The sequence below is a fragment of the Rhinichthys klamathensis genome, unplaced genomic scaffold, assembly GCF_029890125.1.
Source record: "Rhinichthys klamathensis goyatoka isolate OS25496 unplaced genomic scaffold, OSU_Roscu_1.1 h1tg000395l_1, whole genome shotgun sequence".
In the NCBI taxonomy this organism is placed as follows: domain Eukaryota; kingdom Metazoa; phylum Chordata; class Actinopteri; order Cypriniformes; family Leuciscidae; genus Rhinichthys; species Rhinichthys klamathensis.
Window position 1 is genome coordinate 2,458,594 of NW_026606897.1, and position 72,089 is coordinate 2,530,682.

Here is a 72,089-nt window from a genome sequence, read left to right on the forward strand (position 1 = left end):
ACTGTGTAAACCAATGGTAGAACAGCATTTGATCTCTTTGTATGTTGATATATGAATATAAATATATATTATATTTTTTCTGGCTCTTATTAACATGATGTTTTGGGCATGTATGCTCACTTTGATTTAGCAAATGAAACCACTCGATCCTTTGATGACCTGTCAGAAAACCTGTGTTTGTCTCTTTTCAAGCTTTGATTTTGGAATAATTGAAACTGGAAATCTGTTTAAAACAGCTTCCCGGCTGAGAGGGGGCCAGCAGGTAGATCTGTTAGCTTTCCTGTCCTTTTTTGTGTGGAAAAAGAGTGATTGGTGCAGTCGATGGCCACTGCTGTCCCTCTGCTCAGAACAAGAGATTCCTGTATATTTTATGGTTGTTTAAATAAATAAATGAGTTCAGTAATTTGAATAATCTTTTTTCTTGTCAAACATTTAAAGAGGACCTATTAAGGTTTTTTTTTTTTTTTACATATTCAACTATTGTGTATTGTTGCTGTTTGAGCATGAAAAAGGACTGCAAAGTTAAATGTCCACTCCAAAGTGTTATTCTTTGTTATTCTCTATATCATTCCGGCTAAGCACTGTTTCTTATCTCCCTGAAATGCCTTAATTGTAGTCTTGAGTTTTCTTCTGGGAATGTACGCATCACAATATTTCTTGTTTAAGCAAAAAAGGGGTGGAGGCCTGCTAAAACTTGCATTAATAGTGTGTTGTTGTAGCCATGTAAAACTTGCAGTTATGGGTTAGAAACACGCTCAAAGAGGTTGACCAATCACAACAGTGGTCCAGCCGACCAATCGGATCACATTGCGCTTTTCATGCGGGGCTTCATAGAGACAGAATCCAAAAATGGTTACAGACTGAGAAGATGTGCTGCAGCAATGAAAAATAATGTATTTTATGAACATTCATGCATGAAAACCTATTCTAGTAGACCCACCCCAAAAACAAAACTGTAATATGGCGTCTAAGAAAACCATTTACAGGTCATAGACAACCTAGAAATATTAGGGAATTGTGGAATTTTGACCAATTTTAAATAACTTAATAATTGAAATTACATTTCAATGTGTTATTCAATTACCATTTCAAAGGGTTCATGAAGGGTCAACACGTGCTGCCTTTGTGTTTCCTGTCTGGACAAGGTGCAGTAGAGTTCAGACAGTTTATCTCAATTAATATATATCAGCCACAACATTATAACCACTGACAGATGAAGCAAATAATATTGATTATATTGTTACAAAGGCACCTGTCAAGGGGTGGGATATTTTAGGCTCCCTGAAGAGAAGAAACTTGAGGCTTCTGCTGCTGCAGCAGCGCCCGTCTCAAAGGCTAAGGGATCTTTAGCTTTTGCCTCTTAAGCCGGGGACAACTTAATGACTGTAAGGCCGATTATGAATAATAATTTGAAACTCACAACGGATCATGCCCAATCGTGCCGACTCAGAGACAGTTGCATTCTGTCAGTGTTCTTTAGATCATCTTTCACCATCAATTCCAAAATCAATACGAGTATGTCAACAGTGCCCACCGGTTTTCCTGAGAATGAGATGAGCTCAGATGAGCTCACCATGGCCCTCGCTGCAGGACGGTGGTGGGCAATAATGGAGGTTTCACGCCCCATCTCTGAGGAGCCTGAGTATGGGGACCTCACCTCAGGGCTGTGGTGGGAAACAGTGGAGGCAGAGGAACTTCATGCCTGACATCCCTGGCTTCTCAGATGCAACACTGAAGACTATGGAGAAGTGGAGGCAGAAAAAAACACAGGGAGAACTAGTGGCTGCCTAGTCCCCACATGAAGCACCTGTGCCTATGTAACCCAGGTCACAAAGGGTTAAAATAGAACCTTGAGAAAAAGAAAAAGGGAAAAACAACTAACAAATAATATTATATGTAGAAAATGAATTATCTATATTATTCAATATAGTATAAAAAAAGAGAGAAATCAAAACAATAATTGTATTTTAAAATAATTCTAAGTTGAAACTAGTCAGAGTAACCTAAAGAGATCGCCAATTGGATGAAGCGAAAGTTGAGCCCCGCCCCTAAAAAAGATCGTCGAAATATGAGAGAAGCCATGCGAAAGCATTACCTGTATTCAAGTGGATAAGAGATAAAAACAAACTTTGATTATATTGAACAGAAGTTCTGTATGTTCTTGATCGGAAGGAAGATTTAGGCAGTGGCGATTTACAGAAGTAATAAGACCAAAGTGATGGGTGTTTAGGATAATCACCTAAATATTTTCTTTTCTTTCTGGATTATATTCTCCTTGATGTGAGTGAATGTTTCATCTGCTGCCGATCCTGAGCATCAGCAGTTGAGATTGACGTCGAGGAATTGTCCTTGCCTTTTGCTGTGTGCGCATTGCGAGGACTGGCGAGCCATTCCCATCTGAATCGTACCTGGTGATATAGTTTCAAGCGTGAGGAATACATTGGTAGGACGAACCATTCTTCTTTAATCACCTTTATTCTACTGGACTGAGCAAATTATTATTTTATTTTTCTTCTTCGGACTCGCTGGATTGAGAAACTGATTTTTCTTGGACTGAGTCATATTATTATTATTTTTTCCCTTCCCTGAATCTGAACTGAGATACTGTTTTTTTTTTTTTTTGAACTGAAACACTGATTTTCTGAATTGAGACATTATTTTTATTTTTTTTGTTTATTTCTCATTGGACATTTCAATTGAATGAGACATACTGTTATATTGTGTTTTGTTTTCCCTTCTAATATTTCACTTCAAGAGTTACTAAGAAAAGAAAAGCTAAAAGATACGAAAAATATAAATACTTTTCTTATACTTAATACTTACCATTGATGTGTTGAGTGGTTATTCCCATTTTTTTGTTGTTGTGTACCAATAGCATTTTTTCCTCCAGAGAGTCGCACTTAATCTTCTGTGACTGGTCTATACTTAGTTTAAGCTTGTGATTTAGGTTACACCTACCTCGCAAGTACGATGTCAGGCACTGTAATTTGCTCTGCCCCCCTTCCTGTTCACTGGAGTGATGAGATAGTTAGTCGATTGGCCTCACTCAATGGCTGACTGTCTAAGTGGTGTCCGCAAAATAATATAGAATTCATAGACAATTGGAAAAGTTTTTGGGGCAAACCTGACCTGTTGAAAACAGATTGTATTCATCCCTCCTGGGATGTAGGGGTGGGGGAAAAAATCGATTCTTAGATGCATCGCGATGCGGACGTGGACGATTCTGAATCGATTCACAAATGTAAAAAAATCGATTTTCCCCAAAAAAAAAAAAAAAAAATTTTTGATATATTTATAATAACGTAATATTGACGGAACGCGAAAGACGGAACTCTGAAGCGCGGAAGTGCAGTGGCCGGACCGTCTGTGGCGTGCACATAACAGAGACGCGATGGCTGAGCGCTAAACACCCTCCGCGTTAGGTTAGGTTAAAAGCTGACGTGTGGAGATATTTTGGCTTCTGAAGTTGAAGGGGGAAAGGAGCTGGACAAGAGCCACACTAGTTGTAAGCTTTGTATAATAAAACTAACGACCGAAACACGTCAAATATGAGAAACCATATGACACGTTTCCAGCCAGAGGAGGAAAAACACTCGGCTGTACCAGTCGTTATAATATTAATTTACTACAAGTATGCTCCTAGTTTAGGCACACATTTATTTTCCTGTTGGTTCTTTGCAATGTTAATAAAATATATTGTACGTTAATTCTTTATGGGTCATTACTTTGTACTTTTAAAGCAAAGTATTTATAGTCACACACACACAAAAGATTCAGATAATTGATTTGTAACATTATAAATGTCTTCACTGTAACTTTTGATCAATTTAATTTATCCTTGATGAATAAAAGTATTGATTTCTTTTTTCTTTCGCCCAAAAAAATTAAATAAAAAATCTTACCGACTCCAAAATTTTGAACGGTATTGTTTAATGTTACAAAAGCTTTCTATTTCAGATAAATGCTGTTCTTTTGAATTTCTGGGTGATTCTGTGAATTGGGTGCCCTTCAAATCCCCCAAACTTGCTTCAAAGATTTTCAATTGAAGGAAATCACAAAATGCATTTTAACGCTGTCAATTAATAGAACCAGGTGCCTTTGCATTATAATGCAACACAATTGCTTTTAAAAAATAATTTAATTTAAAGATAATGGGTTGCCTAAGTAGTAGACAACAAGCATGTTTGCATGTCCTCAGTAACCATCATTACATTTTCATTGAATATCAAACAAATAAAAAGTGCAAATTAATACCAAAATGTTGCTGCTAATATAATCATATGTTGGTCTAGTGTATTTTCGTTTACTGTTGTGAAATGGAAAATCAATAATCGCTAATCGAGAATCGTTAATAATCGAAAATCGACTGTAATCGAATCGGGACTTCAATAATCGTAATCGAATCGAATCGGGAAATCAGACAGATTAACCACCCCTACTGGGATGGTGTTGTTCTTCTCTCTAGTAATTTGGGCACCAGGTCAGGAAGCAGACAGACTGGCTTAACCGACCGTCTGCTAGCGGCCTCGCGTCACCAAGGTCAGATAAATCCCATCACATAGAGCCTCTTTCACCTAGATCATCATATAGAGACTGTGTCTGTTCCCCGAATTTGGAAATCCAAAAAACGTCCAAACCCATCTAAGGTTAAAAATGTAATTGATGTTCAACAAATAAAAAACAGATATAATACAGAGATGAGCAAACGATAAAGCTTGGGTTGCTGAATATTCGATCCCTTACTTCAAAAGCGCTCATAGTTAATGATATGATTTCAGATTATAACCTAGATGTGCTGTGTTTGACAGAAACTTGGCTAAAACCAAACGATTATATTACTTTAAATGAGTCAACCCCACAAGATTACAGTTATAAACATGAGCCTCGTCCGAAAGGCAAAGGGGAAGGTGTTGCGGTAATTTATAGTAATATTTCCAAAACCACTAAGAAATTAAATATACTTCTTTTGAAGTGTTGGTGCTTAATGTAAAAAATATATAGTGTAAACGATAAATCACGTTTGAGAATTCTGCTGGCTACTGTGTACAGGCCACCAGGGCACCATAAAGATTTTATTTAAAGAATTTGCTGACTTTCTATCAGAATTAGAATTATACTCTAGATCTAATACTATCATATGGAATCAATGTTGAAACCGTTGGAATACTGCAGCAGATCGATGACATCTCAGATCATTATCTAGTCTCATGCAAATTACATTTAGCCAAGGCTGCAAAGCCGACTCCGTGTTATAAATTTGTTAGACCTATCACTTCTGCCACTAAAGATTGCTTTATTTGAACAAGTGGCTAAACTAACGAAAAATAAAGCTTCTAGCCCAGAAGTTTCCAAGCAACACAGCAGTAATGACTTTATGAACTTCTTCACTTATAAGATTGATAATATCAGGGACAAAATTATAACTATGCAACCGTCTACTACAGTATCACATCAGGGAGTGCATTGTAGTATCCCTGAGGAAAAATTTGATTCATTTGTTACTATAGGAGAGGAAGAATTTTGCAAACTCGTTAAATCATCTAAATCGACAACTTGTATGTAGATTATTGTAATGGTCTACTGGGTGGTTGCCCTGCACGCTTAATAAACAAACTACAGCTAGTTCAAAACGCTGCAGCTCGAGTTCTTACCAGAACCAGGAAGTATGACCATATCAGCCCCAGTTCTATCAACACTGCATTGGCTGCCTATTAAACATCGTATAAATTTCTAAATATTGCTGATTACTTCCAAAGCACTTAATGGTTAGCTCCGTAGTACTTGAGCGAGCTCTTAACGCATTATAGTCCTTCACGTCTATTGCGATCTCAAAGTTCCGGCCAGTTGATAACACCTAGAATATCAAAATCGACTGCTGGCGGTAGATCCTTTTCCTATTTAGCACCAAAACTTTGGAACAGTCTTCCTACCATTGTCCGGGAAGCAGACACACTCTGTCAGTTCAAAGCTAGACTAAAAACACATCTCTTTGACCTAGCATTCACATAATACATTATCGCCTGCTATAATTCAATGTTAGGCTGCATAGATTAGGTCAGCCGGAACTGGGAACACTTCCCTTAAATCCAGATGTACTCGTTACATCATAAGAAGAATGGCATCTACGCTAATTGTAGTGTATTTGTTTATCCCAAGGTTTTCCTGCAGCCTGTCGGATCCAGGCCGTTTCCAGATCTGAAGAAGGACCTTCGCCTGGACCCGATGACAACGCAGTGCTGAAGTGCCAACTAGCCTCTCCCTATGGAGGATCCCTATTCCACTCTACAGATAAAGTGTTGTGGAAATTACGGTTCACGCACCAACCCCGAAGTGATAAAATAAAATAAAATTCTGTATCAAAATTTATAGGCAAGAAAAGTAGTTTGTTTAGGCACGGTTTGTAGGGAATTACAAACCTGCGCACATATATTCAAACGCACATAACTATAGAATCAATTCTTAATGCGCATGTGAACGCCATCAGCGTCACAGGTTCGCGTTTAAAGTCTGTTTAGAAAGAATGGTGTCGTCTTAGCGGCCCCTAATTTAATAACAAATGATCATTTCGACGGAAGTGAATCAATCAAAACTAACTTTAGCTGGAAAATAACATTATTCAAGAACCGCTATAAAACCAAACCAATCTCTGTTACCTTAAATGATATGTTTATCTCTGTAAAGCTGCTTTGAAACAATCTACATTGTTGAAAGCGCTATATAAATGATGACTTGACTTGACTTGACTTGACCAACTGTGCCCAAGTTACAGAAAGCACCTGGGCCTGCCCCAAAAGTGCCCGCATGTTCCCCACATGGAGCACCCATGCAGGTCCCAGACAGGCGAAAACTACATATCCCTGAGCCTCTGAGGCAGGAGCTGCTGCAGCAGCAGAAGCCTCAAGAGTCTTCTCTTCAGGGAACACTGCCTGACAACATATCAAAGAGGCAAAAGCTAAAGATCCCTGAGCCTCTGAGACGGGAGCTACTGTAGCAGAAGCCTCAAGCTTCTTCTCTTCAGGGAGCACCCGTGCCTGACAAGACCTCAAAGAGGGAAAACTAAAGATCCCTAAGCCATTGAGACAAGAGTTAATTCAGCTGAAGCCTCAAGCTTCTCTTCAGGAAACACTACCTGACAACATCTCTAAGAGGCAAAAGCTAAAGTTCCCTGAGCTTCTGAGACGGGAGCTGCTGCAGCAGAATCCTCAAGCATCTTTTCTTCAGGGAGCTCCTGTGCCTGAGAAGACCTCAAAGAGGGAAGAACTAAAGATCCCAGAGCCACAGAAGGCAGGAGATACTGCAGCAGAAGCCTGCCTGTTGTGCACAGGGAGTGCCTGTCCCTGACAAGATCCCAGAGAACAGAAATCTGAAGATCCCTGAGCTGCTGAGCTGCCTAGTTTTGACGTAAATGTTACACTTGTGCCTGCAGGTTCCCCAAAACAGGGAGAAAGCCTCAGGATCCCAAAACATCAGAGACAGAAGCAGAGGGAACAGCAGAGACAGCAGATTTATTTAGAAAAAACATTGACTTCAAATATGCTACTATGTTTTCTGGGTCTTCTATTTGAAATCCTTTTATACTATTTCAAACCGATAGAAAGACATGTCTTTTGATTTAGTCTAAGAAGCACTCATTAAACCAGCCCAACATGATTATGTTTGTTTCTTCAACAGGACAATGTAGTTTCCACATCCACATGTATGTCGTTTTAATTTGGTTTTCATTGTGTTGTGTTTCTAGTTAGCTTTACAGTTTGTTCTATTAGTTCAGCACCTGTTTGTCTTTGATTAGGTTCCTCAGTTCAGGTGTGCCTTGTTAATTAGCTCCTTAGTTTGTGTATATAAGCCCTCAGTTTTTGTTAGTTTTTTGTCCTGTATTGTCTTTATTTAGTAGAGTGTGTTTTGATTCTCCTGTTTTCTACTGCATTTTGATTAAAGCCTTTGTATCAGCACTTCCTTGTGTGTAGTGTGACTAGAACACACCATAACCATGATAGAATACAATACAAAACACCGTAAGTTGAATCCTGACATTTAGAAACGACTCCAGCCCATGAGCCCATTACGTGGCCGAGCCTGGCTTCCTCGACAAGGCCACGAGGGCCAATCCTTCTTGGCTCCCTGAACCGACAGCACCTTTCTGGTCTCCGGATTTGCCGGCGTCGCTCTGGAGACTTCCAGTTCAGCAAAGCCACCTCGTTGTCAGCCTCCAGGTTGCCTAACCTCCCACCCCTAAGGACTTATTTAGCGCGAGGATCCGACTTTGAATCAGCACTTCCTGGTGTGTAGTGTGACTAGAACACACCAGAACATGATAGTAGGTGTGTGTCAGCCACCTCCACAAAATAAAATATGTGAAAATTTACAAAAAGTTGCAGCTGAATCTTGAACCAAATAATAACTTCAGCTGAACTAGAAGAGAGCATTGGTTAGTTTCCTCCTTTCTTTCAAATTGAATTCAATTTAAAAATGTAAACACTTTAATAATTTAAACTGTGACTTTCATATTCTTTTCAGTTTATAGAAATTGTAAAAGCAATATTTCTGTAGATTTTCTCTAAGAATCACTTATTAATTTCTGGTCAGCGAAATATTATATGGCTGTTCCTTCAACAGGACAATGCAGGTGTGGACCAGTCACCTCCACAAAAAATGCAGCGCTTGGCAATCAAAGACAGGGACCAGCAGTTGGAATGGCAGCTGCTCCTTCGGATGAGACGTTAAACCGAGGCCCTGACTCTCTGTGGTCACAAAAAATCCCAGGATGTCTTTCGAAAGAGTAGGGGTGTAACCCCGGCATCCAGGCCAAATTTGCCCAGTGGCCTCTGTCCATCATGGCCTCCTAATCATCCCCATATATATATACCATTTGGCTTCATCACTATGTCTCCTCTCCACCAGTAAGCTGCTGTGGTGGGCATTCTGGCGCAATATGGCTGCCGTCACATCATCCAGGTGGATGCTGCATCATCCATTGGTGGTGGTTGAGGAGATTCCCCCTATTATTATTAAGTATATACTGTATATATTAAATATATATGCATATATATTAAATATGGGGCATATATGTGTTATGTTGTGTTTGTACATTTTTATTTGAATGCATGTATAATAAATATATAACACAAACTTATTTATTATCAATGACAACACACATTAATTAACACTGGTGTTATATAAATGAGCCACTTTTTATATGGAGAGTTTTTACTAGACTAAAACATGTTCAGAAAACTTAACACTTTTAAGTTTCAGCAAAGTGATTGAATTGGACATTTTACAATTATTTTACATAGATTCTTCCTCAGTCAGTTCTGTTGTCACAACATTTTTTTTTTAAATAAACCTTTAATGTTAATAAAAACTAGGTTGGTTGTGTGGAACCACTTAGGCACATGAACACTTAGCGTAATAACATAGTAATATCAGAGTTATTACATCTGGACTGAAATGACAAGGCTACTGGGGCCGGTTGCAGCTAACAACTCAGCCTATAGTTTTGACGTAAATGTTACAACTTAGTTACAACTTACACACTACTAAATGTTACAACTAAATAAGCCTCCGATCAGCAGTAACAGTTGGAATAAAATAGCAGACTGACTGAACTGCATTAATAATTTTCCTGACAAACTACAATTCTGTAGACATATGATAATGCCGACATTTACACTCGCTTACATTTTAAGAGAGAGAACATTATGTGAATAGATCAGTATTTTGTTAGCGGCTCATCAACACGAAACCGTCCTAAACAGCATGCAACTGCGTGGTCCGTTGACAATGTCAAATGAATTCATAATAAAGGTAATTTCTTGTGTGTTTTTATTTATCAGTATCTATTTATTCATGAATCCTTATTCATTTCAAATACACTTTATGAATATTATATGATGCATGTAAAAATACCAATTATGATCACGATTGAGTATAGTATCATATTTAATTTAGCTTAATTTCAACAATAGTTAAGGCAAAAGTTAGAATGAAGGATGATCTGAAATTCACAGCATTTCAACACAACTTCTGTTCACGTATTTGAAGGCTGCTATTTGAATATTGAGGGTAAACATCATATTATGAGACTATGCATTACTTTGCGGAGAGCTTATGACCTATTAGCTACGCTCTGCCTTAAGAATAAATGTGTAGTTGAATAAAGTACTAAAGAGTTACAAACTTGCGAGTAGTTAGTTTTTATTTGCAATGCTGTTGTGGGCACTAAATACGGTTAAATAGACAATGTAAGGATTATTTATTTTATTTTATTTTGATGAAAGATAAGAAAAAATTGAAATGAAACAACCCAACACCACAAGTGACCATAGACATTCTGAGTTAATGCTCCTACTGTTTCAAAGTAGGTTCTTAGGTTCTTGAAAAGGTCAATACAAAGGTCAATATCACTAACATGTCAGCTAACTCTTATTAGAGTATTAGCAGACTGTCAGATTAGGGTTCGGGTTAGTAGAATAAATTGAAATGCAGTTGCAAAGGTACTTATAGTAAGTAGAATGTCTAAAGTGGACCACCGAAATAAAGTGTTACCAAATATTTTAAATTGTACAGACCTTGACCAGATTGAAACTCCTCCAACAATAATGATGAAAATGAGCTCTAGAAATATTTAGACCAAACTTACACCACAAGTGACAACCTTGTAATTTCAATATCAGAAAGTGATCAATATTGTCCAGGAAAGATAAAGAGAAGCAGAACAGCACATATCGTTTATCCAGGAAACAGCAGCAGATTTTTTTTTTTTTTTTATAAATGACTCTCAACTAGAAGTTGCTCAGGCTGTTTTATAATCATAAAACTCTAAAATTGCTCCCGGAACTGAAGTCTTCCTTTGAGCCTTCAGACTGGTTGTTAGAGTAAAATACTAATTGGTTGTCAACATTCATCCTCAACCATATTCATTAAAATATTTCCCATAATTTCGATTTCACTCATATGTCCGGTCTTTTACAAACGTCATGCCCCTTTAAAGGTTAAACCCATAAATACCACCATCATTATAAGAGGCTATTCTGAGTTGTATGTCTCTAAGGGAGCCATGATGACGCTATAAGGTAAGTTAATTATATCAATTATGGCACTCAATGTCCATCCAGATATTCTTTGAGTAAAAAAGAAATGCCAATTTGCCAGAAGGTGCGAATTGTTCATGGCTGTGTATAAAAGCAAGGCCAGTAAGCTTTTGAGCAACAGAGGCAAGCTAACAGCAAACTGCACTCACAGGCACTGCAAACATGTGAGTTCTTTTGGTTAGATGTTCAAGATGTGGTTTACTGAGGAAGACTGTTTCATGCTGGGATTGTAATGTGATATGTAATGTGTGTGTGCGTGTGTTTTGCATCTATAGGTTGAAAGCGTTGGCTCTGATGACACTACTGATGATCTCTGTGGAGTCGGACAGAGGTGAAGAGTGGAAGTCTCTGAGCAACCCACAGACCAGGACCCTGGTGAGTCAAACTGCTCTGTTCTTCATCCTTCACGCAAACACTCTCGCTGATTTAAAAAATAAGCAAATGTGGGAGTTTTATATTATTTTTCTATGTGCATAAAAGGTCGTTGAAATCTTAGAAACGTTTTATGATAAAAATTCTAACTTGGCACAAAAGGTAAAAATGACGTTTTTCATTCATGCTACACTCAGGGTCAGTTTTACTCAAAACAATTTTGACTCAATTTTTTTTATTTGTATTTTTATTTAAGTTTTTATTGCAAAGGGAGACAATTCACATATGTTCACATTTGTCACTTTCACAGCTTTACAAAAATTGACTCAATTTTAAAGAACCCTTTATGCCATAAAGGTTATAAGGAGAAATGTCTTAAATGATTAAATAATACTTTCATGTTTAAAGGGATATAACCCTTTAAGGTTCTATACAACCTCTTTTTGTATTATTATTAAAGTCAGACTCTTTTTTTTTTAGCTTCGTTTATTCTTGTAAAAATATTTAAATGACATTTACTGCATTTTAAATTCATGTTCTCGTAATATGTTGCCAGTTTTTCCGGATCCTGCAGTCGTATCTTGAAGGCAGAGAGAGTGAAGCTCAAGCGATGGGCAGGAAAGCAGACGTGAAGGTCAACAAAAACAGCAATATGGAAAATACTGGTTACGACAAGTACAACCTCCATCTTCACAATGACATTTATGATGTTTAGCCTGAAGATTTCATTTTTAGTTTCTCAATGTCTATCATGTAAATCATTAGGTCTAAATGTTCAGGTCATTATGCCTGTGATGTTTTGCACAGTAAAATTTGAACTCTTGCTTAACCAATCTTGTTTCATGTCTCATATACTACATAATTGATCAATTTAATATTTTTTTATGTTATAAATGTTTTAAAAAGATACAAGATAGTTGATAAAAGCAAAGCATGTCATATGTGTTTGTAATAAAGACTTATGTAGCCTAAGTGGTAATGTGTTGTTCTCTTCAAATTATCATTCCTCTATAGTTTAAATCTTCCTAGTTTATTTGTTTACTAAATTAGTATGCGAATGGAAACAGTGGAATGAAAATAGCAACTGTGGAAAATGAGATTTTGTTCAGGAGTGCAGATTCTCAACATAATTATATCATATATTATATATAGGCCTATATTCATTTTTATTAAATATCGAGGATTACTGTGAATATTGAAAGATGGAAGTTTTAATTAAGTGTAATGAACACCATCTAGAAAGGTTTCTAATACTCTCAGGAATGATTTTCAGTTGAAATTTCATATTGAGTAAAATTTGAAAGAAAGCTAAATGAGTTACCATTAAAGAAAAACATTGGGAGCAATTTATTTAAACAACTTAAACATGCGTTGTTGCTTCTTAAAACACACACACACACACACACACACACACACACACACACACACACACACACACACACACACACACACACACACACACACACACACATACACACACACACACACACACACACACACACACACACACACACACACACACACACACACACACACACACACACACACACACACACACACACACACACACACACACCTTCATCTTCTTCTAGATCCATAAGAACGGGATAGGAGACCAGACTTTGCCACAAATGTGAGAGTGACACGTCCGGTTTATCCAGTAGGTGGAGACATGCGCTTTCATTTTATTGCAACTACACAGCACAAACCACAGAAGAAGAGCAGCCAGCAGGACAGAGGAGCAGTTTGATATCTGTAACGTCATATGAGTGAAATGAGTCTGTTGTGAAGTTGATTATGGATGAAGTTACTGGAGCTCAGCTGATCGCTGAGGCGCTCAAATCTCAGGTCTGTGTTGTGTTGCCGGGATGCTTTTCAAAAAGTGTTTTCTTTAAGTTTCTCCTGTATATTTAAATGAAATAATCTTGCAAAATAGGCTATCTAAACAAAACCTTTTTCCATAGCACCAAGTCATTAACGTGTATTTTATTTACAGTGTTGTTGTTTTTCCATTGTAATATGCGGGCAAAGAATCGCCTGCTGTACTATTGAACTTGGACAGTGTGTCAAAGGTTCCGCGCATGCGCAAAAGAGCTGTCAATAAATGTGTGATCTAAAACACTAAACCAGGCATGGAGTTAAATACGGAGATGACAAATTGTGTGTATTTCACCTTACGTTCAAAAAATGATTAGATAAACAAAAAAAATTAAAAAAAGAAATCTCTAACATCTTGACTAAATATGTAGCCTGAATCAGGGGCTTCAAACTTTTAGATGTCACAGGTCTACCCCAAATATGATTATCCTCGTGCGAGGGACCCCCATCCTAAAAATTTAAAGGCAGATATATATATTCATGTTTAGAACGCCCCATTAAAACTGTGAAAAAATAATTAAATATTAAAACAATTTATAAATATCATGAGGTGTGTTGTTGTTTTTTGTGTTGAGATGTATCATTTATTATTTTAAATCAGTTTTATTGATTTACTTATTTATTTAAATCAGTTCATTTTAATCAGATTTATTTAAAAAAATCTATTATTTTATTAATTATTTGTATATTATTTGAATCAAATTGCTTATTATGTATTTATTTAAAATAAATCAAATTTTATTTATTTTAATATTTGTATATTTTAATCAAGGTTAGTTAGTTAGTTGTTTGTTTGTTCATATAATCTTATTTTTATTATTTATTTTAATTTAAAATGTACACTGTTTTTCTCGAGACATTTTTCCACGGTCCCTCCCTCTCTTGTAGCTCCAGTTTGAAAACCCCTGGCCTAAATGTACTGCTTCTTTTATTGTGGCTTGGATTACCAGAAATACTTTAAATATTAAAACGAATATTTAACATATTGGTTTGCCTATTAGGTATGTCTTTTCTTATATTTATCTGCAGAATGTGGAGTACATGTTTGGCATTGTTGGCGTGCCTATCATCGAGGTGGCCATGGCTGCCCAAGCGGCGGGCATCAAGTACGTGGGCATGCGCAATGAACAAGCAGTAAGACAGTCTCTCTTTCCACTTTTATTTTTAAATGTGCTTTCATTACAATGAAGACTGTCTGGGTCTGTGTTTCCATGCATCTTCTCTCTCCTAACAGGCTTGCTATGCTGCGTCTGCTATTGGGTATTTGACAGGATGGTATGAATATGTCAGTTCATTTATTTCATTTATAACTTGTTTTTTCTCATGCTGTTTTGCTGAAGTAATATTTCCTTTCCTTAGGCCAGCTGTGTGCCTGGTGGTGTCTGGACCTGGGCTGATTCATGCTCTCGGAGGAATGGCCAATGCTAACACGAACTGCTGGTAGCGAACTCCCACACAGCTGAATTCACTTAAAATGAAAGGGAATTGACCTCAAATGGGCCATTTTTGTACTTTTCTTCTCTTCTTTGAAATCACAGGCCTGTCATTGTCATTGGCGGCTCATCTGATAGGAACCAAGAAACCACAGGAGCTTTTCAGGAGTTCCCTCAAGTAGGGTCGATTGGAAATGTTTGGCTTTGGTACAAAATAGCCTCTGGTATCTCAGTATTTTTACTGATTTGATACATTAACTAACAAATAAACAGCATTTGGTGACTGATAAATGAAACGCGTTCAATCAATAGATTCAAATATTCAATAATTAGTGATTCATCTCATATATTTATATGTGCTTAACATATCATTTGTATTTATTGTCTTGTGTCTCTTTAACCTGTGATATTCTTTTTCTCGTTTCTCATCAGGTTGAAGCTTGTCGTCTGTATAGCAAGTTTTCTGCTCGACCAAGCAGCCTTGAGATGATACCAGCTGTAGTCGAAAAAGTAAATTGTGTTTTAAAACCCCATGTTTTGTGGCTTGTAGTCCATGTCTGTCAGCTTTGAGGCCATCTATATGATATAAACAAAAGAGTTGATATACATTTTAGAGCCAAGCTCCTTAACATGTCAGTTATGTTCACCCAAACAAACAGAATCAATTAGTTTCAGTGTTTCTATTAACTAAAACTTTTAATTATAAATTTCGTTAATTGATAAAGCTGAAATAAGATGTAAATATAAGATGAAAAGCTTAAACGAAAATTAGAAAACTGAAATAGAATAAGTTTGAGACAAAACGCATAACTAAGTGACTAAATCTTAAACTAAAATGGAAAAATAAAAGCTAATTCAAAATATCAATACATACTAAAATAGCACTGCCCTAGGTTTGTCAAACATTTAATGGGTTCCTGAAATTAAATGCTCCTAATGTAGGCGAAATATACAATGTACAATGTTCTGTTTGTGTTTTTTAGGCTGTAAGGAGCAGCATTTATGGCCGCCCAGGAGCTTGTTACATAGACATAGCTGGAGACATGGTGAACGCCAAAATAGACCGGACCAGTGTCAGGTGAGCTTTATGTAGACTTGAAGATTAATCATAGCAAAGGGGACTAACTGTAGTTTATGATGTGATGATCACTTATTGGTGTTTTTTCTTTTGCATCTTGAAATATGCACAATTGCATTGCTTGTATACACGTTCTTCGTTGTTCTTTAGGTTTGTTTCCTGTTGTCCTGCTCCTCCTGTGAGTCAGGCTGACCGCAGGGAGATCACACAGGCTGTCAGGCTCCTCAAAGCGGCTCAGAGGCCTCTGATCATCGTGGGCAAAGGTGAACAGAATAGAACTGAATGAGCCAGATGTTTGAGCATCTTCAAGGCATGCAGTGTTGAGCTGTGATCTGGTGCAGGTGCGGCGTATGCCAGGGCGGAGAAGGAGATCAGGGAGCTGGTGGAGGTCGCTGGAATCCCCTTCCTTCCCACACCTATGGGGAAAGGAGTGCTGCCGGATGACCACTCCAACTGTGTTGCTGCAGCCAGATCCAGGTATGTGTGTGAATGTGTCTAAATGATCTTTACAAAATCTCTTTTTAATGGAACCGATGGATGTGACGTGATGCCCGTCTCTCTCTGTTCTAGAGCTCTATTGCAGGCTGATGTTATAGTGTTGCTGGGTGCCAGACTCAACTGGATCCTGCACTTTGGTTTTCCACCAAGATTCAGTCCTCATGTGAAGATCATTCAGGTTAGTTTCAACCTGGACACTCAGTAAGTTTCTGCAACATCAGCGAAAAGACTTTAAAGTCCATCTGCAGTGCAGTCAATAATTGTATCCCTTAAAACTCGTCTTTGATAATCAAAATTACATATTTAAATGTTTTTTTTTCCCCTGTGTAAATAATTTCGTCATGCCTTAAAGGGTTAGTTCACCCAAAAATGAAAATTATGTCATTAATCACTCACCCTCATGTCGTTCTAAACCCGTGAGACATTTGTTTATCTTGTCAATATATGCAACTACCACTTCCAAGCCCCAGAAAGGTGGTAAAGACATTATTAAAGCAATCCATGTGACTCCAGTGGTTTAACCTCAATTTTATGAAGCGATGCGAGTACGGTTTACTAAAAAAATACATAATTTACCACTTTATTTACAAAATATTAATCTCCAACGCCCATTCACGCATAAACGTCTGCTCTCATGTCAAAACAACATGCATACGTTGTGGTGCTCTCGTTCGTTGGAGATTAATATTTTGAGAATAAAATTGAGGCTAAACCACTGGAGTCACATGGATTACTTTAATTTACTTTAATGATGTCTTTACTACCTTTCTGGGTCTTGAAAGTGGAAGTTGCGCAAGTGGTAGTTGCGTAGGCTGTCCATGGAGGGACAGAAAGCTGTCAGATTTTATTAAAAAGATCTTCATTTGTGTTTCTGAAGATGAACGAATGTCTTACAGGTTTGGAACGACCTGATGGTGAGTAATTAATGACATAATTCTCATTTTTGGCTGAACAATCCCTTTAATAAACTAGCTTGAATGTAACTCTACACCCTTGCTTCATTTAGTGTACGTGGAACTCCCTGATCCATTCGGTCAACTGTAGTAAACGCTACAATTGCAAGTGGAAATATTGGTTTAATTCTGCCATGTTTGAACCAGAAATTGAACGAATTATACAGGGTCGTCTACAAGGCGATATTTCAGAATGGTAATGCATTTTATGTACCGCTCTCTACAACGTCGGACACATAGCGGTACTTTATTGGATTAGCCTTTGGCTTGAATACATTTTAAAACAACTGATGTGTTGCTAATGGTACACAAACCATGTTCCCGTTCGCTATTTCGAGTCAGGCAGTTGCCTTCTAGAAACTAGCATCTTTAGAAATGCTTCGAACATCTTAAAGCATATTAAAAACACCACAGAAATATATAAACAACATTAAAAACTTAATTTGCACAACAGGGAGTCTTTAAAATTACTAAATGATCTTCACTTTATTGTGAATTTGTTTAGGTGGATCTATGTGCTGAGGAGTTGAGTAATAATGTGAGAGCCGCATCTGCTCTGCTTGGAGACATACGGGCTGTGGTCAGCCAGGTAAATTACAGTATCACCTGAGTTATCTTACATAAATGCAATGTTTTTTGGTTAGCATCATGACAATCTGCACTCTCAGAAAAAAAGATACAAAAGCTGTCACTCGGGTAGTACGCTTTCAAAAGGTACACCTTTTTACCATATAAGTACCTCAAAGGTACATATTGGTACCTAAATGGTACATATTAGAACCTTTTTAAATGGTAATTTTTTTCTAAGAGTATATGTTCTATAGACTCCCAATATCCCTATGAAATACAGTATGTTTTGTAGCATTTATTTCCTTTTAGTTTGACTTATAATGTTACACAAATGTTTTTAGCAAAAATGCATCATTTAATTTATTTTCTCTATTAAAATGGCAGTTTTTCTATACCTTTAACTTAAGGCTTTTCTATATCAATGGCTTCTGTTTTTATTGGCTTACGTCTTTGCCTGTGAAACGAGGAACAGTTTATCCACTGTTACAGAATTCGGAATCAGTGTTGATAAGTATAAATGGACGGCTATATGTTAATGTGCTCATTTTGCAGTTTAAAAGGGTGGAAAACTTATGGAAAATCATGTTTTCCATGAAATGGCCCCTTAAATCTCTTTTTCTATTTGGTTTAAAGCTGTTGGAGACTGTAAGGTCAGAGTCCTGGAGATTTCCTTCTGATTCACAATGGTGGGTGACACTGAGGGACAAAATGACTGCCAATGCTCAGATATCAAAGGTGAGCTTGTGTGCTAGTAGTAACATGATATAATAAAATTGCTTTCAATTGATGATTCAGCTTTATGTAAACATATCAACTGTGAGTTTAGCATGTATAGTATTAGATGAACCATTATTGTGTCCCACAGACTCTTGCTCTCCAGTCCACTCTGCCCATGAACTACTACACAGCGTTCCACCACATTTCTGAGCTCCTGCCCAAAGACTGCATCATAGTGAGTGAGGGAGCGAACACGATGGACATTGGCCGTACCATGCTGCTCAATTACCTCCCGCGACACAGGTGAGAGACATGTTCCTGCCCCACTGTTCACAGCTGGAAAAGAGATGATGCTCTCCCTTGTTTTTATCCCTAGATCAGTATTCACTGTTTAGCTGTCCAGATCCAGACCTGGGATTGGTTCAACTTGAACAGTGAATCATTCTTTACAAATGAAAATGTTAACATACATAAACAGGGGACAGAAAAAATGATGTGCTCTGATTGTCATGACAATGGCCAATTTTAAGATACCTCTGATGTGACATTTCAAATAGGAAATGGTTTGTGTGTGATGAGAGAAATGGAGGACGACATACAGATTTTTTCTGCTGTGAGAAAGTTGAGATCACAAGAAAGCTACCTTTTATGTTGTGGTTAAAAGAAAACAACTTTTGTTGTTTTTTAATTTACTTATAACGTGAAAACTTATGTGTACATCATGAGCAAATAACTTTTGTTATGTTTAGATCACGAAAAAACAGCATTTGTTATGTTTACATTATGAGAAAACGTAATTTATAAAACGGATAGTTCTGGTCCTTGATTCCGATTGGTTTAGCCGCGTTCTAAGCCGCTGTAAATGACTCAACAAACATACACCTGTGACCGCATTACATTAGTATTACCAGAGAATGTCTAATTGAAGAGAATTGGCACTGTCTGGTTACTTCCGGTTTCTGGACTGGCTGCAGTAACACGTCTCTGTCCATGCGGAGGCGCTCGCGGGCGAGTGCAGAATGAATGGGAGTCTATGGGGTTTCACCCCCAGAAATCCACTTTTCTCAGGATGTAATTTTTTGTCAAGTAATCTGAAAGTTGCATTCAAAAGGGAGGGCTAAGATAATACACTCAGCTGAAAACTGCATTTTTAAGTTCACTTATCTGTTCTAAAAATCCGTTCAAAAATGTGATGACGTCACATAATAGCAGAATGCTAGCGTGTTCCGGCCAACAACGGGCCAACCTGTAAGAAATCGAAAGGACATAAGTACTCATTTATTCGACTTTTGGTCTATAATCTATATTGAACTTGCGGAATCAACAATAAAATCTATGTTTATTCAACGACAAGCAGGAGAAAGAGATACATTTAGCCGTTTAGCTCCATAGACTCCCATTCATTCTGCACTCGCCCGCGATCACCTCCAGTGGAATTCTAATGGAACTGCAACTGCGCAACTGCCATTTGTGATTGTTTGTTGCTGCATGTGTTGCTTGGCAACCTCTTTGGAACTTCATTGCTTGGCGGAGGAATAAATGTGTTATAACGTTATATTTTTTTTTTGCTGGTGTTTATTTTATGAATAAAATAACTATTAAAATGAATATTTTATGGAGTAACCGTTTTACAAAAGCAAGCCCCTTGAAGCCGTGTTTTACAGTGAATTTAGAACAGTCGTGCCTAACAACGCCCCTTAGCTGTTCTAAATTCACTGTAAAACACTAATAACTTTTGTTAGATTAGATCACAAAAACAACTAATGTTTAGATAACAACTAACATAAGAAAACAACTTTTGCTAAATTAGATCACAAGAACTACTAATGTTTAGATAACAGCATTTGTTATGTTTAGATCATGAGAACTGGATTTGTTTGGATCATAACAAACAACTTTTGTTGTTTAAATCATGAGAAAAACACTGCTTTGATCACACACATAAAACTTGCTATATTTAGATAATGAGAAAATTGTTTATAAAAACAAAACAAATGTTTAGATCACAAAAAAACATATTTTATTATGTTTTGATCATGAGACAACAACTTTTGGGATGTTTCGATCACAGGAATAACACAATTTTCATTTTAGCTGTATGACATATTGACGTATTGTTAGGATTCTTTGCCCTTTTTCAGAAAAGGAAATTTAAAGAATGTACCATAGAGGTAGCTCTATTAAATGTTGAGTTCTACTGTAATGTTGTCCAGAGCAGTAATCTGAATGTCTTTTACAGGTTAGATGCAGGCACGTTTGGCACTATGGGGGTGGGTCCAGGCTTTGCCATTGCCGCAGCAGTTTTGGAGCAGACGCAGAAGAGCGCTCAGAGAGTGGTGTGTGTAGAGGGAGACAGCGCTTTCGGTTTCTCTGGCATGGAGGTGGAGACCATGTGCAGGTGAAAAACACATCATGATGCATCATTCTAATCATTATTTATCTAAGACCAGTGTTGGGGGTAACTCATTACAAGTAACTTGAGTTACGTAATCAGATTACTTTTTTAAGTAACTAGTAAAGTAATGCATTACTTTTAAAATGTACAACAAAATATCTGAGTTACTTTTTCTAATAAGTAACGCAAGTTACTTTGTTTTCCCCTTTATTGACTGACTGCTTTTCTGTCCTAATGTTGAGACAAATCGAAGTGCAGAGGCGTTGTGTGTAAACATGATGGTTATTATAGTTCTAGATTAAATGCTAGCGTGGATTTACTCATCTCACTTGCACAAAAAAGATTCAATATTCCTCAAAATGAATAAAATCAGTGAAATGCAGAATCAGAACACTATGCAAACCTCCAATACCTAAATATGTTAAAACAAATTTGTATGCATTTAATCTTTATTGACCAAAGTACTTGCTTCTGACCTCCGATTTTTCAGTTAAGCCATAAGCAAAAACGACTATAGATTTTTTTATGTTTTTATTGGTAAAGTAAGTGTTAAATTTGTTTCTCCTGCATCCTCTTCTTCTATTACCCAGAACAGCAGCAGCTGAAAGGTTTGTTTGAGCGATGCCCTCTACTGAACACTACTGTACTCAACTGTACAGGAGTAAATCTGCATTTCCTTCAGTCTGAGGCTTATTATTTCACTTTTGGTGTGAAAGGGTCTTTACATTTGCCCAAAAATATATCTTTTTTGGCATAAAAAACAAGCCCAGCCCAGGTGGAAAAAAAGTAACGCAAAAGTAACGCAACACATTACTTTTCTAAAAAAGTAACTAAGTAACGCAATAAGTTACTTTTTAAGGGAGTAACGCAATATTGTAACGCATTACTTTTCAAAGTAACTTTCCCCAACACTGTCTAAGACATGGAGCTCCACCTTCAGGACGTTTGTGCGGTGTGCATACTTTTATAATGGTTCTATTTGGTCTGCGTTATTATAACTGCTTTTAATTCTGAATAGGTATAAACTGCCCATCATCATCATAGTAATCAACAACAATGGCATCTACAGTGGAGTGGATCCAGAAACATGGAAAGAGATGGAAAAGATGGGAGACATGACCACCATGTGAGTATTGAGCCTAAGGAAAGTTCTGGGTTCCTTCTAAAGCAGAGGCGCCTGAAACTGAAATCCGTGGACAGAAAGTAAATGTTATATTATATAATACAAATTTACAGTCTCTACATTTCAATGCAAAAAAAAAACTATTAGAAATGAAGATATGCTTCAATGGCTTGATTTGTTTCCTTTTGTTTCTCATTTTTGACAATAGATGGTGATGTAAGTTTTGCGACTTTATATCTTGCCAATTCAGACTTTATATATTTCACAATTCGGAGAAAAAAAGGCAGTGTGATACAAACTAAAAAAGTGTGAATTGTGAGATAAAATGTAGCAATTACCTTTTTATTCCATAGCAGAGACAAGCTTCCATAAAAATGTGTGCAGCACTCCAACTTATCAGGGACTTAGATGGAATGAAGATAATACAAATTTGTTGGGATAGATGGTTAAAATGTTGGGGCCTGTAAATTGTATATATACATTTAGAGTCAATAAGTTAATGTTAAAAATGAATTTAATTTAGTGTAACAGATAGCTATCAATAGGCTTCATTTCTATTGAAGTCAGCTGGTATCAAACGCTGGCTATAATACTGACCTGTGTGTGTCTTAGTGCTCCACCGGTGACCCTGCTACCAGAGGCACGGTACGAGCAGGTGATGACTGCGTTTAGGGGTCGTGGGTATCTGGTTCGAACGGTGGAAGAACTCCGCAGTGCACTACAGGAGAGTCTGAAAAACACAGAGATGCCCAGCCTCATCAACGTACTTATAGACCCGGCCTCAGACCGCAAACAACAGGTACCGCACACACACGCAGTCTTGCATTTTCGTTAAATCAGTTGGAATATCATTAATAGAGGAACCTCCGCTGCAGCCTGTATCAATGGCTGTGCCCATAGTATGGGATTGTTGTGATTTATTTATGTAAAATTCAGAACAGATACTTCTTCTAAAGACACCCACCTCAGTTTACAATCATTAATTGAGTATTGTGAAACAAAGAAAAAAGGTGTCAAATATTTCCTGATTTAAAGGGGAGCGCGCCGCGCAAGCCGTACTGAATGTGAATGTGCAATACTTCAGAGTCTGATCACCTTGTTTTATTACAGAACTGCAAGAATACAATACAAACAACATGTCACATTATAGAGCATTACAATTAGACAAAGCTTAAAATATGAATTACGACTGAAGTCTATATTGGGATGATTAAAGTTTTTGGGGAAAACTTGTATTAAACGATGTTTGCATTTTTTTTCATGCTTTTACTTAATGCAATTATCAATAATTAGATAAATTTGATGTTGTGTAAGAGAGAGCGAGATTAAGCATAAGTTACCCGAGTCTATGCGTGTCTCAACAGTGTTTGGCAGTAGCATCTCTACTATAAGAGAAACTGTAAGTTTATCTGCTCCAAAAACAGCGCCGTTATTACCTCGCTACTGAGAAATGTCATGTAGCTTTTAATTTGCTAAACTATTTTACTGATAAAATCATCAGTGCAGCGATGACAACACGTTTCTGTACGAGTGTGTGTCCGTACTGTATGCATTTGAATGGGAGAGTGAGTGGGAAAAGGAGAAAATGTGCTTTAATAAAATTTTATTTTATGGCAAAAACACGGAAATAACTTTTCATTTTTGTCCTATTGTTTACTATATTTATTTACTTTGTCAGTGTCGTAGCAGGTTTTGGTTGCTTTGTTGTTGTAGGCTGAAATAACAAATAATTTTTGGCGAAGTGATATGAAACTTTATTACATGGCTTGGTTGAATTTTAATGTAGAATGCGGTCTGTTATTTCTTGATAACAGACCGCTGCTAAGTATAACACACCGTTGTCATGAAAAATAGAGCGTTGCCATGGACACAGTTCTGTTCACTCTGGAGGATAAACTCATTTAAATCCTTTTTAAATCAATATTTTATGTCAAATTATTGATTTATTTGGTAGGTAGCCATGTAATAAGCGGGATAATGTAGAGCGAGGCGGTTGTTATAGCGAATACAACCGCTTCGCGTCGGGGTCCTGATCAGGCTGTCGGGGTTGTATTTCTTTTACTGTCTATGTTGTATTCGCTGTAACAACCGCCTCGCTCTACATTATCCCTTACGTAATGCGGTACAAGACCTGCCTGGGACTACTTTAGCCGTGCGTTTCCCTGAAAATAATTGCACAGCTTATAACTTTTGTCAACCAATCAGTTTCAAGCATTTAACAGCCCCATAGTATAGAGAGCCTAAGTCCCGCCCCTCCGCTTCCGGCTCATGGGACCTTATTTCGGAAAAAATATGTATGGTAGTCAATGGCGAGAGACAACTTATCTTTTTATTCCGTCTGAACTGTACCCTGAATTACACATATGATGTTTGTCAATTTAAAAGATAATTATGAAAGTCAAGAAAGTCGCAGTTTGTCATAAAACAGAAGAGTGACATTTAGTTTTATGTGAAAATCGCTCAATGAACTACATCTCCCGGGAAGCGAAACAACGAGCGAGATCCGCTGCTCGTGTGTGTGCAGTCTGGTTCAAAACACTCAGGCATGACGGCGTAACGTTTCGATTATAACGTAAGACTATAGACGAAATGACAGACGTTAGCTTCAGTAAAGTTAGCTTCATTCATTGAGAGAAAATGTGCGCCTTTTGGGTTTGTAGTCTTTTTAATTACGTATTTTCACAGTCTTATACCTCAACAGTTTTACATCAAACTGCGACTTTCTTGACTTTAAAATGTATCTTTTAAATTGACAAACATCATATGTGTAATTCAGGGCACAATTCAAACGAGATCAAAATATTTGTTGTCTCTCGCCATTGACTACCATGCAATATTTTTCCGAAATAAGGTCCCATGGTGGTCGACCGGAAGGGGAGGGACTTAGGCTCTCTATAGAGCTGGTAAGTCCCGCCCCTTCCGCTTACCCCGCTGGACCTCTAGGTTGAAAAATCGTCAATGCAAGTGAATGAGAGAAAATAATTATTTTCTAATCCCGTTTGAATTTTGCAATGAATGTGAACATATGTTGTCTGTGAATTTTTTATATAATATTTCGTGTAAAGAATGCTACAATTTAGCGGGTAGAATTTTCATACGGTTAGACTTTGTGTGAGAGCACTTTGTGGACTACAACTCTTCGCTGCTTTCGACACGTTTGATATACGTCACCACCACTAGCACACGGATCCCGCTAAACATGCCTTTGTTTGAATGGTGACATTTGGGTACAAAACACACAGGCATCTCGATCTAATTCCTTAGATTATCGCACCGTGATTTGTGGAGGGAAAATGTGTTATGCGGCGACGTCACATATGTGACGTGTAGTCTTTCTCGTTATGTCTATTCCACAACTGCTAGCCAAAGAATCATACATACACTGTCAAACTCGTTACATGAGAAATTATATAAAAAATTCACAGACAACATATGTTCACATTCATGGCACAATTCAAACGGGATCAGAAAATAATTATTTTTCTCTCATTCACTTGCATTGACGCTTTTTCAACCTAGAGGTCCACTTGGAGTTTTACGGATGGGCGGGACTTACCAGCTCTATAACAATTTTTATACTACAGGCACTGATCTATATAGAATGTCATTATATAGATCAGTGACTACAGGGCTGTTGAATGCTTGATTCTGATTGGTTGAGAACGTTCTAAGGTGTGCAATTATTTTAAGGGAAACGCACGGCTAAAGTAGTTCCAGGCAGGTTTGACCGCATTACAGTTCCATATCACTGCGCGTAGTTAACTGTAATAACGGTAAATAGGATACAATTCATAACAAGAAAAAAACATGCAGCCCCATGCACTTGATCTGCAATTTTCGATGTCTAACTTCACAATCAATGGACACATACATTACAATCAATGGACACATACAGTTTAATTTTAATAAATAAAGTATGTAGTCCTATCTATAGGCTAAATAGATAATTAAATTGAATAGGCTATATAAATAAATTGATAGTCCTGCTGGGTTTTCGTAATTATTCCAGATAATATAACAAATAAATAATTATTGATAGGCCTACTTGTTAAAAGGGCTTTGTGTGTTTCATTTATTGGGTTATCTACTGTCAATTATAGAAAACAAGAATGGACGAATTAATTAAAACAAATTTAATTAATAAATAAATAATAATATTGACGCACATGCTTTTCTGTCTCATTATTGCAACATCTCTCTCTCTCTCTCTCTCTCTCTCTCTCTCTCTCTCTCTCTCTCTCTCTCTCTCTCTCTCTCTCTCTCTCTCTCTCTCTCTCTCTCTCTCTCTCTCTCTAATAACAGCATTAATAACTGCATAAAAAAGCCGGGACACACTGACTAAGGCCAGTTATGAATGTAATTTGATACGTTATGACTGATCATGCCCAAACGCGTGTTCAGCGCGTCACAGTCTGTGTTTAAGACCTGCTACAGTCGATGGAAACAGTCAGTCTTCGAATGTTTCAGCAAGTCGTAAGTGTGTCCCCATCATTAGTCTGCTATCAGTGGCTCAAACCTCCGTTACTAACTCTAAAATGACGCTTCGCTCCGCTTCGCGTCGTGACCGCATTACCACCTCGGGTGTGCATTACTTTTCTAATAATTCAATGGCCTGTCGTCAATTATTCCTTACATATAAAACACAATATTCTTACACAGGAAAAACAGGGAATCTAAGTTATTGGCAACTGGGTAGAGTGGGGTTGTTGGACCTTTGACATGTACAGCATGCCTGTGTTAAGTGTCCATAACATCACAACCTGTGTAACCTTAAATTTCAACACTAACACACTCTTTTTTTATACCTCCCTCTCTCATATACACACACCTTAAACATATCTGACCTTTCTATTCTTGAAAGTTATGAGGCCCCATTATTGAAAGTTGTGACCCTCTTTGTTGTGCTGGTTGTATCCTGGCAACCACACGCAGACGTATTGAAGGATTGGGTGTCATAGCGAGCTGGAACACTGAAACTCTCTCACACCGACACTCAAAGGGCTTCCCCAACGATGAATGGAAACTTTCTAGTGTTACAAAAGCATTTAGAAGTAAACTTCAATGGAGTTTATTCATGTGTAAACTTTTGTTGTCTTTAATGTTTGTATCATAATGAGACTGTGTTTATCTCCTAGGAGTTTCCCTGGCTGACACGGTCAAATCTTTAAAAGCTGACAGAGGTATCGGATGTCGGATCACACTGCATCTTACACTACATTTTGGTCAATTTACTTATTTACTGTAGGTGGCACCGTTTCCTATAAAAATAACCAAATCTATCATTTTACATGATCTACTCTCATGGTCTTCAGTCTCTACTGACTGAAATGAATTTTCATAGATTCCAGTTTTTCTTTAAAAACTTAAAAGAAACAATTCGCCCAAAAATGAAACATTCTGTTATCATTTACCTCATGCCGTTCCAAATCTGTTTGATTTTATGTTTCTTGTGGAACCCTAAATTAGATTTTTTGTTGATGTTGTTGAAGATTTTCCAGCAGCTCTTTCTATACAATCCAAGAAATGAGTTCCATTGTTCTGAAGTCAATGTGTTTTTGGTTAAATATCTGAAATAAGGTCTGTGGTTAAAACAAGCTAAAGATATTTTCACATTATATTCTACAACATATACCTCACTCGTGCCCTCACTCTATACTCATGCTCTTGTAAACTCTATTTTAACCCTACAACTTTCCACCTTAGATTTGAAATAGCTTTGTGCTTGGTGATGGTGACGTTGAAGTCATGTGGCTGTGGTGTAGTCCATTTAAAGCCTAAATTTAGCCTTTTATTGCTGCTGATTGTATTTTAGGCTTCAAAATGTTGATTTATGAAACATAAACTTTTGTTGTTCACAAATCCTATTGATTTTTTGTCGAGGGAAGCAGGGGCCACTGTACATTCCTGGTTGGCATACAAAAAAAAATGTCATCCCTTCAGTACTTTATACTGACCATGACCATGTCTGTCAACCCATATGATTTGTGCAAGTCTTCTAAAGTTATACTACAGCTTTATGTGAGAAATAAGCTAACTTTTAAGTCATTATTCACAGATAATATTCATGTCTTGCATCTAGCCCGCATTGTTTTATTCCTTTTTATAGCTATAAAAGAGCAGTGGGAAGATTCTTCCAAATATATATTTTTTTTGTTCCACAGAAGAAAGAAAATCATACAATTTTGAAATGACATGTAAATGATGACTGAATTTCTCCTTTTAAAGAGAAAATGCTAAATAACAATGTCAAATAACAAATGAAGGGACATTTCACTAGTTAATACTATGTATATTTGATCATTTTATTTGACTGTTTCAATTAATTTTTTTAATTCCCACTGTATATTTTGAGTATTTTAACCTCTGATCTCAGGTCAGTGTTGTGTGGCACTGCTCCTGAGGGCTTCTGTTTAAGCTCATCTCAGTATCTGTGTAATTGAGGTCTTCCTGGCCTCGTCTTCTGCTCTTTCATAAGGTATCATAACTGTGGTGCTTTTTATCACAGAGTGAGAGAGCTTCTCCTCCTTGGCCTTGGCAGATCACACCATTTTCACAATTCTACATTGTGGAAATGTTCCCAACAGTTTTACAGCATATAAAAGAACCATTTTCACAGCCAAATGTGTAAAGGTGAGAATGTTCACATTATTAAAGCCTTATAATTGTGTTAATTATTGTGCACTTACAAAAATGTCCTTATGTACATTGTTATTGTATAAAAGTGATAGTGATTTAAAAAATATTTTTCTAATAACAGCTTGTGATAAGAAACAATGAATGTACTGCAATGTTGATGTTCTTTTGAAAGATTTTGTTGTAAAATTAAAATGCGATTCATAAGAAGCCATCTCTGCCTGTCTTTCTCTCCATCTCCCTGTCTGTCTGTCTCCTTGGTTCTGCACTTTGTCTGATTGCAGGCATTTACAGACTGCATCTCCCATTAGGCTTTTGAACGGCCCTCTTCATAATTGCTCTGTCATTAATTCTGAGGGAAAGTAAAGGCGCCAATAAATTGTGAGCAGTGGTGGTCGATAAGTCCTGAAGAGGAAAAAAAAAAAGGACACAGAGAGAGGGAGGGCGAGGGGGTCTGGAAAACATCTGTGATATTCCACTACGGAGCATGCTGGCTTATTCTGTCATTTTATGCATGTGTGTGCATCACATGCCAGTGGCAGCCCGTCTCAGATTTAAGTTTCTCATTTCGAACATTATAGATGCTCAAGCCTCAAACCAAAAGCAGGTTTGACTTTCTAGCGTTCTATACAAACAGATCATCTATAAATGAATGCCTGTAGTTCAACTTCACCACTTGCATGACACCTTGTCACTTCAATGTCATTTCTATCCATACTGTTTTGTTTTCTCTGTCCATTTGAGGCAGGGGAAACAAAGGCAGTGCTGGCAGTAGTAACAGGCTAATATTGGCTACAGAGGGCAGCTGACCGACTGCCTCCTGTATATTTAGCTCAGGGCCAATACATGGGAGAGGTGTAACAGACATTGGCTGGCATTCACTTCTCCTAAAGGCGTGGATCTAGTGTGTGTGTGAGAGAGAGAGTGGCAGGGAGAGAGAGGAGTAGTGCGGGACTGCCTCAGATCACTCCTCGGTGCTATTGGAGGTAGACGGCAGCCGGCAGAATGATTCTGTTCTCGCTTGGACTATATTTTCAACTCCTCTGCTATGTGTCGTCATTCTCTTACGTGGAGAACATATTCCCTCTCCCAACAGGTAAGACATCACTCTCTTTTGCACATGTTTGGTAGGTGCTGATATTAGGGGTTTTCTCTTACAGAGGGAAGTTTGTTTGCACAATATGCAAATCTGACTATTTTCAGCAACATAAGCTTGTTTGACCAACTTGGTATTTTCATGAATCATGCAAATTAGATAAATGCAGTTGCAGAATATGCATAACTTGACTCGGGTTGCACTGCTCGTTATGAGATGTTACCCTGATTTTGCAATACATTTCCCCACAGGCATCAATGAATTATCTCTGGTTATTATCTCTAATGGCAAAATGGCAGTGTTTCAGTTTTGTCGGCCAATACTGCAGTGAAAAGTTTAATTCGGCAAGTGCTTCTTTTTTTCTTTTTTTTTTTGCAAAGTTAACAGATTTTTTTTGTACTTTATATTTGAATGTACTGTGATACTTGTATATATGGTCACTTTTTTTCTCCTGCACAGCAATAAAATATATATATATATATTACATAAAAAATGTGGGAAAGTATTTCGACACTTAAGTCACACTTAATGTATGAATATCATTGCATTATATACGCTTTATATACAAGTACCATTTATTTGAAATAAAGACAGATTATGCATAACCACAAATATTCAAAAGACATTAGGTTGATAAAACAATACATATACTGTTCATTATGACAAGAAAAAGTAATTTTCAGACGTTAGTGGATCCTTTTCATAGTAATGAAAATACTTTATAATAAAGTAACTATAATAATAAATATATACTTATAATAAGTAACGATGAACTGCATTTATTTAGTACACATCTTTTTCTTCTGCACCTGACCAATTAATACTAGCACTTACCTTTTCTATTCTATACTATTCTATTTAACCTTGTTATGTGTACTGTGCTAGACTAACTGAGACTTGTTACAGCACTTGTTTACTGTTTCCCTCTTGTTGGTCTTATTGCTTCTATTGTTCTCCTCATTTGTAAGTCGCTTTGGATAAAAGCGTCTGCTAAATGATTTAATGTAAACGTAACTGTGTGAACTTGAGGTGAACTGACTTCATAGAATCTCTAAAAATCACCTTGACACCAGTTGATGAAGTCATCATAAATGCCTTATTTTTTAGAAAAGCTCTAGCGTCATGTGTTTGCAGATAAATCTTTAAATATCCAGTAGTTTCAGGAATGAATGGCCTTTCGTTACACTCTTATCCACATGATAACTATCATAGCTGTCATGTGTTTCAGTCTCTCTTTTCCAAAACAGTGGCGTGAAACCCTGTTCCGCTGGCCCACGTGTCTGTTGACATGTTCCTCATGAACCTCATTTCCCCACATCTAGATCTCCAGTTGCTGGAAACCAGAAAGAAATTCAACCCCTGCTGTTTACTGAGTCCACCTCCGCCCCCTCTCTTCCCTCCACCCCCTTCACTGTGGCGGCAGGGGTCTCTGGTGAGTCCTGACACATGACCGCTGATCCAGCACCTGCATTTTATGTAGGTTCCCGGTCAAAGGTTACATCAAGTGTTCAGGGTGTGAGTAAATACATTAAGTTTGTCCCTAGGACCACAACAGCTGTGTCTACATTACTTTGATAAATTAATGCAAATAAAGGTCAAAAGAGGTTTGTGATTACCACTGAAGCTGCAAAGACTGTAACTATTTATTTAACATTTTCTCATTTCATCATATTTCTCAGATTTTATTTTATGTGACTTGTCTTATAGACTGAGACTGGTGTTACACCAAAAGAGGGGAAATCAGAAGAGAAGCACAATCCCACAACCCACACATGTTCCCCAGGGCCTCCAGGACCAGCAGGACCTCCTGGCCCTCAGGTATGTGCTTCAAATGTGATATAATGTTGAGGACGAAACCATATGCATTCACATACAGTACATTTTTTGTCACAAAAACTGGCAAGATTTTAAAATAAAACTATGTGACTGTAATCAACTCAAATCAGCGAAAATCTGTTGTTGTTTGAAGGCTAGTTTGATTTTACACTGTTTGAATGGCAAACACTGTGTTCAAGAGCTAGAGGGTATATGAGGGTATACAAAAGGAAAAATCTTGTTTAGATTCCTAAAATGTTCTCTTGGTTTCGGTTCTCTTTATTTGGTTTTGAAAAACTTTATAAAACGGTTAGTTCCAGTCCTTGATTCTAATTGGATGTCATGTGTTGTAACTATCATATCAATTATCATGAATATAAATATTATTGTTGGTCGCACCACGTTACTTTTTTCTAATTGGTGAACAGAAATTTGTCATTATTTTCAACAAAAAAAATGTTTGTCAAAGAAAATCATAAATTCTTAATTCTCAATTAATCTTTATGCTTTTGCAGTCATGAAAACAGTCCACAGGAGAAAACCAAAGCAAAGATAATACTGGGCAATGAGTAGGCCTACAACTAAACTGAGGGCTTAAAAACACAGGAGAAAACAAACTGAACAAGAAACGGGTGCACAAAGCAATCAGTAACCATGACAACAAATATTAAATGAGAACTCAGGCAAACAGGAACAGGGAAAATCAAACTTAAGGACTATTTACACACTGTTTTAAAAAAAAACTTTTTATGCATTTTGGCCGTTCGTTTAAACGTCAATGGCACTTTGGGGGCCTCAAAATGCAGACTTTTGAAAAGGGGTTTCAAAACGATACCGTTATTATCTCTGTGTAAAGTACAAAAATGCGAATCTGTGGAAACGGTGACGGCATGCACATGTGTATTACGTGTTCAGTCTATAGGCACGCGCATTTGGTGTGTATGTGCGCAGGCGCGTAGTCTATTTAAAAAGTGACAAAGTGACATTGCCAACTACTGGCCTGGCAGCATAATACAGCGTTTTTGGTCGTTTTTGCGGACCCGTTTGAACGGGGATTGTTGTAACAATGTCGTCATTTGTAACAAGAAAAAACTTTTCCGTTTTTAGTACATTGTTGTCGTGTAAACATAATAACCCTAAATAACTAAATTGCTAAATAAAACCTTACAGATTTACTAAAACTAAATAACCCTTACAGATTCTCAGGACAGTTGTATCAGCGTGACATTTGTTTCTTTATGAATTTTAATTCAAAAATTTAAAACTTGCTCATCATAGAAAAATTGTATTCGTGTCAATGTCATTTTTATGTATTTCTGAATAAATAAATAGATCTGAATAAAAAAAATTAGCATCATGTCATTGACACATAAGCTATGTTTACCAGTACAGACTCTGTCAAACTCAAATGTTAAGTATTTATTCAGAAGTAATAACAGCAGTCACGTGCAAATCTGTTGAGGGTTGCGTAGTTGGTGAAGGTGCTTCAAGGAAGCCGAGTATTGGGTTGTCACAATGGTCAGTTCCAGCTCTGTAATTAGCCTTCATAACCCTCTCAGCAAGTGAGACCCGTGTGAGTTCCCCAGACGTCTTTCTGTAGTGACACGGATGTGACCAGTTTGGCCCCCCACGACACAGCAGGCCATTAACGCTCCACATTTAGAGCAGATGGAAATAGACTTTTTCCATTGCCAGTCTCTGCTCCATCGTGCCATTCTTAGAAACAACCCCAAGAGAGACACACAGACACTCGAAGCCCCAAGAGAGAGTTCACCCCTTCCCTGCAAGTTCACTCTGAAAACAGTTTAATCCCTGTCATAGGTTTTCAATTATGTGGTGAATATTGTGATTGTCAGCCAGGAAGACTTGGTCAAAATAACTGTTATAGATACTTTGGCTTTAGACTATGATATTACCTGAAATTGCAAGAGGTTATCTATAAAGTTTTGCAATGTCTGTGTTATGATCAGGGTACTGCTGGACTGCCAGGACCAAAGGGACCAAAGGGAGATAAGGTACGACACATACTTATTTAAATACACAGTACATATATAAGTGATCCAGTGAGGTCAGGAAACAAATAAGATTGTATTATTATTATTATTATTATTATTATGGTAATACAGTCCTTTTCAGCATATACATATTATGTATTTATTATAGTAATTATAATAACTGGCTAATAACTAGGTACTAACCCTGAACCTACCCCAAAACCTAACTACTAATTACTAATTACTGAGCAAATTCTCTCACAGTATTTTTTATTTTAACACCTATAATATTTCAGTTTTGTGGATATGTTTTTTTATACCATTAACATTTATGCCTTGCCCCATAGACTTCTATTGTAAGTAGATTACTAACACAATTGTTGCCTGTTTTACAAACTGAGGGATGGGCCAGAATAATTGGTAACACTTTATTTTACTATGTCCTTGTTACATGTTACATGTAGTTCTTATAGTAATTAATTTAAATTGTGAATTACATGAAACTAACCTAAACCACATCCTGATTCTAACCCTAAGATGTAAGTACATGTAGCTCTATAAGTACATGTAGCTAATTATTATTACTCAATATTTACATGTATAATTACACTGTAACACGGACATCTTAAAATAAAGTGTAACTGAATAATTTTCTGTGGTAATTATCATCATGCCACAGATGCTGTTAATGGCAACCTTGTGGATTCCTTTAATTCACATGGCAATCCCTGTCATGTGTTTAAAAGGATAGTTCATTCTTATGTAACTCATTCTCATGTCACTCCAAACCTTTATTACCTTCTTTCTTCTGTGGAACACATAAAAAGATATTTTGAAAAATGTCTTAATGTTTTCTGTACATGAATGTAATGTAGTCCAGTGTTGTTTTGGACCCCAATGATTTGCATTGTATGGGCAAAAACAGACTCTTTAAAGGGTTAGTTCACCCAAAAATGACAATTCTGTCATTAATTACTCACCCTCATGTCGTTTCAAACCCGTAAGACTTTCGTTCATCTTGGTAACACAAATAAATAACTTTTTGATGAAATCTGAGAGCTTTTTGCTTTCTGTATGTCCCTCCATTGACAGCTACGCAACTATCACTTTGACGCTTCAAAAAGTTCATAAAGAGATCGTAAAACTAATCCATGTGAATTGAGTGGTTTAGTCCAAATTTTCTGAAGAGACTCGATCGCTTAAGCCTAGTTCACACTACATCAGTGGTTCCCAAACCTGTCCTCACGGCACCCCAACACTGCACGTTTTCTTTATCTCCCTAATCAAACACACCTGATTCAACTCATCAGCTCATTATCACATGGGTTAATGAGCTGATGAGTTGAATCAGGTGTGTTTGATTAGGGAGATAAAGAAAACGTGCAGTGTGGGGTGCTGTGAGGACAGGTTTGGGAACCACTGCACTACATGATTTTAAAACGTCGGGCTGAACTGTGCGGTTAACACTACATAACTTGCTCTCTGTGAAATCAGGAGTGTTCAAGTTGTTGAGCTAATTCACACCACACGACACAACGTGATTGATCCGCAACAGGAGGTAACGCACTACACGAGTTGACAACAACTCTGTCACCCAACGATTCTATCTGGTCTACAAACCACGTTTGGTCACGAAAAATCACGCGATAAAACGAACCGGAAATGACGCGAAACAGCACGCGCGCCAATACCCAGCGAAGAAGACGAAGAAGAACACAACACGCGAACATGCCTTGCTCTGATTGGCTGTAGCTCATGACATCACGTGAGCTTGAGTCGTGCGACAGCTCTGGATATCTAGCATGCTAGATATTTTTCTGGGCTCGGCGACGCGTCTGCGAGGCGTCTGCTAGCGTCTTTGATGCGTTGTTGGCTCTTTCATACTAACAGATTGGCGAGCGTTCATCACCCGCTAATCCCCCGCGATTTGCACGCGATAACACCCTGACCTGTCGGCGAGCTCAACGATTTGCAAATCGGGCTTAAAATCATGTAGTGTGAACTAGGCTTTATATGAACAGATTGAATTTAGGCTTTAATTCACATTTAAACATTCATCAACTCACACATCACTTGGGGTAAACGGAAGCTCAAGCATGTTCGCTTGATGTGCAAGAACCAATGAGGTTCATTTTCGTGTTACGCAGCAGGGTTGAGCTTCTACAGGAACCAATGAGGTTCATTCTCGTGTTACGCAGCACGGTTGAGCTTCTACAGGAACCAATGAGGTTCATTCTCGTGTTACGCAGCACGGTTGAGGTTCTACAGGAACCAATGAGGTTCATTTTCGTGTTACGCAGCACGGTTGAGCTTCTACAGGAACCAATGAGGTTCATTTTCATGTTACGCAGCAGGTTTGAGCTTCCTCAAGAACCAATGAGGTTCATTCTCGTGTTACGCAGCACGTTTGAGCTTCAAGAACCAATGAGGTTCATTCTCGTGTTACGCAGCAGGTTTGAGCTTCCTCAAGAACCAATGAATGAATGAATGAATGAATGAGGCATTTATATAGCGCTTTCAAATGTACTACTGTACACCCAAAGCGCTTTACAATCATATCAGGGGTTCTCTCCTCAACCACTACCAGTGTGCAGCATCCACGTGGATGATGCGATGGCAGCCACAGTACAACGGCGCCAGTGCGCTCACCACACACCAGCTATAGTTGGAGAGAAGAGAGAGTGATAGAGCCAATTCAGTGGATGGGGATTATTAGGAGGCCATGATTGGCAGGGGCCAATGGGTGGGATGTGGCCAGGACACCGAGGTTACACCTCTACTCTTTACGAGAAGTGCCATGGGATTTTTAATGACCTCAGAGAGTCAGGGCCTCGGTTTAACGTCTCATCCGAAGGACGGTGTTCTTTGACAGTATAGTGTCCCCGTCACTATAATGGGGCGTTAGAACCCACACAGACCACAGTGTGAGCGCCCCCTGCTGGCCTCACTAACACCTCTTCCAGCAGCAACCTAGTTTTCACAGGAGGTCTCCCATCCAGGTACTAACCAGGCTCAGCCCTGCTTAGCTTCAGTGGGCAACCAGTCTTGGGCTACAGGGTGATATGGCTGCTGGCAATGAGGTTCATTCTCGTGTTACGCAGCTCGTTTGAGCTTCCTCAATAACCAATGAAGTTATTCTTGTGTTGCACAGCACGTTTGAGCTTCTGCAGGAACCAATGAGGTTTATTCTCGTGTTACGCAGCACGTTTGAGCTTCTGCAGGAACCAATGAGGTTCATTCTCGTGTTACGCAGCACGTTTGAGCTTCTGCAGGAACCAATGAGGTTCATTCTCGTGTTACGCAGCACGTTTGAGCTTTTGCAGGAACCAATGAGGTTCATTCTCGTGTTACGCAGCACGTTTAAGCTTTCACAAGAACCAATGAAGTATATTCTCGTGTTACGCAGCACGTTTGAGCTTCCTCAAGAACCAATGAGGTTCATTCTCGTGTTACGCAGAACGTTTGAGTTTCCACAAGAGGTTTGTTCTTGTGCGTCAAGCAGGTTCGGTTGAGCTTCTGTTTATGTTCGCTGATCCGTGTTTATATGTGAATAAAAGACTACATTAAATCAAAATTTGGACTAAACCGCTCAATTCATATGGATTTGTTTTATGACCTGTTAATGAACTTTTTGAAGCGTCAAAATTGTAGTTGCGTAGACTGTCAACGGAGGGACAGAAAGGTCTTAGATTTCATCAAAAAGATCTTTGTGTTCTGAAGATGACCTTAAGTCTTGCGGGTTTGGAACGACATGAGGGTGAGTAACTAATGACAGAATTTTCATTTTTTGGGTGAACTAACCCTTTAAAATGTCTACTTTTGCGTTCCACAGAAGATATAAAGCTTTACAATTGCTGAATAAATGATGACAGAACTATTCCTTTAAGTCAGTGACACTATCAGAACAAGACTGTATTGTGTAACACACTGATGGGCTGACTCTGTTCTTATTTCCTCCTCCCTTCCTCTGTGTTGCCAGGGTGAAATTGGAAGACCTGGACAAAAGGTGAGACTTAATGTCCTCTACTTTCCAAGTGGATTTGCTTAAAGAACAATGAATGAGGGATGCACACACATACACTTTAACAACTGCAGCTGGATGGAATTCAAAGCAAGCGCAACCTTGACACCGATACGCAGGTCACATGTTTCCACACGATCTTCTGTATGTATAAGCAGCGGAGTGCTTAAACATCAGGGGACGCTTATGGTCACCCTCATTAGGTTCAATCCACAATAGAACATCCCCATGGCTCCTATCCCACAATGTGATTTGTGGCTTGTGTGGTTTCCTGGAAGGCATTTGGGACCAGAGTCAGTAATACCTACTGCGGGTAAACTGAGAAGCCACTAAACCACTGCGCAGGGTTCTGGGTGTGCTGGTGCATTGTTTTACTCCAGGCAGGCACTGAGAGTAGAGTGCTACTGCTGTAGAAAGCTTTGCAGCATTGCATAGTAATTTCGCTTAGTGCTGGGGCAGCCCAATAAATCATTCCCTCTCCCACAATCCCCGGCTCCTGCCCTTAGCACATAATTTAATTAAAGCCAGGAGACTGATGGGGTTTGGTTTAGTTTGCTCTCTCTCTCTCTCTCTCTCTCTCCTGATGGCTGTTTTGTCCCTCAGAGCACTCAGAAGACACGTTGTCCTCACCTTGTCCTTATTGCTCTGTGTTTTAGGAGCCAATCATCTTTAGGTGTTAAAAGGAACATAAGTCATAACACCTAAATAATACTCAATAGAATCGTAAATATTCCATTACATTTGTGTTCTTTGCATTTGGACATATGCCTGCCTCAATTACATTTCTGATTTACTGTATCGGTGCACTGTTATCGTTAACGACTGTTTTTGTCGAAGACCAACCGTTACATCCAGATCGGATTCAGAATGATGATCAAAACAAAGATGGAGTAGATCGAGTCCATCAACTCTCTTAATGCTTTGCACAGTCCTATAGCTCGTCCTGGGTCGACATTTCATTCAGTAACATTAGGCAGTTTTGATTTATATGCTGTTTATAATTGATGATCACGTTATTTCACATATGCATCTGCTTACATATGATATCACTTGTTTCTGCTTCTTCTTCACATGTTTTTTGATCAGGAGATTCTGTACTATTTCAGAAGATGTGTAATAGCGCCCCCTACCGTATAACAGTGAAAACACGTGAAGATGGCGGGGAAAGAGTTAATAAAGTCTATTTAAACTCAAATTGGTATACCTTACAGACGGCATGAAATGGAAGTTGTGCTGGTCTTTTCTTCCCTATTGTGATGTATATCTGAGTGAAACGGCTTCATAAACAAGAAATGTAGGGCGGGACTTGATTTTGTCCATCGGGAATTGATTGGATGGTTGTGGTTTGCTGTTACTCTGATGTCATGTGAGTGACAGCTTGTCCCACCCTCGCGCTGAGAGAAACAAGAAAGAGGGAGGGGAAGTTACTTTGATTAAAGTTGACAAGGGCACAGGAATTTAAAAATAACATAATCATGTTCACGGATAAATCATTTATAATAAATACTGCAATATTCCATATAAAAACAAAAACTGTAAGTTTTGACATCATGGTGATTTTAAAGGTGCTTTACAAAACAAAAAGCTCTCATCCACAATCCACAATAAAATCCACAATATAAGTTCTGTTGTATCAAGACCATATTATCAATGCTACTTAATGAATATACTTAATAAAATTAAGTTTTAATGAAAATTTGTCCTAATCAATTTTGTTATGCGGTAACTGTGCCGAGCCACTGAATTAGACAGCCTCCCATCCAAAACCTGTGCACTAAAGATATGTCAGCCAAAACAATGTCAGTAAACCTGATCATGCAAAACTACTGACATGCGGAGAGTGTTTTTTAAGCCAAGACCACTTTCCCAGGACATCTATTTCAGTGAAATCTGAATGTCGCTAAATGTCACTTTTTATTTATTTTTGTTTTATTTTATAGTACCTTTAAATGTTTAGCTTTGTGTGCTAGATTTATAGCTTGTATGTGTTACAGGGGCGCACTGGCCCTCCTGGTCTCCCAGGACGACAGGGATCAAGCGGATGGCAAGGACCAACTGGGCCTAAAGTGAGTAATTCATTCCATCCTCATGTGAACACAATTCCTGCTGATTCTCTTTACAGAAGGCAGGAACTAACTTGAAGTAGATTCACATTTGTCTGGATGAAAAAGCAAATATTCTGTATCTCAAAATATTGTAGAATCTAAAACATTTCTTCACCTACATACTGTATATCTGCAATATATATGTTTTTCATAAAACTGTTTCATGTTTGACTGTAAATTAACATTCAAAGATTTGGGGCCAGTAACGTTCTTTTATGTTTAAAAATATATATCTTATGCTCACCAAGGCTTGCATTTATTTGATCATAAATACAGTTAACAGTAATATTGTGAAATATTACTTAAATTTAAAAGAACTATTTTTTTTTAATATATTTTAAAATGTAATTTATTCCTGTGATGGTAAAGCTGAATTTTTAGCAGATAGCGTTAAAAACGATAAAAGATATTAATACATAATATTTTTGTTAATTCTTTGACGAATAGAAAGATCAATTGATGAATAAGTATTAAGTATAAGTTTCCCTGTGTGTTTTGTGTTTCTGGACTTTTATTTTGTATTGTTTCCTGTTTCTAGCTTTTTAGTCCTTTTGTAGTTCTTTTGGTTCCCCTTGTTTGCACCTGTTATCTAGTTCGCCTGTTTGTGTTTTTAAACCCCAGTGTTTCCTGTGTTGTTTTTGTCGATGATGTCCTCAGTTCTGCTCCTGTGATTCCTGGTTTCTGTTCCTTGTGCTTGGATTATTGTTTAACTAAATGTGTTTGAGTTGTTCGAGTTTTGTTCGAGTTTTGCCAGTGTGACCGAACCCTTGTGACACATTTGCAGTGAATGCTTTAGTGTACAGTGACTCCTATGTGTTTTAACAGGGGGAGAAAGGTGACCCTGGGCTGATGGGCATGCCAGGGGCAAGAGGACCAATTGGACCCAAGGTCTGGACCCAACGTCCTGAATTAGTATTGCTATAGTCATAATGCCTTGTCATATGGACACAGAATAATGTGCTCTGTGTGTTAATGTTAATTTCTTTCTGCAGGGCTTCCCTGGACATAAGGGAGAAAAAGTGAGTTACCTCTCTGAACCCACTATAATTCATCATTCAATTCATTCTTTCACTTTTTTTCCCCTGTTGTTCATCAAATGACCCTTTTTATCTTGTAAATGATTTAATGTCACCGGGGTTTTGATGTTGTCCTGCTAGGGCTCACATGGTTTCAGAGGTGAAATTGGCTTAAAGGGTGACAAGGTAAGTTACCAGAGTACTTGTGTTGCAATACAAGTTTGAATCGGTCTAAACAATAATTCATTTTTGTACAAAGACTGCATCTTTCTCTGTTTCAGGGATCAATTGGTCTTCCTGGAATGCTTGGGCAAAAGGTGCTGAAAATATTACTACGTTTTTAGCCTTTCATATTATTACAGGATTATGCTAGAGGAGGTTATACTGGTTAACTGTATATGCTATATTACATAATATATATTATAAGTTATTGTACAGTTAGCACTATTTATAATAATGCAGTGGTCTATTTTTATTGGTAACAATGAGGTCCCATTAGTTAACATTAGATAATGCATTAACTATAACATCAACAATAACAATGAGCAATACAATTGTTACAGTATTTATTTACTGTATCTTTGTTAACGTTAATTAATAAAAATACAACTATTACTTTTGATTTTAATAATGTATTAGTAAATGTTGATATTAACATTAACTAAAATTATTACATGCAAAAGGTACTTTTCATTGTTAGTTCATGTTAACTAATGTAGTTAAATAAAGTTAACAAATGGAAAATTTGTTAATGGGATAGTTCACTCAAAAATGAAAAGAAAAAATGTTTTATTAATTACTCACCCTCATGTCGTTCCAAACCTGTAAGACTTTCGTTCATCTTTGAAACGCAAATGAAGATATTTTAATAAGATCTGAGCGATTTCTGTTCCTCCATTGACAGCCTACGCAATTAACACTTTGATGCCTCAAAAAGTTAATTAAGTGATAGTAAAACTAATCCATGTGAATCGAGCGGTTTAATAAAAAATTTCTGAAGTTCATATACAGTATATACTTATATACAGTAATATAGTATTATATGTCATTTTAAAATTCTTTCTCAGGGTGAAATGGGCCCAAAAGGAGAACCTGGAAGCTCAGGGAACAGGGGACCCACCGGCCGCCCAGGAAAAAGGGGAAAGCAGGTGATCCATCCTTAAACACATTATAGCAACATGATAACAAAGCAAAAGCATTTGGAAATAAATGACCATTATCATTGATTTCTGATGCAGGGCTCAAAAGGTGACGGTGGTGCAATTGGACCCATGGGGCCTGCAGGCCCTCAGGGGGTCTCTGGTCACCCTGGCCCTCCTGGTTTGCCCGCCTCAGGTATTATATTTACATACAAGTATCAGATCTCAAATCTCTTCTGGTCTCTGAGGAAGGAAACTTCCCTAGAGAAATTACATGAAAATTTCAGAACAATTACAGTATCGTTCAAAAGTGTGGGGTTGGTACGTGTTTTTTGTTTTGTTTTGTTTTTTTACCGGTGCAATGTTTTTGAAGGCTGCATTTTATTTAATCAAAAACACACATAAATGTAATTTGTTCCTATGATGGCAAAGCTGAATGTTGAAAACAGTTCTGTTTAATGTTGTGGAAACCGTGATACTTTTTTTTCAGTATTCTTTGATGAATAGAAAGTTCAAAACCACAGCATTTATTTGAAATATTTTTACTAAAAGTCCTTACTGTCGCTTTTGATCAATTAAATATATCCTTGCTGAGTAAAAGTATTTCATTTTAAAAAAGATACGTTTAAAAAAAGACTCCAAATCTTTAAATAGTGGTGTGTTGTATGACTGGTGGTTCTTTTTTACAAACATTTACTAATTATTTATTTATATATTTATTTTTACTATATGCTACATCTTCTGAGTTGTTAGTTTGAGGATCACATGATGATATTGTAGCATTAGCCATTGCCATGTGCAGACGGTGAAGCACATGATCTTAAATCACCTCAGGAAATCCCACCGCTGGTCTATTTAGCTTCAGAAGCAACCTGATCTCCGGCTGAAACAGAAGCCCCAAAGGTGACTGAAGCCATGACATCATGTCCTTAACTGATGGCCGGAGCGGCCAAGCTTCGCGCAGAATCACAAACATTATGTCATCACTTTATTCACACCACAGCTGCTGTCTTGTTTTGGTTTCTGTGCATATTAACTCAATTGCTTACTCTTCATGATAGATGAGGGCCAGGTTTAGTAGCTCTTAAAATCACTCCATTACTTTTGCATCACATGGAGGGACATTTATGTTGTTTACCTCTCCTGCAGGACTGTACATGGTAGGACAGAAAGGAGAGAAGGGACAATCTGGCAGCCCAGGCCGCTGCGGATGCAATAGCGCCTCGAGTGTCAACCCCTCATTTGACCAGCACTTGCACCGGGGCATCTATCCCAGAGTGCCAGCGGTAAGCCACCAGTGCAGGAACGGTTTACAAACTAAGCCTGAATATTACCAGATATTTGTGCGCCTCACTGGATCCTCACTGGATTCCCAGTCCAACGTTCAGACATTTAATTATATTAAATGTCTGTTGCAGATATTTGTGGTGAATAACGAACAGGAGCTGAACCGCCTTCAGACCGACAACGCTTTGGCGTTCCGTAAAGATCAGAGGTCGCTTTACTTTAAAGACACTGATGGCTGGATGCCAATTCAGGTGCCCTTCAATAAACAAAATCCAAGTTATAAATGGGTAGTTGGCCTATTGACACTGAGAAAAGAGATGATCCTGTAATCTATATTATGTTTCTTGACCTTGGATGAATGTAAACCTATTGTAGGAGACCTTCAAAACAAAATTAGGTACCTTTAAAATAGCATAATAGGGGCATTTTAATAGTTTTACACACTTTAATAATAAGACTCTTTCATTCCAGTTAACGCCGTTCCAGTCGATGGAGCGGGATCCCGACCAGGACGGTTTCTGTGGAGACAGCATTGTGCAAGTGGAGAACGGAGAGGAGTGTGATGACGGAAATAAGGTGGTCACAGATGGCTGTGTCAGTAAGTATCTGGTTGAAACAGCGGAGTTCCTGCTGACAGCTTATTCTCAACGACATGGTGTAATGCTGTTTAATATGAGAGTGAGTTCTAAAATGGGAATGCAAGAATAATCGGGTCCTGTATAGCAAGCCGAGAATAACACCTTCATTCAGTAGTCACCCAAACAAATGCTCTCCTAATTCATTACACGGCGCTCTGGAATACTACATTCTGATTGGTCGATCACTGCATTCTGCGGTCAAATATTTTAGTACAATGACCTCTAAACTGCACAACTGGCTGTTGTCCCAGGCATCCGATTTCATACACAGCTGTGCTATCACTCGTATCGCTCTGTGGTCTCTGGGTTCTCATTTAATAAAATAATCTACCTCAAATCAATATTTGATTTTCATTTATTCTATTTATTTTGTGTGCCGTGTAAAAAGATGGATAATGTATGGTTGGTATGTCTGCGTTTATAACAGACAGATTGTACATTTATCTCTCACTGTAAAAAATGATTGCAATTTGTATTTAACGTGGTTAAAAGACAAATTACTTGAAAACTTAACTTAGTTCCCATACACTAAATGGTGAAAAACTGTAATAGATCTTATGGAATTTTTTGTGTCATTTGTGTTACCATGATGGGGTTTCGTATTTGTGTGAATGACATCTTCTATATACTAATATTTCCCTTCAACTTGTGGAAAAGCTACTTGTGATGAACACACAACGTGTGTTATTATTGGTTATTATGGTAGTTGTCAGTATATTTTAAAGGTAACAAACAGATTTGTCGTTTGGTCTACATTATTTCAGTTAAAGAAATGTTGTTGGTTTTTTTACTGTAAATTGAAGGTCAGTTTGTAAAAAAAAATCCAGTGAAGTTCTGCTGCTGTTTTTTTTTTTTTTTTTTTTTACAGTGTATGTTTCTCATTCTTTCTTTCCCTCTTTCCCAGAGTGCAAATTTGCATATTGTGGGGATGGATATCGCTATGAAGAGGCAGAGGAGTGTGACAGAAAGGATTTCGGCTTTCACACTTGCAGATCCTTTTTGCCTGGGTAAGACATTTCAAGCCAATATAAAAAGAGTTCAAAAAGGCTAAAATCCCATTGAACATGTAAGAGTACGGATGACAAAAAATCTACAATTATAATTTATTTTATTGGTCCCATCGAAGGTCAGCAGCAAAGACTTTGATTAATAAAGTGACATTAAATACATAAAGTATATTTGTGTTATTTAACATATCTAATTATTACAGGTTTGCGGTTTTATTTATCTTGAGGAATACTGAATCTGTTTTTGTGCAAGTGAGATGAGTCGATGGATGTTCACATTTAGTCTAGAACTAGAGGAGAGGTGTCAGTCAGTAAATGGGAAAACAGTAACTTTCGTTACTTATTTGAAAATGTAACTCAGATATTTTGTTGTAAATTTAAAAAAAGCAATGCGTTACTTTACTAGTTACTTGGAAAAAGTAATCTGATTATGTTACACACATTACTTGTAAGGTAATGGTTAGTACATAATAGTTAAAGACAATTTATTGAATATTATTATATTCTTTTTTTTACTGAATATTATACTCGATCACAATGTTATATTAAAGTAATATTTTAAAATAATTTTGTTTAGATTAAAAACCCTTACAAAAATAAAGGAAGACCCCATGGTCCTTGAAAACGCAGACTATAATATTTGACAAAATGTCCAAACAATAATAATGTCCATCTTTCTGTCCACAGATCTTATGGACATCTCAAATGCACAGCTGACTGTTTCATTGACTCAACAAACTGCAAGTATTTCACATGAGGACACAAGAAAGCAGTGTCTCAATTCAGCTGGCGAGATTCGTATAAACAACGACACTGAACACCGTAGATTCAGCAGATAAACTGAGAGTAGAAATCATTGAGGGAATTATCACAAACACATTAGCTGAACTCTTTCTTGACATGATGCTCTGAGGCCACGTAGCTCACTCGGGAAAGGAAAGCTTGGCAAAGCCATGGTTCTGCTCGCGCTCTTAAGAACTCCAACAGGACTTCAGACACCAATATCCGTTCATTCAGCCTCTGTTGCCTGCTGCCCGGCCCTGGCTCGACATTTGGCCAGTGTGGTTGGCAAGAGGAATCAAGCGAGTTGGGTGTCCTTGGAGATGGGTAAAAGACTCCTCAATACCTCAAAGTACTGTAGTACTGTTTCAGAGGAAAGCCATTTTCTCCTGGTCCACCCCACCTTCCCTTACACAGGGTGCTCTGTATGTGGAATGCAATGTGACATTGTTACTATAGTATTTTGCATGAGGCTGAGATTGCAGTAGACGTGTCAGCAGAGATCATCACCGAGGCATGTAAATGAGTAAAAGCTCATATCTTTAATTGTAATATTATGTAGGCTTAGACCAAACTGGTGCTTGGCCCTGGAAGAATCCTAATAATTTAACTATCTTAACACTGATGTACATTAGGATCAGTACAGCTTTGCATACTGGGTCCAAAATTAATCTGTTGCCATACAGCTCAACTGCGGGTATATTGAAAAAAATGTAGGAAATTTAACGTTCCAGACAAAAAAAAAAAAAAAAACTTTGGCTCCCAAAAATTATATTTAGCTAAAAGCCAAATTACTTTGTAATTGACAAATGTCAGAATGGCTATAAAGATGGTGGTTCAGAAGTGCTTTAGTACATTGCATGCATCCGACTTTGGCTTTCAGTACACGCTTCGATTTAATTCGAACATAACCAAAAAATGATTCACGGTTCAGTGAGGGAGTCACTTTTAAACTCAGTAACATCTCACTGACTTGGTCTCCGAGCAAATTCAAGGCTGGGTCATAAATTCTTTTGAATCACTCTATAAAAAGAACTGGTCCATATTGCATTATGGGCGAATTTCAAAAATGTGTATTTGCGCGCACTTTGGGAACTTTACTATAATGTTAACGGTATATTTTTACAGAATTTGTTCTCGAATCCGACATCACAGATCACGCTGTTCAAGAAACAGTCTCGCACTCTTACGAAATGATACTTGACAAAATCACACACTGAATCATATCAACTAGACTTTAAATTATCGTTGAAAAAAGGTACGTTTTTGTTGCATTAGCGACCATTTTACTTATCCTAATGTGAAACATTACCTCTCATATACCATTTATACACTCGCTTTAGTGGTTTCATGCAATTTCAACCATTGTTGCATTGACCCAAATGGCCAGTAAATCCATTTACTTACTCACCAAAATCACATTTTACTCCCGTTTGGCGCATGGCAGGTGTTATTTTTGGACCCTGGCTATAGAAGTGTTTTCACTAACAATTTAATCTAAAAAAGGCTGTATGAATGTACTTCAGCAGTAACCACAATAATACAACAATACTACTGCTGATTGACAATACTTTATTACTGATGTTTAAGGTTAGAATACCCTCCTTTCCAGGCTCTCAGTATGTCTTGCTGGGTCACACTTAGTCTAACATTTCCATCATATCTCAGGAAACCACTTAAAGATATCCAGAACCTTTCCACCTCCATGTGTGGAGTAAGGTGCGCATATTCCACAGTTTAGCCTAGTTCCACGCTGTTGTCTTGCGCTTCAAGAGCTTGCAGTCTTGAAGTAAAGCAAATACGGTTTATTTATTAGGGTTATGAGTCTAAAGATCTTAAATTAGGGTTGAAAAACCAACCCAATCTCATGAGAAAAAGTAACCATTTTATGATCCGGCGATTTATTTTGAATAAATTTGTACGAAAACATACCCTTTTTAGAAAAAGTAAGCATGTGAAGCTTCACCCGTAACCCCACATTCAAACCATACTGTCAATGGAGCGTAAGCAGCTCCTGCGAAAATGTACGAAACTCGTACGAATTAGCTACCAATTTGCCAAAATGTAAAATAGTTATGAATTGCCATGAGATTATGTTGGGAAAACCATACAGTATGTGAAGGCTCTACAGCTGTTATTGAACATTTTGTACTGTCTGCTATTGCAGGAGTAGCATTTTGCTGCTATTCAGGCTAAAGACTGTTGGATTAAGGCTGGACTGTTTATGCCGTTCCAAAGGCTTTAAATTGATTCATACCCAGTGCCAAAGTCCAGTCTGAATATACCTCAGCATATACAGTGTGCTTTAGCCTTTGTGATTACAGGACCTGAGGTGTAGCATACAGCACTTACTTACTGTTATATTCAGTGAAACTTTGCTTAAGTACCTTTGAGTTACATTACTTTTTTTGATCAACTGTAAGCCAGTTTTCCATAAGCTATGATGCATTTGCTACAGGAACCTCTTTGCTTACATTTCTGGGGTGATATTCCTGACTTATCTGTAGATTTCATGTAAAATATGATGGATATAATATGGAAATAAGTGTCTTGAATGTGTTATTCTGGTGCAACTGCATGTTCATCGTATACTCTTGTTAAAAAGATCAAGATTGCCACATTTCGATACATTGACGGCCTATAACAGGGAGGCGTTTTTGGAGTTAAAGTGCATTAAGCTTATAACTGACTGTTATCCTCATACTGTGTTTGTACAAACTGAGAAAAGATGTTATATATATTGCACAACAAACATACAAAAGAGACTGAATGTTTTGTCCTAGTGTAATTCGAAAGATGTTCTCAATATTAAAACATGTTTGATACTGTCCTGTAATCATGTTAAAATAAAGCTTGAAAAGCTAACTTATCACTGACCTTTATATTGGACCCATTCATTTTCTTCTCTTAAATATGAGTTTTGAGAGGACAAAATACTAGTGCTCATTGTCAATACAAATGTGAACATGGAATCAAAATTAACCCTATTTACTTTCTTATATTCCTGATAGTGTTCACAATTCATGCATGTAAAAAAACAACTTGCTGGCTGTAATACACTGCAGGAGATTTGCCAAAATATTTGCCATTTTCAGTCTGTACAAGTTGACACTAGTTGCTGTGAGTCAGAGCCAATCCGCAGATTTAGGGCAGTCAGTGTTGATCGATTTCACCGAAATTCGTGTAGTGTATGATGGGCACCGACTTTGATTTCTTAGCTTCAGACTATGATTCCATCTAGCTAGAGGGCATCAAGTATAGTTTGATATTTTTAGCCGATTTTAGAACTCATAGGTGAACTCAAGTTGATTGCGCCACTTTTCCCAGTCATCTCAATGGCAAAAAGGGTCCCGATTAACCTGAATTCTGGTATACACTACACGACTTTTAAAACCCTGAAAAGATTTTGTATCACTAGGCATCATACAGTTGCAATATACACTAAACAAGTTGGTCCGAACACAACCCACACAGGAAATTGGACCTCATTGTTAGGAGTCATGTGACAAATGAAAACATGAGTTCTAAAATCAGCTCAAAATATCAAATGTTTCTTATTCTCTGACTGGATACGGTTTTGTATGAAATTGTATGAATTATACAAAAACGTACCCCTTAACATACCCGTCACTGGGGCGTAAGCAGATCATACGAAAATGTACGAATGAGATTGTACAAATTCACACGGCCAACAATTCGCCAAATGCAAAATAGTAACGCATTGCCATGAGATTGTGTTAGACTGAAATTTGTCAACTTTCGGCAATTTGCTCTGACTTTTTCTGACTTACAGCTGACCCGTCAAGACTGTAAACTGGGACAAAAGTCTTGTAATGTATTCCACCCTTTAGATTGTAGACACAATATTGCCAGTTACAATTACAGTTGCTATTTTTGCTCGGCCAAAGAAAATTGTTTCAAACGAACCTGCACAAACACAGTGTCTTGCTCTTTTTTTCTTTGGTTCATTGTTTGGTTTATGTCATATGAAGGTTGATGTCTGTTAAACTTTTATGTCGTAACTTCATGCCTTCAGAGAATGTCAAACTGCTCTCATTGCTTTAAATTTGATGAGTTGTAGCTGACTAAGCTTTGTGCTAGATCACAGCCAGACGCAGTTAGATCAGCATTTCTGTGCTGAGTCTCTGGTTCTGCTGCTCACAGACTGTATATGTGGGCGTTTGGCCCGACAGTGATTGACAGTGTATTGATCGTGGAGAAGACGGAAGGTGACAGAGAAAGACAAAAGGGATGCTGTCGACAGTTTTCAGGAAAGAAACTCTTTGTGCTGCCTGGAGAACAGACCGTGGAGCCTGCAAAAGTCTTGTGCTGTGGATTTGGACTGGAATTTTTTAATTATGTGTGTGTGTGTGTTTATGTTTTTAAAGGTTGGCAGGAACCTCGAGCTTGGCGCTGAGATTTTTGAAGATGGTTGTCGTTCAGTAACCATATTATAGAGCCATATCTTTACCCACTAATGTCATTACAGTAATTTGCCTGCAGATGAGCTAGGCAATATCTTACATATGCATTGCATAACAGAATCTGATTTTGAACTTTGTTGGGAACATGCCAGTATGAGACTATGAAGAGGAGGCCACATGGAACAGGGTGTGAGGTGAGACCCTGTTGCATTTGTGGGGGCTCAAATGGGGTCTTATTTAGCTATAGCTGCCCAGGACTTTCCATTGCAGCTGAGTGGAAACTTTCTGATAATCCTATAGTCTGGAGTTTAAAATGTCTTGTTGAAATGTCCAAAATCGCCCCCTATGCACTATTTGAAGGTACAGCCATTGTAGTGGTCTGAAACCAGGGGTGTTTCTAACCCCCAAAAAAGTATCCTCATATTTTGATACTTTTTTTGTTTATCCACATAATTTTTTATGTAATTTGAATGTGCGAGGCTTCCCGCGTTATTCGCTTCCAGTTATTTTACCTGTACAAAATATCTGTAATGCTGCTTGATGATATTGCAAACTGGTACATATTATATTATTTTAATTCATTATCGTAATCATAAACACTGGTTTGTAGCACAAATAGTTTTACAGTGGCAATCACTGCATTTTGTTATTATTCAAGTTATTTACCTATAGGCGGCAAATTAATCACAAGTCTCGCACATAAAAAAAAAATAGCTTATTTCTGTTTCAAAATATAAGTATAAAGGATATCAATTATTTTTTCCAGCAGAAGAGTCATTCACAAGCTGCATGCGCAATAAGGACTGCTTCATCACTGACAAACGGCAGAATACATTTCTGAGTTATGTCTCCTAAAATGGTTTGTAAGTAAATATTCACCTCTTTTTGTTTTCTGTCTTATAAAGTATCCTGTTACTATTTCGATGTGAGAAATTGAGACGATTCAGTGCATGAATGAACTGTCCTTATGAATCAAACTGAATCTCAAACAATTTGAGACCTTTTTGCAAACATTTACATTTAATCATTTAGCAAATGCTTTTATCCAAAGCCACTTGCCATGACAAGTCCCAGTTAGTCTAGCACAGTACACAAAGCCCAAACAATAAAAATTAAATGGATAGATAGAATAGAATGGTAAGTGTTAGTATTGATGGGTCAAGTGTTGACAAAAAACATGCGTCTTTAGCCGTTTATTGAAAATGGCTAAAGACTCAGCAGCTCGGGTTGAGATAGGGAGGTCATTCCACCAGCAGGGAAAAGTCAAGGTAAATGTCCATGAAAGTGATTTTGTGCCTCTTTGGGATGGCTCCACAAGGCACCGTTCACTTGCAGAAACCAAGCATCCGGAGGGCACTGAAGGGATTCTGGAATCCACTGCTGCTTCAATGTATCTAATGAGTGATTATATAATCAAGGTATTCATCAATATTTTTTCCTTCTAAACATCACATGAGTTGAATGACTTCTCTAAGCTTATGAGATTTTACTTAGTTATAGAAGTTACCAGTGTGATTACTGAAATGTTCTTTTCATGTATCCTCTAGTCTAATGTCTTTATTTGATATCTGAGAGGTTACTGAGGGTCTGGCCCATGCCACGAATGCTGTAACAGCGCTTGCTCATTCAGCCCGGCTTCCAGAAATTTAATATGGACCCGTTTTGTTTGAGAAAGGTATTTAACGTGTTTAAAACGTATATCTGCTCTTCTAGCTCACCATGAAGATAATAGGTCACAAGGGTCATTGAAATCCATCGTTTAAAGGATTAGTTCACTTTAAAAAAAAACTTTTGCTGATAATTTACTCACCCCCATGTCATCCAAGATGTCCATGTCTTTCTTTCTTCAGTCGAAAAGAAATTAAGGTTTTTGATGAAAACATTCCAGGATTTTTCTCCATATAATGGTATGTCTCCGCACTCTGACGTCGATTTTCTTTGCTTGGTTAAAGATTTCGAAATAATTATTTTCTTCTTTTTTCCTAGGAATCCTTCACTTGATGTAAATGTTTTACTGAGACAGTTTGCCCTAATCTTTGGTGAGTTTCACGCCATGTAGGCCTATAACTTACTTGCAAACTTTGTGCACAATCATGCAGTAATGTTACCATTTTTGCATTTGATATTCCAGAAGTAACACAGAAGCAAGGATGACCGACACATGAGCTTCACAATTCTCTGTCACGTCACCATGTCCCTGGTGAACACTCTTATGGCAGTAGATCGTAAGTAATGATTTATAGTTCATTTAGTATTTATTTTATTTTTGTTTTTCTAACACAAAAATAAAATGAGTTAAAACGATTAATATTTTTATTACACACATCTATCGTTTGGCTTCAGATTTAGAAGACATTGATTCATCCACGGTGGTCTTGTGAATTAATGTTACGATCGTGGTGTTGTTTTTTAAGTGACAAAAGAATTAAGATTAGTTAAGTACATTAACATGATCATTTTATGTTTCTTTTAAAAGTGTTTGCAGAGTATGTGATCACTTTTTGCAGAGTATGTGATCACTTTTTGCAATGTGCTTTATTTTAGCACTAAGATTTTCTTGATTTTCTTTACTCTCAGACCTGGACTTCCTCTCAGACCAGATCTGTCAAAAGCTGATGTGGGACGTATTGGCTGTTTTTTGCCTCTTCCTACATTTCTTCACCCATTGGTTCTCGTGGTTATGTCCTCTCAGATCTGGACTTCCTCTCAGGCCAGATCATTCAAAAGCAGGTTTGGGATATTTTGGCAGTGTTTTTTTTTTTTCCTTCTCTATCAAGGATTTTTCATCCATTGGTTCTCAATGTTTTCCTCTCAGACCCAGACTTAATCTCTGGCCTGGTTGCTGATGTGACATTTTGGCTGGTTTTAGTGTTTTGTTTGTTCGGGTTTTTTGGGGTTTTTTTTGCCTCTTTGTAATGTTTCTGTGTTTGCCTACTGGTTCCTCTCATTGAATTTTAAAATGTATTTTCTGTGACTTTTTTTCCTTAAATACTGTTAATGTATTGTTAAAACCTGTTACTTATTTTAAATAAATGGCAAACAATGTACTAATACATAATCTATTTTGTCTTTATTTTTTCCATTGAGTAAAAAGTCTTTTTGGAATGTCTGTATACATTATGCTACATATAGGGATGTTAATAGATATCAGACAATAGAGTAAATAAAAAACAGTATTTATATTCTAACTTTATGCTGCCAGTACTTTGTGAAATTACAGCACAGCCTTAAAATTAAAAACTGTAAAATTACGGTAAAGGGCTGGAACCACAGCTGCCAGTACTTTACTGTAAAATTACAGCATTGTTGAAACCGTAAAATTACGGTAAAGGGCTGGAACCACAGCTGCCAGTACTTTACTGTAAAATTACAGCATTGTTGAAACCGTAAAATTACGGTAAAGGGCTGGAACCACAGCTGCCAGTACTTTACTGTAAAATTACAGCATTGTTGAAACTGTAAAATTACGGTAAAGGGCTGGAACCACAGCTGCCAGTTCTTTACTGTAAATATACGGGTGAATTTTTTACAGTGTAGCTACGCCCCCACCTTGCTTATTTCTTCTGTTCTGACTTATAAACTCATAACCTTCAGTTGCGTCACTTCATTGCTATTTATTTATTCATTGCTATCCACCTTATTCCTACGCCCCATGACGCTTTGCGCGAATTATGGGTGTAACTTTCGTTAAGCTGTAAACAATCAGTGAAAGGCTCGCTCTATGAACGCAATACGTTAAAAAAAGTGTCACAATGAGTCACGACTCACCCTTCAACCATCGAACATTAAAATGAAATTTAAAAGTTTAAAATAATCAACAAGGTCAACAGACCAAAAATTTAAATAGTGACACTATAAGTGATTTCCGTCATTTTGACAGGTTATAAATTGCATTTACCTGTGAAAACAAACCTAGAAAGAAACGTGAGGATTTAAGGAGAATAACGAGAGTTCTCTTACGAGAGGTTCTCTCGTATTGCGTAAGCTAGCTTACGCTACAGGAAAGATTAATCTTTTCTGAGAATTTGAAGCCAAAAAATTATCCTATAATTTTGTATCCATTGTCAACGCAGTTCAGCTGCAGCAGACCATGAGCGGGCTAGCTAGCAGCTCATTGGTTCGCTCACAGAGAACTGCTTAAGCCTATGAGGAGACGCGAATGAACTCTCGGCCAATGAGAGTCTGACCTGCTCTCATTGCGTCAGAGCCCGCCGAAACGGGCGTGGTCAGAGAGTATAAATTAGCGTCCCCAGGCTGTAAACTCTGATTTTCATCTCTTTAGCGAGGCTACACGCATCTGCTGATCCTGAGAGAAGCCGCCGTCGTTGAAAAGGCAACTTTAGCGAGCATCTGGGAGACTGAAGAAGCCGGCCGTCTTCGCCACCTTCAGCCGTCCTGCGAGCTAGCGCCATCCGACGGATTTGTATCCTTTTTACAAAAAGCTTCCTATACTTATTTGTATCTAAAAGAGCCGAGCGTCTTTTTAAAGATGTCTCGTAAATCCTCCTGCGGTTCTTGCTGCGCTCCCCTCGAGACTGGAGACCGCCACGTCATCTGCGCTCTCTGCCTCGGATTGGAGCACGCCGAGCTCGCCCTCGCGGATGGCGGCTGCGATCTCTGCAAGGACATGCCGTTTTCGACCCTGCGGGCTCGACTTCAGGCCATGAAAGTTGCTTCCGCGCCGCCTCTGACTTCGCCGCGGAAGAAGAAACGCCGCTCTCAGAGGCCGCCGGAACCCCAGCTAGAAGCGTTCATCCCGCCGGAGCCTGTCGCCTCCCGCTCTCCTTCTCCGCCACTTCCGGACATACAGTTGCCGCCGAGTGGCCGCTCTGTCGCCTCCGATGACGCCGCGGACATTAAGGAAACCTGTTCGCTTCTCGCTTCAGACAGTGAGGAATGGTCCGGTTCTCACGCCTCCTCGGCCCGAGAATCCTCTGGGACCCGCGCTGGAATCGAGGAGGAATTAGTGCGCCTCCTCTCACAGGCCGTCGAACGCCTCGGGCTCGATTGGTCTCCTCCCCCCGAGCAGACCATCAACCATATGGATGGCAGCTACTTCCGCCAGCGCTCGACTCCCGTCACTAAACGGGCCGCGCCCTTCCTGCCTGAACTGCACGCGGAACTCACGATGTCCTGGAATGCCCCGCTCTCTGCTAGGACTCGCTCTGACTCTTCCGCCCCGCTTCGCGTTGTGGACGGAGCCTCAGAAAAGGGCTATCTCTCCATTCCCCCTGTAGAGGACCTGGTCGCCGCACATTTATGCCCGCCTTCCACGAGATGGCGCTCATCTCCTGTGCTTCCCTCTAAAGCCTGCAGAGCGACTTAAAGCTTTCACGCCCGCGCTTACTCAGCCGCCGGCCAAGCAGCCTCTGCACTTCACTCCATGTCTGTCCTTCAGATACTACAGGGTGATTTACTTCGTGAATGGGACAAAAAAAAAAAAAAAAAATCCCCCCACAGTCGCGGATTTGAGGAGCGCCACGGACATTGCCCTTCGCGCTACAAAATCTGCTGCTCAAGCCCTGGGGAAATGCATGGCTGCCATTTTTGTGTCTGAAAGACATTTGTGGCTCACACTCGCCGACATGGGAGATTCTGAGCGCGCCGCCTTTCTCAACGCCCCGCTCTCTCCATCCGGCCTCTTCGGATCTGCTGTCACGGGTATCGTTGACCGTTTCTCCGAAGTGCAGAAAGCCTCCCAGGCCATGAATCTTTTTCTGCCTCGTCGCGCTAGCTCCTCTGCAGGCCGCTCACGTGACCAGCCTCCTGCACGAGCCCCACTCCAGCGCCCAGCTCAGCACAGTCAGACTTCTCAGCGACGCCAGGGCGGCCGCCCTCGTTCTCGCTCTGACAGCCGCCACAGACCGCCGCCTCCTCGGGGGCCTCGGCCTAGGATCACGCTGAAACCTGATCACTCGAAGTCTGCCTAGCACAGCTGAGGAAAAGAAGGCGCTCTCCCGCCGCGGCCGGACCGCCGCCAAAGTTTCGCCCTCTGTTAGTCCCCGCTCACGCGGCTACTACAGCAGTGTACCCCGCCATTACCAAGCCGGTCCCCTTTCCCGCTTGCATGAGCACAAACGCCGTTTTCACGCCGACCCAGAGATATCTCAAAAAGAGCATAAAAGCCTCCTGTGTAGAAAATGTGCCCACAACACTGTGTTCACTCATACACAAATGCATTTCAGTTCCCGTGTTTCTCACAGAGCCCACTCTCATAAAGCGGTTCCAACCCGCTCGAGTTTCAGAGTACATAAGCGCGCACACGGCCTCTGCTCACTCTGTTACACGGCCCTTAAACTCCTCTCTGAGTGTAAGTCCCGCTGTCATAAACACTTTGAGCGCGCTCGCGCAGCCCGCTATGTGCAGCAACGGGGACCATGTAGCCATTCACCCCTTAGCGTTACGCTTCAGAGCGTGGGAAGCTATTCCGGGAATTTCCCAGTGGGTGCCAAACACAATAAGGTTAGGCTATCGCTTACAGTTTCACCGCCGCCCTCCACGTTTTCGAGCACGGCTAAAAACTATTGTGAACCCAGAAGCAGTGACACTGCTCCGTTCAGAGATAGCAAAACTATTGTGCAAAAGGGGCTATAGAGAGAGTTCCTCTGTCTATGAGCGAGTCTGGGTTTTACGGCCGTTATTTTCTGGTTCCCAAGAAAGACGGCGGCCTCAGACCAATCTTATGCCTCGTTTCCACTGAGCGGTACGGTACGGTACAGTTCGGTTCGGTACGCAATTATTTGCGTTTCCCCTTTCAAAAGTTGTGAATGGTACCAAAAAGCCGAACCGTACCGTACCACTTTTTGGGTACCCTTCCGTTGGGGTACCTAGCACAGTGGTACGGTACTAAAAGGTGGAGCTAGACTCACTGCAGAACGTTGATTGGTTGACAGAGTATCGTCACTTGCGCGTGCTACAAGGGCATTAAAAGCATACAGTTAAAATATAATACTACTATTATTGTGTCACGAAATGTAGTTTTAAGAGTTTTTCAGGCGAGAAAGTAGTTTTTTAAAGCTCAAATCTGTGGTTTATTTATAGATTTATGATCATTTGAAGATCCATTCCAAGCAATCACCGGGTGCTCGGCGCTCAAGTACCCCGCCTGGAGCAGCCTTTCCCCGGCTAGCCGTTCTGATGTTTGCCGCTGACTCTGACGTCTCTGTAGTGGTTAAACATGATATATAATTCGTCTTGTACAGACCTAACAGGCGATCTTTGGTCTCGTGAATCTATAATTCGTTCCCTGGCCAATAGTTTTGGCAGAAGGCTAAGTGAAGTTTCATATATTTGAGCGCTGAATTTGTATATTTGACTGAATTGTTTGCTTTGTTATTAAAGCTTTACTGTATATATTTTTGTACCTTTTACTTATACTTTTATAATGGCTATTATTGATAAAACTGAAATTCAACAAAAATAGATAGTTTTGTCATTTATTTTATTTTATTACAAGATCATCTGTAATGTTGTTTATTGCAACATTTGTACCAATGCAATATGCAATACATTGCCTGGAATATGTTTAATATTTTTAAATTTAAACGAAAAGAGGCAGGATTGTGTTTTATATTTAGTTTTGTTATAAATATAACGTTACATGTAGTGAATATAATCAATATGGCTATGCGTTGCCTGAACCACATTTGTGTGCTTATAATGTTTAAAATGTATTTAAATTAAATCGTAAAGAAGCAGAGTGGTGTTTTATAACATATTTCGTTTTATTGTTGCCTAAAATGTACATAATCGGAGTAGCAGAGCGAGCTGAGTGGCGCATTCAAGAACGCGCTGTTCCATTAGCAGAATTACCGGACTCGCGTCCTCTGGATCATTCTCCTGAGTCGGACTTTGCGTGGCTACTTGGTATTGAGAAACGCCTAATGCCAGCGCTTGTTTCTTGTGACAAACATCCCGAGAAGCAAGAACAAGATCTGCTGTCTGTCATCCATTGTTGTTTACTATGTCGCTTTTGTTCGCGCGAAAATGACGTCGATCGCTTCTCTCCGGCAAACACCACGCCTATCAAGTGACGTTATCACTACTTTCCGGCATACACCACGCCTATCAAGTAGGGTACTGTTGGCAGTGGAAACGCGAGCCCCGATCATGGTTTAGCGACCCGACCCGAACCGTACCGTACTGAACCGTACCGTACCACTCAGTGGAAACGAGGCATTAGACCTCAGATTTCTGAACAAAGTTCTCATGAAGAGACCGTTCAAAATGCTCACTATCAGAAAACTCCTCGGGCATGTGCACCAAGGGGACTGGTTCATTTCACTAGATCTGAAAGATGCTTACTTTCAGATTCAGATAAATCCCCTTCACAGGCCATTCTTACGTTTCGCCTTCGAAGGCCAGGTTTATCAATACACCGTCCTTCCGGTCAGCCTATCCCTAGCACCCCGTACATTCACGAAGTGCTTGGATGCGGCGCTCGCTCCCCTGCGGAGTCAGGGGCTGCGAATACTGAACTTTTTGGACGACTGGCTGATTTTGGCACAATCACAGAGAGAGCTACTGTCTCATCGTACAGTTCTCCTCGACCATCTGAAAGCTTTGGGCCTCTCTGTCAACTGGACAAAGAGCGCACTACAACCCAGTCAGACTATCTCCTTCTTGGGTATAGAGCTAGACTCGGTCACGATGACGGCTCGTCTGTCAACACAGCGCGCTCCGTGTTCAGCGTCTCGCCGCATCTTTTCAGATGAACAGACTCACACCTCTGAAAACTTTTCAGAAGGCGTTGGGTTACATGGCCTCAGCCTCCGCGGTGCTCCAGCTGGGGTTACTGCGCATGCGCCCGCTTCAGCTCTGGTTGAAGAGCCGTGTGTCTCACCGTGCGTGGACCACGGGCCGCCAGCTGATAAAAGTCACGCAGACCTGTATCACAGCTCTGCAGCCATGGACTGAGGCAGAATGGTTTCAGCGGGGCGTTTCCATGGGGACCTTTTCTCGCCGAAAAGTCATCTCGACAGACACATCCAACACGGGTTGGGGTGCGGTCTGCGAGGGCTCACCGGCCTTCAGCCCCTGGTCAGCTCAGGAGAGCCTCCTCCTCACAAACTGTTTGGAGATGCTGGCGGTCGAGAACGCGCTCACGCGCTTTCTTCCGCGCATTCACGGTCACCACGTGCTGATCCGTTCGGACAATATAGCCGTGGTCTCCTATCTAAACCGTCAGGGCGGAGTCAGATCCAGGAATCTCCTCCGGCTGACAGAACGCATCTTAGTTTGGTCTCAGTGTCACCTGCTCTCGCTCAGAGCGACGCACGTGCCGGGTCATCTGAACGACGGTCCAGACAGTCTGTCCAGGAACCCCATTCCCCCCGGGGAATGGTCCCTGCACACTCTTACAGTCCAAAAGCTGTGGCGAATATTCGGCAGAGCAGAGGGGGACCTCTTCGCCTCAGAAGAGAACACCCACTGCCCAATATTTTTCTCAAAGAGCGAGGACGCGCTAGCCCAGACCTGGCCCAGCCGCCCGCTTTATGCATTCCCTCCGGTTTCTCTGCTACCACAGGTGCTTCAGAGAATCAGGGAAACACGCCACTCGGTGCTCCACATAGCCCCGCGTTGGGAGGGTCAGACTTGGTTTCCGGAGCTCACTCAGCTGTCACAGACAGCCCCGTGGCCCATTCCAATCAGAGCAGATCTCCTCTCTCAAGCTCGCGGCACTATCTGGCATCCCCACCCAGAGCGCTGGGCGCTACATGCGTGGGTGATCAACAACTACCTGTTGCTTTGCCAGAGGGAGTGTTAAACACGATCATACAGGCTAGAGCGGCTTCTACTAGAAGGCTCTATGCGTCTAAATGGTCTGTGTTCTCTAAATGGTGCACCGACAGAAACTTGGACCCACGGTTATGCGAGGCTCCTTCCTTGCTAGTTTTTCTCCAAGAGATGTTGGACATGGGCAGGTCCCCGTCCACTCTCAAGGTGTATGTGGCAGCCGTCGCAGCGTTCGTTGAACCCCGGCGCGGCCAGTCACTGGGCAAAGATGGCTTGGTCATCCGCTTCCTCAGTGGAGCTAGAAGGATGAACCCCCCACGCCCCCCTTCGGTGCCGATTTGGGACCTTTCCATAGTTCTCGAAGCTATGAAAGCCCCTCCATTAGAACCGCTAAACACCGTGGACCTCAAATACCTTTCGCTCAAAACAGTTTTTCTGCTTGCGCTCGCGTCAGTAAAACGTGTGGGAGACCTTCACGCGCTGTCCATTAGCGCTTCCTGTCTCGAGTTTGGGCCCAATGACTCCTTAGTCGTTCTCAAACCTAGACATGGTTATGTCCCAAAAGCGATTGGTACCCCGTTCAGGGCACGAGTTATTTCCCTATCGGCTCTGCCTGCATCCGATAGCGAATCTGACTCTAATCTCCTGTCAGGAGATCTCAGGTCAGGGCCCTGAGATTATACATTACTCGCACTGCTCCGGTCAGACGATCCGAGCAGCTTTTTGTTTCGTTCGGTGGGCGCACCAAGGGGTTGGCCGCCTCGAAACAGACTCTATCCAGATGGATAGTTGATGCCATTGCAGCCGCATACGCATCAAAAGACCTGCCATGCCCTCTGGGCATCAGGGCTCATTCCACCAGAGGCATGGCCTCATCGTGGGCATGGTCCAGCGGAATTTCCATTCATGACATTTGTGTGGCAGCGAGATGGGCTTCCCCCTCCACCTTTGTCAGATTTTACAATCTGGAAGTTCCCGCCTTGCAGGCTAAACTACTAGCAGTCTAGTATGTTACAGCTCTTCTGGTTGAGCTGCACTATAGGGAGTCATTCACACAGACCGGTTTCGCTATGTCCCTCTCTATCATGTGCTTATGTGCTACACAATCTCCGGCCCGCTCTGCTGGCCCTTGTCACAGGTACATATAATTATTCCCACTCGTAAGGGTTCCCCGGGGTCTCCCCTGGGACTCATAGTGGATGCTTAGCACGCACGGCGTTGACCAGGTGTTCCCGTAGCGTAAGCTAGCTTACGCAATACGAGAGAACCTCTCGTAAGAGAACAAATCGAGGTTACGTTAGGTAACCGATTCGATTCTTCGTGCATTCCAGTGAATTATTATCGTAAATTAAATTCGGGAGAACAGACCACAAATGTGCCGTATATGTTGTACTTTTTTCATACTTTTACAGCGGATTGCAAAGGAAAAAATAAAAATCAACATGAGGAAAAGAAAGCAGCGACTGAAAAGAGCTCTTGCCGGCAAGAGATCTTTTCAGTCGCTGCTTTCTTGTTATAACATGTCACGTTAAAATACCAAGTATAACGTTATTCTCATGATGTCTGAAAAAAAATCATGATGAAGGAAAATTGACAGCTCATCCAGTCAAACTGACGGATCAGCTTTATTTGTAGGGCAACCTTATGATTTAAAATGATTCGTTTCAGCCTTTTTGAATGGAAGTTCCCCAAACCGGAAGTGCCGCCCATAATTCAAAACGCAGTAAGGTTGTCAGGAATAAGGTGGATACGCTGATTTCACGCAGCCGTTATTTTGAAATCGAAAGCGAGGCTCCGGTGGGAAGTAAACCGGAAGTGCCGCCTTTAATCACAGGAGAGTCGCAAATGCGTTGGCGTAGTGTTGTGTTTAATGTAGAAATTAGTTATTCTAAAAATGTACATACATTTCATTTATACGTTTAGACTATATACAGTGAAAATCATTTATAAATATATATATTTTTAATATAATTTAGAAAGTAAAAAAAGAAGCAGGAACAAACTATATACATATCCTATATTGGATATTAACATCCAATAGTGTAAATCGCAGCAGCAGCTTCAGGTTGGTAGTCCAAGGCATTGTTGTTGATCTTTACTTCCGGGGTCGTTCCCACCGGAGCCTCGCTTTCGATTTCAAAATGGCGGCTGCGTGAAATCAGCGTATTGCAGATTCTCCTCTTTGCTTGTTTTTGGATCCAGAGATGTATAACAGTGTATTGGCAGAAAAGAATATCTTCAATGGAAGCAAAGCGCAAAAGTGTCAAATGACAGATGTACGTTATTTCTTACATTTCTGAGAATGTTCCCTTTTAGCTGGGTAAACTCATGCACTGTGAGCATTGCGTCGAATGAATTCATGCATTTCGCAAGAAGATGGTGAATGCCGACAGCACTCAAGGTCTGCGTTTTTTACCCTTCCCTCGCTAACTTCCCTCCGTCTCATTCACTCGGATGTATGTCATTGCTTACGTTGCATGAGTGCCCACTACTGGCAGAACCCTTGCAATGTGTTTAAATGGAACGCATTAGCTCTTGCTAGCTACAAGAAGTATTATGTTGTTAAATGTCAAATGAACTCCAATATCATATACTAGCGTTGTGTGGGGTAGGGATAAATTAAGTGCGAACTGCTGTGACGTCACAATCATGGGGAATTGTGGTCAATGAACCTGCCTGAAGTGTACATGTTGAGTAGACTCGCTCCCTCTGTCAAAATCGAGGGTCCCGCAGGTCTGTCCAAATAAACTTCCCTCATCCACTTGAGGAAGTTGAAAGCACTTTAAAATGGCGGGTGGGATTCCCCTGAGGGGAAGTGCTTAGGGAACTTTGGAAGGGTATGTGTCACGAGGTGACGAAATTTCATCTTTTGTCTCCGTGCAAGGCGGAACTAATGTTCGCCGCGATTGCCTCCCGCCGGACTCATAACAATGGAACACCGGGTTAGTTCCGGGTTAGCGGAAAAATCCCGCGAATGGGGTAATTAATCGGGATCGCCGACAGCTGCGCGGAAAAGGAGTGAAGCTCCGCGATTGGGACACGTTGCCCTTAGGGGAGGATAAGAGGAGAGAGTACAGACTGGAAAGTGGTGTTGTTTTGGGGACTGTGATCTCGGAGGAAGCGTGAGCATTGGAGAAGAAGAAATGGGGCCGGCAAACGGGCGCGGCACTGTGAGTTTGGGAGAAAGAGCACGCCGACTCAACGGGAAGGAGGGAATCGTTGGACATTGAGATCGTTTACGAGAGACTGTGAGTAGTCCAATCAATCTCCATCTTCCTCTCTCGTGTCTACGGGACTCCTTGATGTGAATGCCAGGTCAGAAAATGGGTGACGGCCCTCTATATGTGTATTTCCCACGGAGTGCTGAGATGAAGTGATGTGATGCACTGTTTTGATGTGTGAAGTGTGAACTTAAATCCGCTGGATGTCCATTACTTACCTGAGTTTTCTATCACGTTCTGAAGATATAAGAAGAGGCTAACACTGTTGTACTCCACAGACAATTGAGTGTATTATCTGACAGTGCCTATTGTGAAGAGGAACACGTGGGTGAATGCTCGACTGACTGCTTTGCAGTGAAGTCCCCCAGCCGTGAGTTCTCTGTCTGTCGTCTGTGGAAAGAAGAGGATTACGTGCCTGTATATTCACCTGTCTGTTCGCAGCGAAACCCTCCCGCTGCAAGCTCTGCGTCTGCCGGCCCCACGAGAGGAATATGTGCCTGTATACTCACCCGTCTGCTTTGCAGAGAAGCTCTCCAGCCGTAAGTCCCCTGTCTGTCACCTGTGAAGAAGAGGATTACGTGCCCGTATGCTCACCCGTCTGCTTTGCAGAGAAGCTCTCCAGCCGTAAGTCCCCTGTCTGTCACCTGTGAAGAAGAGGATTACGTGCCCGTATGCTCACCTGTCTGCTTTGCAGAGAAGCTCTCCAGCCGTAAGTCCCCTGTCTGTCACCTGTGAAGAAGAGGATTACGTGCCCGTATGCTCACCTGTCTGCTTTGCAGAGAAGCTCTCCAGCCGTAAGTCCTCTGTCTGTCGCCTGTGAAGAAGAGTACGTGCCCGTATGCTCACCTGTCTGCTTTGCAGAGAAGCTCTCCAGCCGTAAGTCCCCTGTCTGTCACCTGTGAAGAAGAGGATTACGTGCCCGTATGCTCACCTGTCTGCTTTGCAGAGAAGCTCTCCAGCCGTAAGTACTCTGTCTGTCGCCTGTGAAGAAGAGTACGTGCCCGTATGCTCACCTGTCTGCTTTGCAGAGAAGCTCTCCAGCCGTAAGTCCCCTGTCTGTCACCTGTGAAGAAGAGGATTACGTGCCCGTATGCTCACCTGTCTGCTTTGCAGAGAAGCTCTCCAGCCGTAAGTCCTCTGTCTGTCGCCTGTGAAGAAGAGTACGTGCCCATATGCTCACCTGTCTGCTTTGCAGTGAAGCTCGCCAGCCTGAAGTTCTCCAGCCTGAGGCCTCCAGCCATAAGCTCTCCGTCTGTCACCGTGAAGAAGAGTACATACCTGAAACGCGCACCTGGATTGTCCTCGGATGGAACGACCCTGTGCAGAAGACTCAACCTTTAAATCTTTTATCCTATTTTATATTTCATAAATTATTATTCCTTTGAAGTCTTGTTGTCTGTCCTCCTTGCCTGGCCTCTGTCCGACTCCCCAAGTGTGGTACTGGTCCTGAGGGGTGGGTGCAGCCTGGTTGGCCCGCCCCGACCTGTGACATAACTTGGCGTAGTCGGCAGGATCCACCTTGGGTTGAGAGGAAGAGGCGGAGCAATGGCAGACGAAGATGCACCGGTGGGTCGCCCACATGTCGTGCCCATCTTTATGGGAGCCCCATGGGCCCAAAAGTGTGGAGGACCAGGTTCAGAACTCAGCTTGTTGGCATGGAAAACTCAAGTGGAGTACTTGGCGGGCCTCCAAGGGTTAAACGCCGGCCCAGGACGGGTATTGCATCGGAACCTGATCCGCCCGTGCCCCGACTACCCAAGGTCTGCAGATATTATTATCCCCTCCGAAGAGAGAACCCTCCAAACTCCGATGATAGGGTGGGCATTGGTCCCAAGGGGACCGGCCATCGAACCTGAGCCAGCAAATTTCCCCTCACCCCCAAGACGATCCCAGCGGGACAACCGAGGCCAGCCTCCGGCGCGGTACGGAGACTGGGCGGAGTCGCCACGTTCTAGGGACTAGAACGGATTGGTGGGGGGGTATGTCACGAGGTGACGAAATTTCATCTTTTGTCTCCGTGCAAGGCGGAACTAATGTTCGCCGCGATTGCCTCCCGCCGGACTCATAACAATGGAACACCGGGTTAGTTCCGGGTTAGCGGAAAAATCCCGCGAATGGGGTAATTAATCGGGATCGTCCGACAGCTGTGCGGAAAAGGAGTGAAGCTCCGCGATTGGGACACGTTGCCCTTAGGGGAGGATAAGAGGAGAGAGTACAGACTGGAAAGTGGTGTTGTTTTGGGGACTGTGATCTCGGAGGAAGCGTGAGCATTGGAGAAGAAGAAATGGGGCCGGCAAACGGGCGCGGCACTGTGAGTTTGGGAGAAAGAGCACGCCGACTCAACGGGAAGGAGGGAATCGTTGGACATTGAGATCGTTAACGAGAGACTGTGAGTAGTCCAATCAATCTCCATCTTCCTCTCTCGTGTCTACGGGACTCCTTGATGTGAATGCCAGGTCAGAAAATGGGTGACGGCCCTCTATATGTGTATTTCCCACGGAGTGCTGAGATGAAGTGATGTGATGCACTGTTTTGATGTGTGAAGTGTGAACTTAAATCCGCTGGATGTCCATTACTTACCTGAGTTTTCTATCACATTCTGAAGATATAAGAAGAGGCTAACACTGTTGTACTCCACAGACAATTGAGTGTATTATCTGACAGTGCCTATTGTGAAGAGGAACACGTGGGTGAATGCTCGACTGACTGCTTTGCAGTGAAGTCCCCCAGCCGTGAGTTCTCTGTCTGTCGTCTGTGGAAAGAAGAGGATTACGTGCCTGTATATTCACCTGTCTGTTCGCAGCGAAACCCTCCCGCTGCAAGCTCTGCGTCTGCCGGCCCCACGAGAGGAATATGTGCCTGTATACTCACCCGTCTGCTTTGCAGAGAAGCTCTCCAGCCGTAAGTCCCCTGTCTGTCACCTGTGAAGAAGAGGATTACGTGCCCGTATGCTCACCCGTCTGCTTTGCAGAGAAGCTCTCCAGCCGTAAGTCCCCTGTCTGTCACCTGTGAAGAAGAGGATTACGTGCCCGTATGCTCACCTGTCTGCTTTGCAGAGAAGCTCTCCAGCCGTAAGTCCCCTGTCTGTCACCTGTGAAGAAGAGGATTACGTGCCCGTATGCTCACCTGTCTGTGTCACAAGGTGACAAGTCTAGCGGAACTAATTTCCGCTATGAGTGTGTTTCCCCCCGGGACGATTTCGCCGGCACACCGGGCTGGTTCACTTGTTGTCAGTTGCCATGACAGCGGCAGCTGATGAGGCAAGTGGTAACAGGTGCTGACGATTGAACTGAGGATCAGCGATAGGGCTTCGGGGCTGGAGGAAACATTTAAAAGGAAAATGAAGAAGGAATTGGGTGTGGTACTCCCCCGGGAGAATTAGTTCCTTTGGCTGTGGCTGAATTCGCTGGGATCTTTGGAGAGGGCTGTGAGGATTTGGCTGGCTGAAGGGTGCAACGGTGATTTGTGTGGATACACGCTGGAAACGTGAACTGGATGGAAAGTTGGAGAAGTGGGGAGATACAGTCAAGACTGGAGAACGCCATCATTCCTGAGAGGAAGTTAAGTAATAAAACATCGAATCTGTGTGAATGCATGTCCTGCACTGAGTTGAAAGAATTGTGAAGTGTATTGATCACGAGTGTAACTGTCACATAGGAGTGTGAACTGAGTCACCATTGAAATCCTGATATCTTCATCTTCTGAGTTGAATAAGGAATTGTGAAGTGCATTGATCACGAGTGTAACTGCCACTTAAGAGTGTGAACTGAGTCATCATTGAAATCCTGGTATCTTCGTCTGAGAGAGAGAGTATTGAAGACGCTGTTCTCCATGCTGTGAGAAGTCATCTGCATCTCTTTATCGTCTGAGTGCTGATTCAACATAACAGTGGAAGGATTGACTATTGGGTGAGTGCTGGCCTTATTGCACTGAGAGTGAGAGTGGATATGCAGTGCCTGAATTGAAGTGTCACACAGTATTGGACTTGACGTGAGGTTGCAGTGTGTGGGTGGATATGTATATTTAACTGCCAGTATTCCCCAGTGCATAATTTCGCCCAGTGTTTGCTGAACAAAGCCTCAGTGCCAGATGTGCATGTCCCGCTCGGGCTATAAGTTCTCGTTTTTGATACCGAAGAGAAGTGTGTTTGCCCTGTATAAATTGCTCTGCCGGTTTAACTAGATGAATTGTCGGCTGCTGTTTTCTTGGGCGCTGCCCGTCTGAAGGAAGGACCCACCCTTGTCCCAGCGCTGTCCGCTTGGGGCCACACAGTCCAGCCGTAAGCCCGATTCTCCATTCTGCAGAGGAGTGTGCCTGCACCTGTATAAATTGCTCCGTCCGTTTAACTAGATGATTCGTCTGCTGCTGTCTTCTTGGGCGCTGCCCGTCTGAAGGAAGGATCCACCCTTGTCCCAGCGCTGTCCGCTTGGAGCCACACAGTCCAGCCGTAAGCCCGGTTCTCCATTCTGCAGAGGAGTGTGCCTGCACCTGTATAAATTGCTCTGTCCGTTTAACTAGATGATTCGTCTGCTGCTGTCTTCTTGGGCGCTGCCCGTCTGAAGGAAGGATCCACCTTTGTCCCAGCGCTGTCCGCTTGGAGCCACACAGTCCAGCCGTAAGCCCGATTCTGCAGAGTGTGCCTGCACCTGTATAAATTGCTCTGTCCGTTTAACTAGACGAATTGTCGGCTGCTGTCTTCTTGGGCGCTGTCCGTCTGAAGGAAGGATCCACCCTTGTCCCAGCGCTGTCCGCTTGGAGCCACACAGTCCAGCCGTAAGCCCGATTCTGCAGCGGAGTGTGCCTGCACCTGTATAATTTGCTCTGTCTGTTCAACTGGATGATTCTTCTGTGCTGAGCATATTCGGAACGACCAACGGTCTAGGAACATACCGACCTATCTACCCACCTGTCTTCCAGTGAGGCCCCTCCGCCTGCTCGCCTTCTTGAGAGGTATACGTACCTGCTACTCACCTGTCCGGTGGAAGAGTCTCCTAGTCCTCAGTCCCGGTCCTGCCCTGCCCGGGTATCTGTCCGTCTGCATCGTGGCTAAGAAGTTCTACTTACCCCGACACTTACCTGCTGCTGGAACGGCAGACGAATCCCTCGCTTCCCAGGGTCCAAAGCGGTTTCCCCCTTCCTGGACAGAGACACAAACTCACGTCAAGACTTTTAATTTCCTTTTTATTATTCAATAAAGATTGTTCATTTTTAATTCTACTTGTCTGTCTGGTCTCTGGTACGCTCCTCAGAGTGGTCCTGGGTTTGAGGGGTGGGTGCAGTCTGGCTTGGCCCCCCCGACCTGTGACAGATTTGTCTGCTTTGCAGAGAAGCTCTCCAGCCGTAAGTCCTCTGTCTGTCGCCTGTGAAGAAGAGTACGTGCCCGTATGCTCACCTGTCTGCTTTGCAGAGAAGCTCTCCAGCCGTAAGTCCCCTGTCTGTCACCTGTGAAGAAGAGGATTACGTGCCCGTATGCTCACCTGTCTGCTTTGCAGAGAAGCTCTCCAGCCGTAAGTCCTCTGTCTGTCGCCTGTGAAGAAGAGTGCGTGCCCGTATGCTCACCTGTCTGCTTTGCAGAGAAGCTCTCCAGCCGTAAGTCCCCTGTCTGTCACCTGTGAAGAAGAGGATTACGTGCCCGGATGGTCACCTCTCTGCTTTGCAGAGAAGCTCTCCAGCCGTAAGTCCTCTGTCTGTCGCCTGTGAAGAAGAGTACGTGCCCATATGCTCACCTGTCTGCTTTGCAGTGAAGCTCGCCAGCCTGAAGTTCTCCAGCCTGAGGCCTCCAGCCATAAGCTCTCCGTCTGTCACCGTGAAGAAGAGTACATATCTGAAACGCGCACCTGGATTGTCCTCGGATGGAACGACCCTGTGCAGAAGACTCAACCTTTAAATCTTTTATCCTATTTTATATTTCATAAATTATTATTCCTTTGAAGTCTTGTTGTCTGTCCTCCTTGCCTGGCCTCTGTCCGACTCCCCAAGTGTGGTACTGGTCCTGAGGGGTGGGTGCAGCCCGGTTGGCCCGCCCCGACCTGTGACATATGTCTTAAAATGGAGTTAAACGCAGCCCTGCACACAGTGTTTGAATTTGCTCACTCACTTTTATTCACTCATTCAGTGGATTAGATTTGTGGAGTAATATAGGGAAATACTGATTTTGGATACAGCCCACTAATCAGGCTGATTAAATAGGGAAAAAGGCAGCTGCCATATTGTATGATGATGGATTATACTAATGCAGGTTTAGTGGTGTCACGTTTCGGGTGCTGGTGTAGGACGGAGGAAGAGGGCCTCATAGGCAGGAAACAGAGAGGACCCAGCTGTCACCCGAGGCCCCAGTGAAAATCCCTGACCTACAGGAGGGAATGGTAAGCATGCAAGGTGCAAGAGAATAGCATGGAAAGAACAACAAACGCATATGAAATAGAAATAAATGGACAGATATTATCCAGGAACAAAGGAACAATTTACAAGAACTCTTAAATCTTAGATGAGTTTTCATCAATATAAAAATCTAATTCTAAAATCGTAAACTAAATTGTATGTACAGATGATGGCTATAAACGTTATAGAGCGCAGTGATGACATATTTTTGTAGGCCAGTTCTGGAAGCATCACCCTGGTTCCCTCAACAAAAACACAATAGGATTTTTCCACTGGCTTTTGAATTATTGCAGAAAATAAGCTCTGCTGTGACCAACACAAGTTTAGGATTTTTACATATTTTTAGCTGTCAAGCCACTGGCCCAAGAAGTGAAAGTATGCTTTTTCCCCGGTTAAAATAATGCAGCTAGTGCTGCAGAACATCACAGAGGAGAGGTACACTCTTGCTGATAGGCTAGTGCCGAAATCGCCCAACCAATCGTGGTTTCCAGAGCTGGTGGAACTGTCGATAACTCCTCCGTAGCCGATACATGGACCTGCATGTACTGTATGGCGGGTCAGTGCGGAGTGAGCCCGCTGGCTGAATCGCAACGATTGCTAAACACGATAGCGGAGGCAAGAGCCCCTTCAACAAGATGACCGTAATTCTGGCTTTCTTACAGGAGCGGCTGGATGCTGGCAGCTCGCCCTCTACGCTGAAGGTTTATGTGTCCACTATTGTTGCTTCTCATAACACTTTAGATGGTCGCTCAGTAGGTAAAAACTCCCTAATAAGGAGTTTCTTTGGGTGTGAGGCGATTGAATCCTCCTGAATTTGTCTGAGTCGCACATTTCTGCGAGCGTGAGCCACAAATGCCGCTGCAGCACTACCAGGCTGGCCATGCTGTGCCCGACTCCTTGGGTGACCTGTTTCGCTGCACACAGGATGAGATCCGCTGCCGTGCGCACGCAGTTTGCTAGATGACTCCCGGCCTTCCTCGTCCGGGATTTTAGGAGTCTAGTCTGAAACACCTGGAGGACCGCCATTGGCGGATGCTGGATGTCCAGCCAAAACTTATGCCTTCTCTGCAATGTGGGCTGTAGCCCTACATGACTTAGAAGGCAGCGAAGTTGACTTCCATCAGTGGGACGGACACGGGTGAGCCACGATGGCCTCTTCAACAGGAGGCAACTGGGCATAACCACGTTTGTCTGCCCCCTCCACCACAGAGAGAAGGTGGGTTCCTTGGGAATGGGCTTGAGCTGAATGAGGGGAGCACCATGACCGCATGAGCTAATCGTGGAGCATAGGGAAGAGAGCTGGTCTCTGCGGGTCATCCAACTGATGGCCTGCATTGAGATAAGACCCGTCCATCCACTTCTTTACCGGCTGCTATGGGACTGCCCACTTTAGGCCCATATCGCTTTTCAGTTTTCACATCGTCCTCATTTCTTCAAGTGAAATTAAGTGAAGGAGAAAAATTCTGAGACAATTTGGCGCTCGCCACTACCTATATGGCGGCTGGGCCCGCCCACCGCACAAGCGCTCGAACACCATTGCCTATTGCAAGTGCAATGGCGTGATTAAATCAGGTTTCAGCAATTTTGGAGAAAGGAGTTTCCCCAAAGCGTAAGCTAAGCGTAAGCCCAAAGCGTAAAAATAGACAAATCATACATCAAATGAAAGCTCTCACTCTCAAGAATATCACTGTGCAGTTTATTTTACCGATCCAACACATTACAGTAACATTATCATCCAAAGATTCACGAAAACGGAATCGAGTTTTTTGAACAAGCAAACACACGAGTCATATTCCTGTTCGAATCACTTCCTCCATGTGAAGCTACTAGCCACAAAATTTATATCAGCTCGTTCTTCAGGTTGTTTTCTTCCAAATGAGACCATTTTCACATGTCTACGAGCATGCATGGCCAAATGACACTGTAATATGTCACCGATGTCCAGATCAAAACATGCGGTGCATGATAAGAGCAAATCCTATGATAAATCTTAGGTTTGATTGTCTTCGATAGCCGCGATTTTTGATGACGTCATCAAATATTGCGTCGTACGTCAGGAAAGCTGAGCTTCTCAGCTACCAATAGACACCTCGATCATGTTTCTAAGCCATTCAGAGGCTGAGATTTTGCCTTCTAAAGACGAGGAGGCGGGGCTTCATCTTCAAATTTCAGCTGGCGCCAGCGAACTACGCAGATGAGTAGGAGAAAAGTTTGGGATAGTTTGGTGATTTGGACAGTGTTTTTTCGAGTTATTGCGTGCTTTGGAGTGTTTTGTCTTTGAACAATGGCTTCAAGAAAAGTTTTTGTCGGTGTGGAGGCTGTTTTGGCGGAGCTAGATCGAGACAGCGACACTGAGACTTGTAGTAATGCAAGTTTCGACTCTGTCCGACAGGCTGCTTATGAAGCAGGAGAGGATCCAGACTTTGAGTAAGTACACATTCAAACTTATAAACGTTATATTTTTTTATTTCATGAACGAATGCATGCAACAATTGTTTAAAATATGCATGCATTAGAGATCGAGAAATGTTGCAAACCATGCGCGCTCTAATTCAAAACGCACGCGTTTGCATGGGTGGTTTTGCTAACGCATGTGCTCTTTTTCTTTCTTTTGTTTTTGTCGCGTAAATGTTTGTGCATGTATATTTGATATTCATTTTGCACCCAAAAACATATGCATACAATAATAA

At 40.7% G+C, this 72,089-nt stretch overlaps 3 protein-coding genes across 4 annotated transcripts in view; all 3 read left to right on the plus strand.

The window, feature by feature from the left end:
• Nucleotides 1-13,164: 13,164 nt before the first annotated feature.
• On the plus strand, nt 13,165-27,583 carry hacl1 (2-hydroxyacyl-CoA lyase 1). Its single transcript, XM_056234428.1, has 17 exons — nt 13,165-13,310; nt 14,370-14,474; nt 14,575-14,615; nt 14,700-14,780; nt 14,879-14,951; nt 15,206-15,283; nt 15,757-15,851; nt 16,002-16,114; nt 16,193-16,328; nt 16,422-16,527; nt 17,808-17,891; nt 18,506-18,607; nt 18,738-18,892; nt 20,829-20,987; nt 22,003-22,110; nt 22,720-22,906; nt 27,243-27,583. The coding sequence occupies exons 1-17, from the start codon at nt 13,260-13,262 to the stop codon at nt 27,273-27,275; spliced, it is 1,707 nt and encodes a 568-aa protein (XP_056090403.1). The 5' UTR covers nt 13,165-13,259; the 3' UTR covers nt 27,276-27,583.
• A 1,834-nt stretch (nt 27,584-29,417) lies between these two features.
• Nucleotides 29,418-46,599, plus strand: colq (collagen-like tail subunit (single strand of homotrimer) of asymmetric acetylcholinesterase). Its single transcript, XM_056234437.1, has 17 exons — nt 29,418-29,836; nt 31,159-31,268; nt 31,544-31,654; nt 33,622-33,666; nt 37,625-37,651; nt 39,661-39,732; nt 40,597-40,659; nt 40,764-40,790; nt 40,929-40,973; nt 41,069-41,104; nt 41,855-41,935; nt 42,026-42,122; nt 43,076-43,212; nt 43,345-43,464; nt 43,685-43,811; nt 44,756-44,858; nt 45,546-46,599. Exons 1-17 carry the CDS (start codon nt 29,746-29,748, stop codon nt 45,613-45,615), a joined length of 1,362 nt encoding a protein of 453 aa, XP_056090412.1. The 5' UTR covers nt 29,418-29,745; the 3' UTR covers nt 45,616-46,599.
• Nucleotides 46,600-71,040: 24,441 nt separating this feature from the next.
• The window catches only part of LOC130070159 (piggyBac transposable element-derived protein 4-like), a 3,572-nt gene continuing 2,523 nt past the window's right edge, over nt 71,041-72,089 (plus strand). For both annotated transcript variants that reach the window (XM_056234454.1, XM_056234455.1), the window contains exon 1: nt 71,041-71,826. In XM_056234454.1, the coding sequence (XP_056090429.1) occupies nt 71,684-71,826 (143 nt within the window). In that variant the 5' untranslated portion in view covers nt 71,041-71,683. The remainder of the gene's footprint in view (nt 71,827-72,089) is intronic.

What these genes read in the sequence shown, in the direction of transcription:
- hacl1 (XM_056234428.1), top strand. Translation starts at nt 13,260, where the DNA reads ATGGATGAAGTTACTGGAGCTCAGCTGATCGCTGAGGCGCTCAAATCT. An exon ending in TCTGATCATCGTGGGCAAAG is followed by an intron (nt 16,115 to 16,192) that starts GTGAACAGAATA and finishes GATCTGGTGCAG; the next exon opens with GTGCGGCGTATGCCAGGGCG. An exon ending in TACGGGCTGTGGTCAGCCAG is followed by an intron (nt 17,892 to 18,505) that starts GTAAATTACAGT and finishes TTTGGTTTAAAG; the next exon opens with CTGTTGGAGACTGTAAGGTC.
- colq (XM_056234437.1), top strand. Translation starts at nt 29,746, where the DNA reads ATGATTCTGTTCTCGCTTGGACTATATTTTCAACTCCTCTGCTATGTG. An exon ending in AAGGACCAACTGGGCCTAAA is followed by an intron (nt 39,733 to 40,596) that starts GTGAGTAATTCA and finishes GTGTTTTAACAG; the next exon opens with GGGGAGAAAGGTGACCCTGG. An exon ending in TCCTGGTTTGCCCGCCTCAG is followed by an intron (nt 42,123 to 43,075) that starts GTATTATATTTA and finishes CCTCTCCTGCAG; the next exon opens with GACTGTACATGGTAGGACAG.